Raw genomic sequence first — 60948 nt, 5'->3', positions numbered from 1 at the left:
CATCTGTTGGACAGTTTCTTCCTTGGCCTGCATATTATCCAACAGTAGTTAATATGGTTTTTAGATAATCAGCAGAACGGCTCTTACCCAGCCCTTGGCTAAGTATTTCTGTACCACAAACACTTCCACAGAAGCACGACAGCACAAAGTACTATCACATTTCACCAGGATGGTATCCTTCATCAACTAAATTATCCCAATTGCTTTGATACAGAAAAAGTAATTGCAATCCTTTGGTTTATAAGCGTGTGTCTCAGGTTAAACGTTCATAGCATCTGTACAGAGAACAATAACACAAAGTATTCCACCTCGAATAAAAGTTTAATCGTGATCTGATGGCAGGGGCTTACAGAGAGCCCAGAGCAGCATCCGTGTGGTGTGACCTCGATGGTCCGAAGAGGCAGAGCTTTTCAGCTCGCCGTCCGCAGAGCCAGCGTCTTTCGTCCCCTCTGCCAGACCTCTCTCTCCCAAGGAAACAACTCCCTTCTTCAGTTCCCCGCATTACCCAAGGGACTATGCAAGTCTCGGACCAGGAACAAAGCTCCCGGGAGCTGGATTTAGAGGAGATAACTAGGAAAATCTCATTTCTTGACAAATGGCGGGAGATCTTTAGTTACCGCGGGTAAGATGTTCTTGTTTTCTCGTTTCTCTAGAACCAGAGGGATTTCTGGTGTGTAAGCAAGCAATCAGCTTTTATGTTGTGCTACATGAGAAGTCTCCATTATGGGTTTACATTTAAGATGCTTCGGGTATAACCATTTGTAGAGAGACACTGCCCTAGCAAGGTTGGGTTTGAGGAGGTTTGTGGGTTGAGTAAGAGTGAGTAATTTCCTTGATGTTTTCTCTTTCATTTACAGGTTGGGAACCAATAATGCAACTCCTCAGGTAATTACTTTTCTCAAAGCCAGTGTGTTTTCCTCTCGTTGCTTCTTCAAACAATCACATTAACAGCATAATCTGCATTTATTTTACGCACAGAATGTCACTCAGGCACCCAGCATTTAATGTGTGAACACATAAAACTAGAAAGCCCTTTGAAATATTTTCTCATGCTTTCTTTTTTCATGAAAATCCCTTCCTACTTTTAAGAGTACTTTTCATCACTAAGAGCACCATATGGTTATTATTTTAGAAAAAAGTAATACTAGAATCTAGAGTTCTTAAACTTGTGAAATAACACTAGGTTCTGATAGCCAAACGCTTCAGTGTTCGCGAAGAAAAGTGATTTTGAAAGTAGCCATCATCTTTATTCCGCTTCTGAAAAACTGTTTTCCTTCATCATTTTCAAATAAGGGAAAGGTGACCGAATTCAGCTGTTACAAGGTATTTTAAAATCTGTTATACATTATAAGATGAAAGATATCTCATGTAACCTGAAAAGGTTAGAAGGTAATGAACTTGGTATTTCAGATATTAATTCAGTCTCTGAACAAACACGGCACAAAATATTAGGGTGATTTTCGCATCACTAATATATGATAAGATCAAACAACTGAATTGTTAATATTTTAACGGTAACGCTAAAGCATCTTCCTACAAGTGACCTGTAATCAAAAGCCTTATTTGTGCTAAAACTTTCTTAACCATAGTCTAAATTAGAATCAGGGAGATAATGCTTCCATTTTAGTCCTGGAAGCATTAAATGGAAATAGCTACCATTTGGGAGAATAGAATATTCAAAAGATAAAACAATCTTTGAAGGGAAAAAAAATTATAAATGTCAAGTTACGCTTTATACAGGGTGAGGGAAACCCATTGCCACAAATGTAAAGATTTTCTGTTTGATTTACAAAATGCATCATATCCCAATAGTCGTCTGCCATTGGGATGCTGTGTTTCTGAGATAAGAGAGCATCTTTGCCTCTAGGAATCCAGAAAACTAAGAAGGCAGTTTCCTTCATGTTTTAGCTACCAACAGGGCAGATTTGTTTCATGACATTAGTATAGAAGTTAAGTAAACTGGAAGAAGGGTTGATTCTAACATATTTAAATGCCATAAGAATCAGTCAAGAAAAGAAAAAGTAGATTTTTTTTTCCTTAAAGGGAGGGGATGGATTTTTTTAAAGAAAAAAAAAAAAGATTATACTCACTTCTTAGGGAGCAGGAATCTGAGAGAATTAACAGGAGGTAGCCTGACTTCCTTTATCGGCCAGTTAAAAACACAATGAGAAACATCGCATGTAGACTGGAAAGATTCAATGTTTATAAAATGTTGTCTTCTCGAAATAAGAGACAGTGACATTTACATTTTTCTCTAAACATAATTTCAAGTCAAGGTCTTGATAGCATTAATTATGTTTCCATAGTTACATTTAACCTCTCCCAGCCACATAAAACTTGTGAGAAACCCCTTTGACACAGACACTGGGATTTTCCTTCCTCTTTTATTGCTATTTATCACCATTTTCAGATGTCTTTCAAAGGGACACAATATTTTCTGAACACTGATTTTTCAGAGAAAAAGAGAGAAGAGAGGGAAAACAGGTCGTCACCAGCTCTGTTTGCTTTGTTTTTTGGTGGTGGCATTTTATACAGAATCATGACGGCAACCACGTATCAGCTGATGAAACTGAAAATGCAACAGGGATACCTCAGCCCAGGGGACAAGGACATTTGCCATCCAGTAGCCTTTGTTCTATCCCCAAACCCTCTATCATCTCTTCAAAATCAGCCGGCTCTCCTATCTCCCTGGCAATGGCCACGGTAAGTATAGCTTGTCAATTAAACATGAAAGGAAACGTAATCTTCCCCCAACAACAAGGCTGGGGAATCTTATCTCCTGTCATGTGACGGTATTATTGAAGATAAGACTACACACGGTTGTTATTGGTAAAGGGAGAATATAATTAAAATGACTTATTTATGGTGTTTTTCAAGGACACTGGTGATGTTACAGTCTTTTCCTCCCCAACTCTGAGAGTCTCTCTATTCACTTCCTTTGTGTGACAATTAAATTTGAGGTAGTGAGGGAGTTAATTTCAAATAAGTCACTCTATAGTGTGGGGTAGGGCAGGTGACGAGTGGTATAAACAACCATGCATAAAGCCATGCAGCTGTGTAAGGCAGGACCCTGTCTGTGCATGGGCAGGAGGGAGGGAGGTGAAGCCCTGTGCCGGGCCTGGGCCTGGGCAAGGAGCTGATCTCAGGAAAGAAATGTTTTCTGGGGCTGCCGAATAACATCCAGGTTTGGAAAGAACCTAAGGATCTGGAAGCTACCGATCCCAGGGACCATTTGCTTAGTTCCAAACCTGATGAGTCAGAGCAAAGACCCCCACCAGCCGAGGCACAGACCCAGCTAGGAGGCAAACTAGCAGCATCTCATTGGATCAAACAGGACAAGGCTGGAGGCAATGCCTTGGCAAATGTCCGAAGGCCCAGCTGTCAAGGTCAAAGAGGCGTGATTGGGCACTGGGGAAGCTAAGGCACGTAACAAGCCAGGGGAAAAGTACCAGCTAGGGTGAGAGATTCCTTCAGTTAGATTGCACCCAAGATAACTCTTTCAATCATAGTGAAACTCACGGCTTCTCAGGACCGTTTTCCCACATTTACCCTGTCCCTTCAAACTCCACACTACATTCTGGAGCCTCAGGCAGAGACTTTTCCTGGGGACCCTAAGAACAAGAATTGGAAGAAGCACTTCCTTCCTGAGGACATGCCACCCTACACCGGGGCAACCTTGCAGAAACCACCGAAGACTAGCTTGGTCACATGGGTGAGGACCAACAACACTTGTCCTACAGTTAGGCCCGTCCTGTACATCCAGTTCCACAGTCTGTGCACTGCACACAGGGTCCCTGAGAGGGATGAGTGGGGACTAGAACCCCTTCTGGGGAAACCACACGGTCTCCGTCTGCTTTTTTTTTTTTTTTTAATGTTTATTTATTTTTGACAGAGAGACAAAACATGAGCGGGGGAGGGGCAGAAAGAGAGAGGGAGACACAGAATCCAAAGCAGCCTCCAGACTCCGAGCTGTCAGCACAGAACCTGATGCGGGGCTCAAACTCACAGACCGCGAGATCATGACCTGAGTCGAAGTCGGATGCTCTACCGACTGAGCCACCCAGGCGCCCCTCCGTCTGCTTTTTAAGTTGGCTCTGGCTGTAGTGTTTCCAACGCTGAATATAGCCTTCCCTTAAGGTCCTCAGATGGGACATCATCCAATACAGGGTCCCACGTTCTTTTTTATCGTGCATTTCCTCACAGGCTTCATAGGGCGACTCTCTTTCCTGTCATATTTGCAGTATAAATGTACTTAGGGGCCCACTGTTCTTTCTCATCACAAATCTCTCTGCCTCAATCCACCTTCCCTCTTTTGCTCAAATGCCAGATGTCACAGGAAGATAGGTCAGCAGGCCTCTCATGAGATGCTGCATCGGGTCATTGACCTCACAGCCCCTGGACAGGGCCTTAACTTGTGTCTCATGTATCTAGTGAATGGCTCACATTTCAGGGAATGAAGACAGGTAATGAATACGTCATCCTGTTAGAGTCTCCAGCCTCAGTGGTGATTCTGCCTAGAGTGGACTATAGCACCAGACGTTAGAGTGACTACCTGTATTTTAATGGATGAGATAATGTTTTTAACAAGCAATCTGTAATAAAAATGTATTACTGGCTCTGTAATGAATTTCTACGGTCATTTTAGAATTTACACACAGTGGGACAGTAGGCCACCTTGTCTATGAATACAAGACAAAACTATGATGGCATATTGGCATTTGCCCATATAGCTTACAGAAATTCTAGAAGGCTTCAGATAATGTAACAGTGCCAGGAAAGAGTAGGGCAGGAGACACGGTGGGAGGGAGTTTTCCCTCAGCATACCTTTTTGTACTCTCTGGATTTTGAACCATGTGAATGTGCAATCTATTTTTAAAAACTCACATAGAAATTTTAAAAACAGGAAAAAAAAAAAAAAAAGCATTCGCAGATGTTTCCAAAATCTTCTGGTTTCTCTTTATACTGTGGAAGCAAGAGAGTCTCGGTCTGAGACTTCTCTACCAACACAAACGTGGTGTGATTGCAGACCTCCCCCATAACTTTTCCAAGGTAATTCTCTCCCTCTGGAAGAGCCTGGGGGACAAAAGAATCAGACCACTGTAGCCTGAACCCAAGTCGATGGAGTGTTAAGGAAGTCCCAGAAGTGGAGATAATCGATCTTCTTCTTAAAAAAAAAAAAAAATTTGAATTTATTCCCATTATGTGGGCCAGATGATAGTGTGTCCTTTAAATAGCAGTAGCATTAATTAAACACACCCTGGGATTTCGAGATGCTGAGCCTTGGGATTCTGAACACGTGGATTCCAGGGGGGCGATTTGGAAGCCTGACCAATTCTAATCGAGGACGTTTCAGCCGTGCAGCTGCCTGGCAAATTATCAGAGCTACTGAATCCTAATACTCACTTGAGAATGCCTTTTGTTGTCATTCTGCCATTCTCCTTTCCCTCCCTGTTGAGGGTAGGGATGCATGGGATTTCCTGACTTGAGCACACTCACTCCTTGCTGGGATTCTGCTGAGAAAGGAGGGGGTGGGTGAAGCACCCTACGAACCTTCTCCCTCCCCAGCTCTTTTATTTCTCACCCTTTGTTGCCCCATTTCTGACACTGCAGCCTTCTGCCTTCCCCCAGCCTAACATCTTACCATGTGCGAATGCCGGCCAAGGCTCCCGGCCCAGGTAAGGTTGTGGAGAAGGTAAGCATCCTCCTCCCCTCTGCTCTTCCCCCAGCACCTCCCCGTCCTTACCCCAAACTGCCTGCCTTCCCTCCAGGGCAGTTTCCCACCCTCCTGCCCAACCAGGCCCTTCTCCAGAACCCAGCCTGGAACAAAATCCCTTAGCCTCTTTTATCCGCAGTCAATAAACAAACCCCTGGTGTCTTTGCAATACCATACCAGCAGGATGGTATTAAACAATGCAATGCCGGGAGATCAAAATATTCTGGCGGAGCCCCAGAGGAATGAAGCTCCAATGGAGGATGATAGGTAGTGGGGTGGCTTTTTGGAAGCCTGAAGCACAGCCTGGTGCCCCAGCCGAAGGCCTGGCCAACAGTCAGACCTCAGGAGATGTTTGCTTAATTAATTCACTGCTCTGGACAATCCCCTAGAGCCACATCTCAGTGCAGGGCAATGGGTATCACCCAGATGCTCCTTCAGAGGCACTCCACCCTTCCCCAACCTGCTTTCTGCCAAGACTGACCTGTAGGGACTCCATCACTAGGGCTCCCTCCTCCTCCGGCTTCCTATTGAGTTTGAACAATGGGAGCCTTAGAGGGGGCCTGGAGGGAGGAAAGGGAAAGAAGACAGGCTGTGCACAGCTGGCAGAATCCCTCTCCTCTTCTGGAAGCTCTTTCCCCAGGACTCTGTCCTTTCTGCTTCAGGTCCCCCCTCCTCCCTCCTAGCCCCTCCAGGTCTACGGGAGATACTGTTGCTAGCTGTGGGACCCTGCGCCGGCCACTGTGGTTTCCCCACATGCAGTCCATATCTTTGTAAATAGTCCCTGTTTTAAACTTTCCTCAAGTTAATTATCCTGACTTGAGCGTGCCATCTGTTTCCTGCTGGGACTCTTACCATACAAGTCGAAAGGCTTGCATTTGGGTGCTGGAGCTGCCATTTACATACACGTAACCGCTCTGTGTCCCAAAGCGTTTCATTGTAAAATGAAAGGGCTGAGTTAGATTGTTTTAAAAATCAGCAACTACTTCTGACCAGCATGTTGTGCACCCGGCACTGTACCAGATGCTGAGGAATCCATGGTGAACATGATCAAGCCAAGAATCTAACCACTCTATTTGACAGGCTAGGAGAGAAACGTTTCTTAGGTTTTGCTAACTCGAAAGTCTGATTCCATGATGAGCCAGTAATTTCTAAGGAAAGAAATGATGTAGAGAAGAAGCTTCAGAAAATTATTCTATCTCAGGTTGGGGGTGCGGACAGGTGCAGAGGTGGGAGAGGACAGGATGGGCAAGGTTGTCACAGGGAAAATCTAAGCCCAGGGACCAGAAAAAAGGCAGTCAAGGCAAGGAAATTAAACACATCAGGAAGAATGATCCAGGACCTCTGTCTTCGGGGGTGTATGTGTGTGTGAGTGTGTGTGTGTATGTGTGCGTGCGTGTGTGTGAGCATGTGCATGTGTGTGTGTGAGTGCATGAGTGTGTGTGTGTGTGTATGTGTGGGCATGCGAGATAATGATCATCATTATCATCATCATAGCAATCAGGAAAGAGTTATTCATTACAAATCCTGGAAAACTAACAAAGTGAAAAGAGAAAAACTATAAACCGTGCTTGTGTTAAATAATAATGATCATTTCAGTCATTTATTAGGACCATTTACCATTTGTGTCCAGTTACCAGGCAGCACGATGACATATGCATATTACTGAATATAAGCCAGGCTAATCTCGTTAGAAATTATATTTGATATGAAAGTAAACGTTACATAGGTAAGATGAGTCACCTTTATTGTCACACTGGCCAGTGGGTCTGGCCTGAGAGGCCTGCCGCCTCTCTGTTCTAAGTCGGACACAGGTGCATCTGGATGGTGACACTCCCTAAGTCGGAAGTGACATCCAGCAACCAAAACAGGAGCTTGGTTTGGCTGGCAGAGTTGTTTTCATTGAATCTGAATTCTAAGCCTTCTTAGTCTCAACAGTTTTAATCTCTCACATTTATGCACGGCTTCCCCTCCCCTCCTCCTGCCAGGCTCTGGTCTTTTTTCATCTGTGGTGGGGCTCTGTTCCCTACAGCATTCCAGGGCAGACAGGTTGTGTGTTCATAAAGGGAGAACACCTTGCATTTAATCAGCACTTAACGGTTCCCAAAGCCCTTTTCCATATGTCTTCCCATTCAATAATAGCCGTGATGTGGGCCGAGCAAGGGTTGACCCCATTTCAGGATAAGCAAATAAAGTCTTACAGAGGATGGGCAATCAGTCCAAGTTCATGCGGTCAGTGAGGAGCAGAACTGGGCTTCTCCACACAGGAGTGGGGAGTGCTCGGTCTTTCTTCTGTGCTGTGCAGCCTTGATGTCACTTTCAGTCTTCTGCTGGGGATGGCCTGGGTTGGTGGCTCGTTGGCCATGATACACATCGAGTCTGTGTCTTCCGGGAGCCGACTCTACGCCCTTCTACTCCCTCTCCTTCTCTTGCTGTTGCCCTGAGCCACAGAACAAACCATTTGTCTTCAAGTGCACTTCTGGGCTCACACTGAAATGCACCTGCCTCTCTTTCTTTGTAGAGACAATCTTTTCTTTCAAGGGGGGAGCAGAGGTGGCCAGGAAATAAACTCCAGCCACAGAACCAGATCCTGGTCTGACAAGGGGAGAACTTTCCAGATGCTCACTCTCCTGCATCTGTCCTTATTAGAAACCATTAGGCTCTGGATAAATTGGGCTGATCCTTCCTTTTTGCCAGAGTCTCCTCGTTCCTTTGAACCACCCCCTGTCCTTGGACACTCTGGGTGCTCTCTGTGTGTGTGCGTGCATGCGTGTGTGTGTGTGTGTGTGTGTGTGTGTGTGTGTGTGTCTGTGTTTGCAGGTCTTCTCTGTCCAGCCTCCCCTCCATTATAGGAAATAGGTCATTATGTGTTCTGTCCCAGAGTGTGGGATGTGTGCCTCTGCTAGAGCATGGCTGCTTTTAGGGATACGTTATTAAGTGACATTAAATAGACTGAGTCACCTTCTTCACTGAGCCCTTCTTCATGCTGGTAGGCCCTGAAGAAAGACTCTAAGTGGTGCACACGTTCACACCTCTTTAACACTTCCTACTTCCTTTCTTAATTAAATAGAATGTGAGCTCAGGCAAAGCTTTCATAGGCGATAGTTTCTAGCATAAGTCAATAACATTGTTTTATTTCCATTATTTTTTTTAAATATGGTGATTTATTTTTTTTAAATAAGTGATTTTGATTCCCACTTAAAGATGTGACAAGAAGTGTCCCTATTAAATAAGCATTTTTTAATTTATAAAAGAGTAGCTCAAGCTAATGAAAAATATTAATTAAATAATGATTGGCCCACAAAAAGGACAGCAATTACAGGATGACACATACTTGTTTTTAAATGCTTATGTATTTTTGGGAGAGAGAGAAAGAGAGAGAGAGTGTGTGGGAGCAGGGGAGGGGGAGGGGGAAGAAAGAGGATCTGAAGTGGGCTCTGTGCTGACAGCAGAGAGCCTGACGCGGGGCTTGAACTCACAAACTGTGAAATCATGATTTGAGCCTGTAAGATCATGACCTGAGCAGAATTCAGACACTTAACCAACTGAGCCACCCAGACACCCCAAGGATGCCGCATACTTAAAGCTGGGGAAGCAGAGAAGTAGTGTTGGAATTTGGATGCAAATTCCAGCAGTTTCTACCACTGGGTACTTCCCTGTGGAAGGAGGATAATAAGAGTACCTACCTCAAATACTTAAATTAACATAATGAATGTAAAGCACTTAGACCAGTGTGTGGTACATAGAAAACACTCAATAAATGCTAGATGCCATTGGCCAGGCTAGTTCAAGTGTAGCTCTTCCATGAAGCATTCCTGAGCTCTTTAGTCAGAAATTCTCCTCCCTCTGTTCTCTCAAGGTACTTTTTACTTTGGAACTTCACACATTCTATCTTGTACACAGTTGCGGGGTATTAGACTTTTTACATATCTATACCCCACATAGGTAGGACCAAGCACATGCTAAGCAATTACTATGCCCCTGATTGTGGATGGATTCCCCTTTCTTCACGTATTTGATTTATAAAGGCTTGTTTTTTCTGGGAAGCCTTAGAAGACCCTCTCCAATCTCAACGTGCTATAGGATATCCAGCAAAACCTTAAAAATTGGGGGGCAAGAGGACAGAGAATGATTGTTTAGTATCATTTAAAAACAATCTTTTTAACGTTTATTTTTTAAGGAGAGAGAGAGACAGAGCGTGAGCAGGGGAGGGGCAGAGAGAGAGGGAGACACACAATCCGAAGCAGGCTGCAGGCTCTGAGCCATCAGCACAGAGCCCGATGCAGGGCTTGAACCCATGAACTATGAGATCATGACATGGGCCGAAGTCGGACAGCTAACTGACTGAGCCACCCAGGTGCCCCTGTTTAGTATCATTTAAATCAATATTGTACTCAAGCTAGAAACAGAGTCCTGTGTGTTTCTCTTTCCTCGAGCAAGAGAGAAGGACTCAAAGCTGGGGGAGGCGAGCACTGCAGGGTCATGGCTGCAGATGGGTATCCCGGATGCCCATGACATGGATCGTCAGTGACAGGAGGCAGAGGGGCAGAGCAGTGGCCCAGGCCGGACTGCAAAGCATAAAGGAGAGATGGCTGGCGATGGAAGGGGAGACAGACACAAGGGAAAAAATCAGATGGGGACAACAGGGCACAAGGTTAACACACTGAGCCTTCGGGATACAATAGTCTAAGGGAACCTGGTGTGAACCTTTCACACAAGACTTTACAATTACAAATAGAGGAGTAGGGTAAAATGTAAACCAGGATGTAGGGAGGGGACAGGCCCACCTCCACAATCCCACCACCTTACTTAAGGCTGTTAGATGAAGAATGTGTCTAAGAAGAATCATCTTTGTTTGAATCATTTCTTTCCCCTCTTCTCAGAAGTTACGGCAGAGCCTCTTTGGAAATACTATCCATGTCTTCAGCTATGACTGGAAAAAGGCCTATTTCAGGTTCCATGATCCTTTTTCTGACCTGGCTTTCACTTTGGAAGTGGGAAAGGTAATAGTAAGTAAAAATTTTTTTTAAAAAAATCCTAATCCCGTATTCCCTAGCCATGTTTCCTTCCATCTTTATCCATATGAATGTATGTTTTCATTACAGTCATTTGTCAAAGCATATTTAATATAATTTAACATTTAGCCTTAAATGATACGAGACTATTTAAAATTACAATTTACTGTCAGGGTTATAGCAAAGTCTCACAGTCCTTCCCTGCTGTCGCACACCCTGCCCTCCCAAATTCGAGGTTTCCTGGCTCTTCTCTCCAAGTTCTAAGTATCCCTGAGGATTTAGAAGGCAGGAGGAGATCCAGGAGCTTCTTTCTGGCTTGTTTAAAATCTCAGTAATTCAGGTCATTAATTACTAGTCACACAGAGATTTCAAAGACCAGCCAAGAAGTTCTGTACATCCTACAAATCCAAAAGTTTGCTATGAAGCAGGAGCATAGCGAAGGTAGGGTGGAAGAGGACAGACGTCCCCAGGTGCTGGTCTATTGAAGCTGGTCAGTGAAGATTCCGGCCCAGCCATGGCATCTGACCACAACCCACGTATGGAGTACAGTGTCCCTTCACTAAGCTAAGGGGATGCTGTATATACCAGGAGGGACAGGTCAGCAGAGAATAGGTCACATCCATTTCCCAGAGTTCTTCTTTGTCATATTGGCCCCAAGAGGTTCCATTACGGTTGTACAGCCTGCCCCCAGCCTCACACACCTCACTATTTATCTTCCCCGTTTCAGGGAGGTGCCCGAAGCATTCAGATGGCAGTTCAAGGATTCATCATCAAAGACTTGTTGTTTACCAGGAAGGGAAAGGACTGTAACTTTCACAGGTAAGAGGCCTAGAAGCACTTCTCAGACACATTCCTCATGTCACAAGAACTGTTATGTGCCAAACGGTCATTACGGAAAATCCCCTGGGTGACCTCAGGAAGTAGACTTGCCTCACGAGACGAAAACGGCTCTGGTTCTCCCAGACGGACGGGATTTTGTGATTGCGGAGGACTTTCCTGGAGTCACTCTCAATGTTTGGTTGCAAGAATAACGTTGACAGTTTTACTGCTCCACTGCAGACCTTCCGGTCAGCTAAAATGATGCCCCTGGTCTCAGGTGGGCTTACTTGAAAATATTTGATGGGAAGCCCCAAACTGACAACTTCAAGGAGGAACAAAAGGGGTGATTTTAAAAGCCCCGATAAAGCCCCGATAATTCTCCTATTTAACTAGGCTAACAAAGTACTGTGTTTGGTAGTTGCCTATTCAAGAAAATCGGTTCAGATTACTTTACTTAGAAGTCAAGTCCCTATCATGGGCAAAGCTCTATGCTTGATATTAGAAAAAATATAAATAAGTAAAGGTATATATCTGCCCTCAGCAGGGTAAGTTATCACTCAAAACAGGAACTAAATGTATAATTTATTCTAAGGTCATGAATTGCCAGTTTCCTGAAAAGCAGAGCCAGAGATGAGAATTCTTTATGCAAGTGATTTATGAAGGGAAGGCCCTGTTGGAGAGAAAAAAAAAACAACATTTTTTTTTTACCCCTCTAGCTTCTTTGGCTAGTCTAATAATTAACTTTACAGAAGACAGATTAATAGGAGGAAAACAAACACGAGCTTAATAACATGTATACCTCGGGGCGCCCAGGTGGCTCAGTTGGTTAAGTGTCCGACTTCGGCTCAGGTCATGATCTCACAGTTCGTGGCTTAGAGCCCCGCGTTGGGCTCTGTGCTGACAGCTCAGAGCCTGGACCCTCCTTTGGGTTCTGTGTCTCCCTCTCACTCTGCTCCTGCCCCACTCACGCTCTGTCTCTCTCTCTCTCTCTTTCTCTCTCTCAAAAATAAACATTAAAAAAATTAAAAAAAAAATAACATGTATACCTCTTGTATACATGGGAGAGACCTAGGAAGTCTCTGTAATTCCCCCAATAGCCAAAGGCATCACGTTAAATACCATCTTTAGCTAAAGACAAAAGAAGATGTTGGGGGTGGGGAGTCAGTTATGGGAGATTACAGGGGAAAGCGAAGTGAACAAGCATAGGGTTGTTTTGCACATTAAGTCTGTGCCTTCTCCACTGATAAGAGTTTCTAGAGATTTAGAGCCATCCCCCTCTTCCCATGAGGACATCCCCTTACAAACGGAGATTTCTCCTATAACGTCTTTTACAAAAGGGCAACTTCTATTGAGTTTTCGGACCTTCTCTTGAGTCTGTAATTTTTTAAAAATAACCAGTTTAAAACAGTCCACATGCCAAAGTGGCATCTTGGGCTGGCAAGATTTGCTCCCCTTTGGGCCTCAGGAGAAACCTGGAAGAGTGAAGGAAAAGGAGAGGGAAGGAGAAGCTGAGGAAGAATGTGGTCTCCAGTGACGCCCAGCCTCAGTCTGATCCCATGAGAGCTCTAAAGCCTCAGTGGCCCCATTTTCAAAGAACAAAGTGGGGGCCTTTGTACTTCCCACCTCAGCCGGGCACTGGCTTTGACCCGCTCCATGAAACCTTCCAGAACTTTCTCGGTCCCAAGTTCTGTCTCCTTCTTCACTCTCAGAGCATTTCGTTTTATTCCCATCCACCTCCTCAAATTAGGCTTTTAGACTATGGAGCACTCCTTGTTTCTCATTTCTGTCTTGCCACGGAGGTAGCGGGATTATAGAAATCATCGCTGCGTCCGTTAATAAACCCCATCACGTGCTTCTCCATAGGGACAACAGTTGTCAGTGTTAAATATTTAGAAAACAAGCAGAGCAAAGGTCTACCGCATAAAGATTGGCTCCCGTTCCCTGGGAAATCCTGACAGCCCAGGATTGCTCCAGAGAGTATAATGCTTGAGGGCAGGGAGTCAGGAACCAGCCTGCCTGGTGTAAAATCACCACTCTACCACTTTCAAGGTGAACGACTTGAAACGATTGGGGACCAATTCCTCAACCTCTCTTCCTTTCTTCACCTCTGAATCGGCAGTAATAGTAGTATCTACTTCACAGGGTTGTTGTGAGGATTAGATGAGGGGACAGGTATGAAGTGCTTAGAGCAATGCTGGGGACAGTGAGTGTGCCTGCTATACAAGTCAGGATGGGCACCATGAAGCGGGCCTCCAGTGCCGCGTGGGACAGACATGATGGGGGAGCACAGACATGGCGAGCACATTAAAGGCAGACAAGGGCATGAGAAAAGGCATGGAGGGGTGATACAGAAAATACGTTCAGGGGACTGGTCCATGCGGGGCAGCAGGTTTGCAGAATGGAAACCTGGGAGATAACACTGGACGGGGCTGCACTTACAAAGGGTCTGTGTTCCTGGGTTAAAACGTTTGGATCAGTCTCTGCTGGAGTTCGGCGAGAGGACAGCGGTGGGGACTCCGGGGGGGAGGGGGTAACTCACAGGGTGGGACTGGCTAAGATCACCAAGAGAAATAGTACGCTGCTGTGAGGATGCCACTGCCAGTGACAGAGTGTAGACAAGGCCCTCTGCGACCGTCTCACGGGGTGGGTTGATGAAGGAAGCGAAGAGACCCATCTGGTATGCAGCAGGGGACTTAAAAGTGGAGGCACCTCACATTCAGCTAGGTGACTGTCCATGCCAGTGTTCTCATACCCAACCTCCCATATTGCAGTTTGTGTGCAGTCAGCAAACAGGAGCAAGAGCAGGCCCTGGCTGCGGCACTGGCTGGCATCCTGTGGGCGGCAGGAGCAGCTGAGAAGGCCACCGTCTGTCTTGTCACTGAGCACACTTATGTCACCTCCAGTCCTGACTACTCAGGCGATGATTTCACAGAGCGGGTGAGTGCACCCCTGCCCATCCTGCCAGATAAAGGGCCAATGAAACCTGAGAGTATTCTAGATTCAACATGGAAATGAAGGCAGAGCCCCATCGATGCTCCTAGAAGGGTCAGATGTGGCCAAAGGCATCTTCCAAAGAGGTAAGAACCAAGAGTTGGAAGTGCCTGCTGTGAATTTTTCCTTCCAGAATGCACCAGGATCAAGAATATCCCAGACCCGAAATCATCACAAAATGCATTTCCATATCCACTGTCTTCAACATTGCTGAATTTTACCTATTAAGAAAAAATATGTTTATGGCTTTACTGCTCAAGATATCACATTGGTTTAAAACTAAGGACTGTAAAAGGGAGGCCGGTAGCCATCCACTTTCACCATGTATGTTTCACATGGCCTTGTGTAAGATAATCTGTCAGGTTTCAGCAAAGTGATTTTGCAATGAAACAAAAAGCTCCCTTGAGGAAATAACAGTAAGTTGACATCTTATAGATGTAGCTTTCATCTTCCTTTTCATTTTTATCTTCTATTCTTGATTTATAGCTCCAGCTGTTTGAACTTTTAGAGAAAGAAGCCACTGAGAAATTCATCTATGATCATTTACAATGTGTAAGTGTTTAAGTGTTGAGATAATCCCTTTATGTTGAACTGATCTTACAGGAAATCTTCTTTCTTTTACAAAGTGTACTTCTAATGATGCTTATTAAGAAAACCAGGTCATTTTGAGAGCTAAGAAAGGGCCGAATGAGAGAAAGAAAAGCCCGCCTCTCCCTCCCCACAGCCTAAAAAGAGGCCAGATCACACACAGGCCATTCACAATTGCCTCTTTGTCCTTGGCTAATCAAACCCAGAGAATAATACTATAGAGGGCATATGCCAAGATTTCTTTTGTGGGAAGAGAATACGTCAAAGCAGTCTTGCCTCATCTAATGGATGAAACACAAAAATGCTAGACAACTGAGGCCCTAGTCTAAATTGCCAAAATGACCACTCACATTGGCTCCAAGGAAACGACTTCTAGTCTGAAAAAGGTGGCCCTGTTTTACCTCTTCTATCAGCACCTTCCACACAATGTCCTCCTGGCAATAATTCTTCCCAACCTCCCATGTGGGGACAGTGTCGGTGGAATATCTAAGGTGCTTTTTTAAGATGCCTTTGCAGAGAAAGGAATGAAAGCTGATTTCTAAAGAATTAGAACCCTACAGGGTAAAAGAAGAAGACAGTTAGCAGGGTAACCATGAAGCCATACAACGGTGGATTATATAGAAGGGGGAAATGGGGTCCATGAACCTCACTGCTCCATTCCTCCCAAAGGCTATAGAGGTAGAAAACTTGGGCATGAGTTCTCAGCCACACATTGGCCATACATTCTTGGTTAAACTAGTCACCCCAGGACTACCTCCCCCACCATCTCATATGTCTGTGTGGTAGGCAGAGGAAAGCCCCCCACCCCCAACTTCCCCACAAGGATGTCCATACCCTACCTTGTGGAACCTGTGAATTTTATGCTTTATAGCAAAGGGGAATTAAGGTTGCTAACTCGTTGACTTTTTTTTTTTTTAATTTTCAAAATTTGTGAGATTTAAGTATAGGTGACCTACAATGTTATATTAATTTCAGGTGCACAACAGAGTGATTCAACAACTCTGGGTGCGTTACAAAATGCTTTAAAATAGGGCGAGTATTCCAGGTTACTCAGATGGGCCCAATGTAGTCACAAGGGTCCTTAAGAGGAAGACAGAAGAGGAAGTCAGAGTGTACGATGTGAGGACAGTGTTGCCTGCCGCTGCTGGCTTTGAAGATGGAAACAGGGGGGACACGGCCGCTAGAAGCTATAACAGGCAAGGAAACAGAGCCTCTAGCAGGCCTGCTGACTGCTCCATTTGGGCTCAGTAGGAGCCATTTTGGACTTGTGATCTCCAGAACTGTAAGATAATAAATTTGCATTCTTTTTTGTGCTTTTTTTTTAACTTTTATGAAGTTTTAATTCCAGTATAGTTAACATGCAGTGTTACATTCGTTTCAAAATTTCTATTATTTACGGCACTAAATTTATGGTTATTTTATAATATATATTTATATTTTTAATATAAATGTATAATTAATATAAATTATATATAATATACATTTACAATAAACCTGTATAATGGATTTTAAAGACCTAGCATGAAATATTAAGTTAGAAGCCTGCTTAGGGACTCTGTTGTGGGCAGATATTGAATGGAGTCACACAGATGGAGAGGACCATGTAAGTAATGAGCCTTCCAGCACAAAGAGGCAAACCCTTTCCTTTCTGTCTTCCATCTCCTCAACTCAGACCTGGGGCAGTCTGATTCAAAAGGAAGGTCCCCACATCTGCAAGGGATTCCTTAGTGTCGCCGGAGTTGAGAATCAGAGGATCAGAGCTGAAACTCTACACAGGCTTGTTCTATCAAAGGCTAAGAGTCAAGCTGGAATAAGTAACAAAGGCCTTATGCAGAGATCGACTGTACGGTGTGGGTGAGCCTGACGTGAGAGCTGCCCGGGTCAAACAGGCCCATGGTGACTATTGCCATAGCCACTCTGAGGAAGCGCTGGCACCGTTTCCTCAGTGACGGGGGCACTTGATGGCAGGTTCCATCAAGGGCACTTGATACTCCTCTCAAGGGCACCCCTGACCAGGGCCCGCACATTATGATGTGCTTCACCGAACCTTTACCAAACCCCACTCACTCTCAAAATGCACCCATTTTGAGGTCCCATTCCTGTGTCCCATCTTAAGACAGAAATCCCAAGACAGAGGTCTGAGGGCTACATGTGGACAGTAGACCTAAGTTTATGGGTTGAATTTCATCCCCCCAAAAGATATGTCCCCATGCCTGTGCATATGATGTTATTTGGAAAAGAGGTCTTTGCAAAGGTAATCAAGTCAAGGAAAAGTCACGCTGGATTAGGGCCGGCCCAATCCAGTGACTGGTACCTTTACAAGAAGAAGGACACTTGGACGCAGACAGTCATGTGGGGAAAACACCATGTGATCATGGAGGCAGAGCTTCCATGATGGGATGTGTCCTACAAGTCAAAGCACTCCAAGGATTGCCAGCAGCCACTAGAAGCTAGAAGATGCAAGAAAGACTCCTTCCCTTCCGCCTTCAGGGAAAGCACGGCCATGCTCCCACACCTTGATTTCAGACATCTGGCCTCCAGAACCGTGACAAAATACATTTCTATTGTTTCAAGCAATTCAAGTTTCTGGTAACTTGTTACAGCAGCCCTGATACACCTATCATATGTGATCTGCAGCATTAGTCCACCCAGTGTTGTATTTTTAAACATTTGACCCAGCCACTCTTCAAAAACAACCAGAAGATTCCACATAAAAACCTGGATTTTTAGCTTTTTCCCAAAAGAATCAGAAAACCTGGCCGCACTGGGCCTATATGCTGGCACATTCTCAGTTAGCTGACGTGGGGGCAGTGATTTCTATTGGACAAGTTGTGATAGGCTGAATGATGCTTCCTACCTGGTGAAAGGACTTTGAAGATGTGATTAAGTCAAAGACCTTGAAATAGGGAGATTATCTTGAGTTTCCTGCGGGGGGGGGTGGGCAATTAATAATAAGAGTCTTGTCAGGAAAAGTGGATGACGGGAGAGAGAAAGTGGTGTGACGAGGGAAGCAGAGAGAGAAGAGGGATCACCTGTAGGGTCACAATTTGGGGTCATGAGCCAAGGATAAGGATGGCTTCTAAAAGCTGGAAGAGGAAGTGAAAAGTCTTCCCCACAAAGCCTGCAGAAGAAACATAAGCCTGCCAGCAGTTTGAATCAGACTCATGAAGTGGCATCCGTGTTGGGACCTCAAACCTCCAAAAGTGGAAGACAAAGAATTCATGTTGTCTTATGCCACCAAGTTTGTGGTAATTTGTTACGGCAGCAACAGGAAACGAATACACCAGGGTCCCCAATGTGCCTCTGGACCCACTCTCCTCATTTCTCTGACACTCTGTAGCACACCCATTTGTGTTCCTGTCTGATGCCTGTGGCACCGGAATTTGTTCCTGCCTGAGGGTCCTGCCCCTGCCAGGTCACAGAGAGTGATGGGGACAGGTTAATCCATAAAAGGGAAAGCACCTGCATTTTAGCAGAAGCCTTCCCAATACAAGGCCTTTAAAGGAGATGCTTTAACCCTGGGAACCTTGAAAGCCAGCCAAGGAGCTTCTTTTCAGCAGGCAGAATATTCACACAAAGCTAAGACCTGCTACCTGAATGTTAGTTGGGCAATTTGGATTTGATCCTGGAAATCACAGGGCACCTTTGGAAACTCTTGAGCAGAAAAATAGCCTTCCCAAGAAAAGAGAGAGGGGAGAAGTGCCTTAAAGAGGGCCAGATAATAATTTTGTTGTGGTTCTAGCATGTTCCAAGAACTGAGGTAGGTACTGTGCATTATTGTCATTTAACTTTTGCAACAAAGCTGCAATTTATCCGCAATTGCAGATGCGGTGATTGAAACTCAAACAAGTTAGTAAACTAGGAGTAATGGTAGAACTGGTTTTGAACCTAGATCTGTGTAAGTCCAAAGGTATTTCTAGAAATCAATGAGGAGGGAGAGATGTCCCAACCAAGGAGAGGCTGGGAAGGGGGCCAGCCAAGAGCACACCAAGGGTCTGGGCTGGGATGGATGCTGGAAAAATGGAGAGGAAAGATACACTACATCTTAGCCATGATTTGAAGACAATCATGTGATAGAAGTGGAGGAAAGAAAAATAGGTCGAAAAGCAAGAGAATGACAGCACCAAGGGCAGACCTTGAACAAGCAAGACAAATGCATTCGAGAGTGAAGATGGCCTAGGGAAGCTGTCCTATCAGCCGGAAAAAAAAAAAAAAAAAAAAAAATCTTGGGCTATAAATCCTCGAATTCATGCCTGGAGATATACATAGCTGCATTGCTTTTAGGCAAACATGCTTTTGTTTTGTCCCCCCCAAACAGTTCAAAGAGGAAGGAGGCCATGGTGTCATCTTGTTTCTTTACAGCCTGATCTTCTCCAGAACATTTGAAAGGTAAATTCAACAAACATTTGCACAGGTATTTCCTATAGCTCTGTGATCACATACGCAGCGTACTCTTACATCGCAAAATATTCTCATGCCCTGTTGGAAACCTGAGTAGTTTTTCCCAGTGGCTGCTCTTCTGTTGATTCATCCTTTTCTGTAGTCGGTTTGGCCATATTAATGGGCGGGTGGATGTCGTCAGAAAGGTTTGAATCTGCTTTTCTTGTACAGTGGTGGCTTCCTTCTACTTGTGGTTATAAATATTGACGGATAATACCAAAATTTATTTGTATAACTTTCATAATAAAAGTATTTTATTATTTATATGCACAATAAAATATACCCACAGGTATTTATTTTGTCTCTATGATATGCAAAGCCCCTTTCTTGGCACAATGGGAAATACAAATAAAAGAAGAGATGGCCTGACCTCCTTCAGGGTCCAATCTGGGAAAGATAGGAGTTATACGTAGAGATACTGGGTATGTCACAGGGGGTACTTAATGTACCAAATGATGTGTAAAGACGAGGAGTCTGGAAGATTCCAGAGGAGGAAGGGTCACCAGTTGATAGACTAATCAAGGAAGGCTTCTTAGAAGAAGTAGACTTTCTTTTGGGCTCTGAAAGGAAAATAACCTTTCAGAGAATCACAGAGAGATAGAGAGTCTCTAGAAAGGAAGAGTTACAAGCCCTGAAGCAAAAATCTCCTAACACTTGTCTTTTGCATAGCATCATCACATTTTTGTGGTCTGTATTATTAGCTGCTTAACAGTTTTCTGTAAATCAACACAAATTTAAATATTAACTTCTTCCTAAACATTAATATCTTTTAAATCGTGTATTTGTTGTGCTAAAGAAGAATGTATTAAGCACATCCACCACACGGTTTTTTTTTTAATTTTTTATAACATTTATTTATTTTTGAGAGACAGAGAGAGACAAAGCATGAGCAGGGGAGGCGCAGAGAGAGAGGGAGACACAGAATCTGGAAGCAGGCTCCAGGCTCTGAGCTGTCAGCACCAATCCCCACGCGGGGCTCGAACTCACGAGTTGCGAGATCATACCTAGGCCCAAGTCAACGCTTAACCGACCGAGCCACCCAGATGCCCCCACCATATGGTTTTTTAAATGCTCATATCTACACCACCTAAAATCACGCCACACTTAAGGCAACACTGCCCTGAATTACATCTGATGCCACCAAGGCACTCACCATGGTGGACCCAAGCTTTTAGTTCTTACTCAGGAAGGGCATGACTCCAGAGGCGCCTGGGTGGCTCGCGTCTGACTCCTGATTTCAGCTCAGGTCATAATCTGACGACGGTTCATGAGCCTGAGCCCTGCATCAGGCCCTGCGCTGACAGCGTGAATTCTGCTTGGGATTCTCTCTTTCTCCCTCTCTCTCTGCCCCTCCTGCAGGCTCTCTTTCTCTTTTTCTCTCAAAATAAACAAACAAACTTAAAATTAAAAAAAAATTTTTTTTTTAAATAAAAGAAAGGCATGACTTCAGTCCTGTGAACAGGTTCCTTGAAGAACACTTTACAACTCATATACCAGAACTCAGCACCTCTCCCTAAGCGAGAGCAGGAGCCACATCCTGCCTGGACTTTCTATCGCCTGGGGTGGGACCCCAAGCCCCGGTCCCTGGTGAAATAGTAGAGGCAGCCCTTCTGCAGTCAACAAATGGGCTTACCCCCCAAACTAGTATTTTCCACTTGAACAGTCTGTTCAACTCTGTCTTGAGCCAGGAGTCTCTGTGCCACTACCCTAAGCCAAGGGTCCCTTGTCACTCAGAGCAAACAGTTTCTCCACTGAGCCCAGCACCCACACAGGGATCCTAATGTGTGAGATCTGTCACTTCACCCTTCTGCCTCACCACCTGTCAGCATCCCCCAACTTCACCCATAGCTTTTCCCATCACCTCTGCAGCCTGGGTATTAGAAGCTTTTCCGGTGAGAGACGCAAAGGTGCAAGGCACATGGGAGGGACAGTGACTAGGTAAACCTAATGTTGGGAGGTGGAAGAAGGAGAGGCCGTGGGTTCCTGGTGCGGTCACTGTCTCTGACTGAAGGCTGATGGCATCTTGCATCCTACAGGCTTCAGAAGGATCTAGATGCTTCCAGCACTCATCTGTTACAACCACATGCTGGGGGCTTCCTGTGCAGGCAGGTAGGTTGAGAGGCTTTGTCTTTCTATTATAGAATCTGAATTAGGCTTTTTTTTTTTCTTCAATTAAGCATATTCGCTCCCCAAGTGAAGAGTGATTGGATTATCTTTGAAAGACTAAGAAGATGCTAATGTGAGTTTGCTCTCAGAGTCTATGTTCCAATTTCTATTTTACCTCTGAGAGCCCCACATTCCTGACGTTTCACAGACCTGTTAGGAAATATCTTGACAGGACCTACCAGGAATCCCTAATCATGGAAAGAAAAGTACTATAAAAACATCTTTGCTTATTGCTTCTTAAATCACAAGTATGGAAACCAGAGTTTATAAGAAATGTAAAGGGAGGAAGGGCAGTCAGATCTAAGTGGGGCCCGTGGGGAGTTATTGTGTATGGCTCCAGAAACAAAGTCAACAAACTTCTGTTTTAACCCTACCAAATGTTTACGACATGTTTTTCCTGAGTTATGTATTAGGTGATTTCCATTCTTTTAAGTAAAACTGGTGACTTTGCAGTGGTTATTAAAAAAAAAAAAAGAAATTAAGGCCTTTTGTCATTGCTACCTAAAATATAAATATTTGTAAAATGTGCCAACTAGGCAGTTTTGAACATGATTTTAACTGGAAGAGCAAGTCCGAATGTCTTCAATGGCTGTCAGAAAGGAAAGTCTCAAGAAATATTGCACGGGGTCCTGACCCGCAGTGACGTTGGTTATTTGTGGTGGGGTAAGGACACCTCAGAGGATGACAGGCTTTCACAGGTGAGTGTGTTTTGATTCTCAACCACACAGCCAGAGTGTCAATATTTTGACTGTTTTTTAGGGTCATTATTAAGGCAATGAAAACCTGAGCTAACTTTTTCCTTCACTTATTCCTGCACATCTCCCACCCCCCACATAAATGTACACCGAGAGACTTTCAGAGTCTAAATGTAAATATCTAAGTCTACTGTACTTGTGTCATATTTTATTTTATACATTTTTATGCACATAGAGGACAGGTCATACAAGTAATATGCAAATAATTTTTTGAAAAACAATACTTGAAATATAACAAGATAAAGGGAGAGTCCCCTTTATCCCCACCCAGCTTCCGGCTTCCTTCTCAGAAATCAATACTGTCAGCCACTGATGGGTATCTTCCCAATCCTTCATTTATGCAAATGAATGCATATTTTCTACCTATTGCTTAAAGATTAAAAAAAAAATCACTGGGGAAAAAAGGGGGCCCCCTCCTCAGGAAACTCTTCTCAAGAAGATTTCCAACTCAAAGGATTGACAACCTCTGACAACCAGAAAGTAGAATGTGCTGTTGGAAAACATAACCAGAGAATTAAGTAAGATGTGATTCTGCAAAAATAAACAGGAGAGCGGGTGAGAAAGCAAACATACCCACCCCAAACCACAAATCAAAGATGCTCCTGTGATATTTTCACAGAGATCTTCATCCTAAAACCCAGGGAAGGCGAGGCAGGTTCTGTGAAAAGCGACACTTCTCTGGAGTGGCCATGAAATTAGCTAGGATGTAATCCAATATGATGGTGAAAACGTCCCCAACCTCTCCCAATCACCAGCACTGAATGAGGGCCCTGCTGCTCAGTACCTGCCTGTCCTTCACTCTCCCAGTTCAGCTCAAAATCCCTTTCGTGTGCACAGGACTCCACGCTTTATAAGATCCTTTTATATCCAGAGCTTTGCTAGTCTTTCCCACTACTGTTGGCTCCAGCCACAATGCCTTATTCATGAAATCCATATGTCGTTACGCCTACAAAGTCATGAGTCTGATGTCATCAGAAAAGCAGAGTTTGACCACAGCAGAATTAAGTACATTTTGCATACAGGCGTGTTTAAAAGTTTGCTTATTATTCCTTGAGTTTGAAATCTAGGCCTATCATAGAAAAACGAGAAGTGACAGATAAGCTAAAAGTAAAAGAAATGGACCCAGTCCCATCACCCAGGGGTCAATCCTTTCAGAAATGCTCCCTTCTCTTTTTCTTTCTTATATAAATATGTTCTATTCTACTCTTCTGAAATCTGCTTTTCTCATTTAACACAAATATCTGTACATACAGTCAGTGAATGTATGTCCTTCATTATATTTAATGGATGCAAAGAGTTCCACCATATGATTTTGAAAGGCCATACTTTGAATATACCCTGGACAGAGATGGGATTTGTTATTGTTACAAAATTCCTAATCACTTGGTCCCAGATAATCTAGAAAGTCCCCTTAGAATTTGATACGTATACTAAATAGGAAAACTAAGCTACAAATAAGGGACTTACAGATTTCGTTTTACATATTTTTCTTCTTTTTCAACCACGCATGGTCACTTAATGTCCGTGGTCGAGCACTTTGTACCCATCCTAGCCCGATAATATGCCAAGACTTAGTTTGGAGAAAAATGGAGGGGTACACGGAGGACAAGTTTCAAGGAATGGGGGCACAAACACCACAATAGTAATTTTACTGCTTTGTTTATTATTACAAAGCTTTTTTCTGCTATGTCACTATATTCTTATGATCAACTACAAGAGTTAAAACAGTGTTTCTCACATTTCAGTCATTTGAGTAGGTAATTCACAGCTTTGTCATATATCCACACCTGCTCCACACTCTATTACTTGATTAATATTTTTCTTTAAATCAACTCACTTTAAAATTTTAAATGTAACCTTTTCTGCAGCGGTAATATAAGCCACAGACTTGACGTATGATTTTGTTTCTAATACATATTTAAATAAATATTTTAAAAAATATTTTTAATGTTTATTTATTTTTGAGAGAGAGAGCGAGCGAGCATGAGGGGGGAGAGGCAGAGAGAGAGGAGGATAGAGGATCCCAAGCAGGCTCTGCGCTGACAGCAGGGAGCTGATGCGGGGCTTGAACCCATGAACAGTGAGATCATGACCTGAGCCAGTTGGACGCTTAACCGACTGAGCCACCCAGGCCCCTATATGTTTTGTTTTAACGCTCATCCCTGTGCCACTAACTTTCCTGCCACAGGCCACCAATTGGCACTTTGCCACACTTTGCAAACCTAGCATAAGAGTGAAGGAGTTTCTGTAACACGTGGGAAACAGCTCTGACCAGAAACCCAGGAGACAGGGTTGGAGGCTTTGCCCCGCCATCACACGGGTGTCACTTGGACCAGTCACTTAACCCCTCTCTAAGCCTGTTTCCTTATCTTACAGTAGTGTCCCAACACCTGCTCTGCCACCACAGGACTGAGGTGAAGAGCGAACAAAATCATGAATGCCAAAGCCTGTTGGAAAGGCAAAATGACCTATACACGTATAAATCTACAATAGGTGATAACGAATGACACTATAGTGCTTTATTTGGCCACATTCACTCACCATCTCCTAACTGTGAAGCTCTGTGTCCAGATATGGTGATGAGTCCTACGTGAGCCAGTACCTGTAAATACACTGATTACTTTGGGAAGGATATAGGCAATAAATGCTAGAGAACAGCGAGCTCAACACTGGTTGCACATTGAAATCACCTGGGGAGTTTGGGTTTTTTAACTGACTTCATTTTTTTGAGCAATTTTTTTCCTCAACAAAATTAAGCAGAAGGTACAGAAACTTCCCATATACTCCCTGCCCTCACACATGCATAGCCTTCCCCATTATCAACATCCCCCACCAGAATGGCATACTTGTTACAACTGATGAGTCTACACGGACACATCATAATTATCCAAAGTCCATAACTTACATTACATTACAATACTGATGTTGTATAATATATGGATTAGGACAAACTTATAATGACATGTGTCCACCATTATAGCATGATACAGAGTAGTTTCATTGCCCTAAAAATCCTCTGTGCTCCAGCTAGTCATCCCTCCCTCCCCCAGCCCCTAACAGTAACTGATCTTTTTACTGTGTCTATAATTCTACCTTTTTTCCAGAATGTCATATGGTTGGAATCACACAGTATGTAGTCTTTTCAGATTGGCTTCTTTCACTTAATATATAAATTTGAGGTTCTTCCATGTCTTTTCATAGGTCAATTGCTCATTTCTTTATGGTGCTGGATAGTATTCCATTGGAATATTATAAATAATATTTAATTGACTAAATAATATTCCATTGATGTGTCACAGTTTATTTATCCATTCACCTACAAAAGACATGTTGATTGCTTCCAAGTTTTGGCAATTATGGGTAAAGCTGCTATAAACATCATGTGCAGGTTTTTATGTGGACTTAAGTTTTCAATGTCTTTAGATAGATATTACGGAGCATAATTGCTGGACACATGATAAGAGTGTTTAGTTAGGGTAGCTCAGTCAGTTAAGCGTCCCAACTCTTGATTTTGGCTCAGGTCCCATGGTTCATGGGTTCGGGCCCCGTATCAAGCTCTGAGCTGACAGCGTGGAGCCTGCTTGGAATTCGCTCTCTCTCTCTCTCTCTCTCTCTCTCTGCCCCTCCCCTGCTCACACTTGTGTGTGCATGCACACGCATGCTCTCTCTCGCAAAATAAATAAACTTAAAAAACAAAAACAGTGTTTAGCTTTTTTAGGAAACTGCCAAACTGTCTTCCAAAGCAACTAGGCATTCTCATGTTCCCACTAGCAATGAGTGGGTTCCTGCTACCCCACATCTTCGCCAGCCTTTGGTGTTGTAAGTGTTCTGGATTTTGGCCATTCTCATGGGTGTGTAGTCATATTTCTTTGCTGTTTTCATTTTCATTTCCCTGTCATGGCCATCTGTATATTTTGTTTGATGGAGTGTCTGTTAAACTCTTTGGCCCACTTGGAGAGCTTTTAACACTACCAATGCCCAGGTCATCCCCCAGAACAGTGTCAGCTTCCTGTGTATTGGAGCTGTGGAGACACACAGGGCTCCGCACTCAGAAGGCCTTGCCCTTGGTTTAATGCTTTGCTGTCACCACCCTAAAATTCTTAATAATTTTTTAAATAAGGGTCCCTGTGTTTCCATTTTGCACTGGGCCACAATTGCCTAGCCAGTCCTAGCCAATGACCTTGTTCTGTTTGGTCTAGACAGCATCTGAGCATTGGAATTTTTAAAGCCCACAAGTGATTCTGACGTGCAGCCGGGTTTAGAGGCCTCTGTTCTAGAGCAGGGCTGTGAAGCCTCAGCGTGGACATTTTAGACGGATCATTTCTTTGTGGTGGCGGCTGGCCTGTGCATTATGGGCCGTTTAGATGTGTCCCTGGCCTCTACCCACTAGATGCGAGTAGCTCTGCCCTTCAATGTGACAACCAAAAAGGTCTCCAGACATTGCCCAATATTCTCTGGGGGAAAAAATTGCCCTGGTTGAGCTGATATTTAAAGGAAGGGGGAGAAAAAATAATCTCGTTAGACTTAACTGATTAAACCCATACGTGTAGAGTTGGAAAACTAGTTATTGCAACTAAAATTACAAGAAAGAGTCTTTTCTTTCAATCGGTATCAGAAAGGTTGACAGGTTTCGCCTTCTCTGCAAGGCTTTGGGGACAAGTCTCAGACCTCATCTTAAATTAAAATTAAATTGGGGTGCCTGGGTGGCGCAGTCGGTTAAGCGTCCGACTTCAGCCAGGTCACGATCTCGCGGTCCGTGAGTTCGAGCCCCGCGTCAGGCTCTGGGCTGATGGCTCGGAGCCTGGAGCCTGTTTCCGATTCTGTGTCTCCCTCTCTCTCTGCCCCTCCCCCGTTCATGCTCTGTCTCTCTCTGTCCCAAAAATAAATAAACGTTGAAAAAAAAATTTTAATTTAAATTAAATAGATGTTTGCTAAATAGCTGCTCAGTTGCTCTGAGAAAAGGGACTATGTCAAAGAGTATGCCACAAAAAGACAGAGGGAGACCAAGAGAAAGAGAGTGTGTGCCTCAAAGGGTCAAGAATTTACAGAGATCCCGTGCTACCATTTTCTCTGGATCCTATTTCTCTCTATACAAGTCGGCTCAGCTGCTAAATCATGCTCTAAAGAAAATTACCTGCAGAGCCTAAAATATCCTCCAATAATAAAGTGGATGTTCTCAGGGACCTTAAAGTAAGTCAAAAGGCCAAGGCATAAGGTAAAAAAAAAAAAAAAAGGGTTTTCCTGCTGAGAAGAGGGCAAAATGTGCCAGACATGGGACCACCATCCAAATGCTTGCTCACAAATCGGAAGTAGGACAAAGCATGGGAACTGCGCAGGTTAGCTTTAAAATCTACATAGAAATCAAATCTGCAATGCTTCTATCTTTTCGAAAAGTGACTCATGTGACTTTTCATCCTTCCTTCTTGGACTCAGTGTTCTCTCCCCGGGGAGACTCCTATGATCCTGCCCTCAGTGAAAATTGCCTGCAATTGTACCCTAATGGCTTGAAACCCTGAGGATGTTTATTATGTTGTCTCTGTCATGCACTTGGAAGTTTGGTTTCAGAACAAATGTATTAAAGAGCGAATCCTGGCTGGTGGTTAGTTTTCTTACTTGAACCACTGAGATATAGGACTATGTTAGACATATACATATATACATGTAAACTTTTTTTTATCAGAAGGTGCCTGTTTTATTGTGTATATCAGCTCATTATTTGGAGATAAAAGCAATCCATAACTCATCATATTATTAAAATAATTATATATACATACATATGTATATATATAATTCTACATATATTTTCACATCCCTGAAGATGGTAACTAAAGTATATATATGAAGCTCATTTACTCATTGGAATGCTAACAGCCTCTTGTATAGAGCACACACTATGTGCTAGGCTCTTTCTGAGCCACTGCAATGATGCCTTATTTCATTTAATCCTCACTCCTACTCAAAGGTGTAAGTGTTAGGTTTAGTCCAGTGTCTGTTGTTCGACCATTCACTTTAAATACGAGAAAATCTGGGCTGAGAAAGGTGTGGGAACTTGCCCATGGCCACCCACTAGGCATCAGAGCTGGTGTCCGCACTCTGCCCACTGTGCCATGCTGCCTGTCGTTATCTTTTCTCGTCTTCTGATAGAGTGATAAATACAAAGTGCCAGTTGTTAGAATTATATCCCATCCTAAGTGCTTTTATAATCTATCGTATCTATGTACTTACATATAGATGTAGACTTATTTGTAGGACATCACCTGTAATATCTATTATAGGTACACAGATGTTAGACTCTAACATTTAGATGGTGGCAAAAGCACAGCTAGGGTTTAGAAGGCAGGACTCAACAAGCTAGAGCTTCTTACGTGGACTTCTGTGTTAAAGCACTTGCTTAGGTTGATCGTGGACTACCTGTACTTGGGGCACAGTCTGAAAAGTAGCTGCTCCCCTTCACCTGCCGGTTTGGCAGGCCAGGTCCGTCAAATGTGTGTCCGGAAGGACAACCTCGGTGGGACTCAGAGTCGTGCTAACCAGAGGACCCACGTGACTGTGGTGTATCCAGAAGTCTGATGGTTCAGAGTCCTCTGCCCTAGAACTGAACAAAAGTCTGCTCAAGAAAGAACCAGGTATGTGCTCGCTTCGGCAGCGCGTATACTAAAAAAATAAAGAACTAGATGTGGTTCTAGAACAGTGCTCTCCGGCTCACTGGATTGAAGACCCCCACAGCCACTTGCCTTCCTTTCTTCTCTGAGTAGGGTAACCCCTCTACAGAGGATTCATGAATGTGCCCACTGGGTACATAAGCACTTTATGGGTATTTAGGGGCTCCTGCCTAGGCTGCGTGCTTCATATCAGCGGATTATATGTATCCACTGATAATAAAAATCTGTAAGAAAGGTTTCCGAGTTCAAAAGAAAACCAGCATGCCAACAGATTCTGCTGTCCTGGTGAAACCCATCCTGTAAATGCTGTGTCTGTCTTCCTAAAGTAAATCTCTCCTTACTCTGGGATAAAATTGCAGAGGCTGCAAAAACACATGTCTTTCAGTCCCAATGTCACAACCCAGTGGGTGAGATTTAAAAAAAAAAAAAATGGAGTTCTCATTAGATGACACGGCAAGCCCCCCCCAGAGCCCACCAGACTGACAGTTCTTACGGAACGCAGCCAGCTACCTACAAGATGAGGCACTATTTCGAAGCCTCCCGTCACTTTTCTATTTGAAGGTACAGGTTGGAGTGTGAGGTTCCAATACCTAAGTGAGAACATAAAGCAGTTTGAGTCTAACACCATCTGGAAAGCCTTAGGAGGTTCGCATTATCTTCGCACCTGCCACGGAGAAGAAAAAACCAACTCTGATTTTTAGAAGGGACTGAAGCCATTTAGGTCTTGCTGGAATTACTCCCCTGGTAGCCGTGGCACAGGGTACCACTATCCCCGCCGTAGCCTCTGTCCTCTCGAAATTCCCTTTAAAGGGACCGGTAGGAAGAAATCCAACCACAGAAGTACCACGTGAAGCTCCACCCGCCACATGAAGCTCCACCCACGGCGCTCTATCGCTAAGGTGCTGACCCTGCGAACACGACGACCTACCTGCACACTCGCTGAAGGAAGTTACATCAACTTTGTGTTCCAGGTGCAGAGACGAGAGCCAGACCACTCGTGCACGCGAATCTCCACCAGGAATCAGGGCAGAAAGCACAAATTTCCAACACCTTCCTCCCGTTCCAATTACCAGACTGGACCCTTGGGACTCTCAATATCAAGCTCATTATGCAAAAGCACACTGTAAGCACTATTGTTCTAGAAGGCGTTAAAAAAAAAAAAAAAAGAATTACACGGACTCAATCCTTGCCCTGTAGTGTTTAGAATTTGTCCATCCCTCATCCTGTCCTTGTAATTTTACACTGGCTTAAATGATACATGTTAGGAAAGGCTTCATTGCTGGATGTAATGCTAAACCTCTTGGGCTTATTATACAATGAGTGAACTTAAGGAGAAAGGTATTTTATTTATAGCACTACTGTATCACAAGTTAATTTCCTTTTTACCATAGCAACATGAGGCAACATGCACAAATTCTGCATTTGGGGAATCTCACCAATAAAACATATTTAGAATGCTGCTTTTGGGGCTGGGGGTAGCTGATAAACTGTCTACCCAGAAGCAATACAAATTCTTAACTGAACGTTCCAGTCAAACACATAATGTGGTAAGCTAAGAAAAGAAGGGGATGGGGCATCTGGGTGGCTCAATGGGTTGAGCCTCTGACTTCGGCTCAGGTAATGATCTCACGGTTGGTGGGTTCAAGCCTCGCGTGGGGCTCTGTGCTGACAGCTCGGAGCCTGGAGCCTGTTTCGGATTCTGTATCTCCCTCTCTCTCTCTTCCCCTCTTCAGCTCATGTTCTGTCTCTCTTTCTCTCAAAAATAAATAAACTTTAAAAAAAGAAAAGAAGGGGATATATACTTGGCTGGATTCAAACAGAAGGTGCTTGGCTTTGTTTTTGCAGGAATCGCTTTTTTTTTTTTTTTTTTTAGTTTATTTATTCATTTTGAGAGGGGTGGCAGAGAGAGAGAGGGAGGGAGAGAATCCCAAGAAGGCTCTGCACTGTCAGCCCAGAGCCCAGTGCAGGGCTCAAACCCACAAACTGTGAGATCATGACCTGAGCTGAGATCAAGAGTTGGACCCTTCTGACTGAGCCACCTAACGCGCCCCTACAGAATTCACTTTAAACCAGGTGTGTTCTCAGCCGTAATCTTAAGGCTTGCCTCTTAGAGTTAATACCTACACTGCCTTGACAGTCGTGCATGACATTTTCCTTTTCACCGGCATCTCTCAAGGCAAGTAAGGAAGGCTCTGCTTGCTCAGTGTGGAGTCTCTGTATGGTTACTTTGGGAGCTGGAGACTGTTGTATTTATAACTACTTCATTTTCCTCCTCCTCTAATAAAATCTTGAGGAGCTGTGAGTTCAGAAAACTGTTGCATTGTTGCATAAAGTAACAATAGTGTGCTGTCAGCACATTGCTGAGTGTCACCTGAGTGCCAGTTGATTTTTGCCTACATTACAAAAACTCCAATGTCATACATGTCTATATTCTATTGCCTCCACCTAGACACAATTTGCAGGAACTTTCATTGGGGTAAGTTCACCCAAAATACCATTCTTTTGACTTTCAAAATAAGTGACATTTTATTCCAAATAGCCTTCAATTTCCCAATTAGTTTATCCAAGTTTTCCAACCTTCATACTTCCATGTCCTGTAGATCATATTTTGATTCCATATAAACTGAGTACCTAAGGTACCATGGCAAAAAGGTCTAAGAAAGAAAGTGCTTATTTTATAACTAATGAATGGTTGCAATGTTATTTGCAACTTGTGGGTGGAATCTTGGAACGTAAACGCATTCGGCTGCTTCAAGGGCATATCCTCTGTGTTTTATTTCCAATGTAGCCAGTGGGCGACTTGCCCGTTAGATATGTGAGATTCTCATATTACACTCAGCCCAGAGGGGCTAATTCTAATGAGACTAGATAAGCAAATCCTGCACCTACAATGATCATGTCCAAATTGGGATGCTAGGCTTGCAACCCTTTTTTAAATTATTAACTAAAACTGAACTCTTGTCTTTCAAACACAGTAATATAATTTTTCTATGGTAGCTAAAAGTGAAAACCTTAAAGACAAAAGCATCTCTGATTCACCCACTCACCCACAACTGAAGAATTTAAACTAAAGCAAAACGAAGAGATTTGAATAGAACTATTGAGAAATCAAAATGTCAAGTTATTAGCCTTTAATACTTGGGTTTATGAAACGTGATAATTTTTCAAAGCTGGATTTTCCATAAAACAGAATCTGTTCCTGAACACACAGTACAACTCTAAGGACTGAGAAGAAAAGAAACAGAATCAGATCCTTCCGTTATGGGAAGCCACACCAAGGCTGAAGGTCCATAGCTTTCCCTGGCATCACATGAAAATGATGGTTTTTTCTATGTAGCTCAGGCCTATTTCTCTAAGTAGAAAAAAAAGGTAGTTTTTAACGTTAATGAATTTTAATGGCAATCTTTAAAAAATGTGTGCTTTCCTGCCTCTTTAAACAAACTGGCAGATACCATAAATAGAAATGCACTATAATATCACTCAGGGGCTATGCCTGTCAGAGTAGTACTTTTGTCCATCTAATTCACGAGTTGCTAAATTGACAGTTGCCTGGAAAAACTAGATAAACTAGTTAAAAGAGTAAATTTAATATTTTTTTTTCTTTTTTTTTTTTTTTAAATTTTTTTTCAATGTTTATTTATTTTTGGGACAGAGAGAGACAGAGCATGAATGGGCGAGGGGCAGAGAGAGGGAGACACAGAATCAGAAACAGGCTCCAGGCTCCGAGCCATCAGCCCAGAGCCCGACGCGGGGCTCGAACCCACAGACCGCAAGATCGTGACCTGGCTGAAGTCGGACACTTAACCAACTGCGCCACCCAGGCGCCCCAAGAGTAAATTTAATATTATTGTGATGCTAAACTAGTATATTCAGCTCTAAGTATATCTTCACATTTGATCTCCATGTTACCATGTAAATATGTGTATATATGCACGAGTGTGTGTGTGTGTGTGTGTGTGTGTGTGTGTGTGTGTGTGTATTCCCTTCATTTCCCTGGAGCTATTTCCTATATTCAAAATAGTCTATATTCTTGTATTCTAAATATTTTCTTTTTCCTATATTCTAAATGGTTTCCTAAAGTCTGAACACCTGCTGAATGAAATACTGTCCTATCTGGGGGATAGGAGTAAATACACCAGTCAATGACAAAGACAGATTGAAGTCCTCTTATTCCACCCATACACTTATAATTCAGTTTATTTATTCTCTACTTAACTTCAAAACCAAACTGAGGCGGTTCTATGTTCTCCATGAGGCCACCCAATAACAGCGTGACCACCCCACCACACCATTCATACAGGCAAATTCGTTCGTAAGGAAGCCTTCACTTCAAACCTTATTGCACGCAGAGTGCCCTGCGCGGACCAGCTCAACAAGACGCCTCGGAGCTGTGTTTTGATCATGATGATGCATCAGTATCTGCCGCGATGTGACTAGATCTCTGTCCTCATCTGCATTCCCCTCTTCCCTTCCAGGTGGGCAGCAGGCTGAAGACTCCCAAATTACCTATTTGGCTATGCAACATTAATGGAAATTCCAGTGTCCTTTTTAGCACAAACAGGCAGCTCTTATCAGACTGGAAAGTGGAGCGTCGCTTTGATCTGTACTTTTACGGAGGCCAGCCCCCACAGAAGAAGCCTGTGCAGCTTACAGTAGGTGAGCATTTCAGACTCCAAGTGCCGAGTGCTTTAATGCGCTCAAAAAGATGCAGCAGCCGGTGTTTCCCAGCTGTGCAGATATTCACACTGGCTTTGCAGGAAAAGGTTTAGGCTTGATTTCTGAAATGAAACCAATGCATGAGTCCCACAGTCCTAAACCCAAGCTTTGCAACCTGGGAATTCTGAAGCTGCTTTAAATAGGAGCAAGGGGGTTTACACATAGCACAGAGGAACAAATGAGTTTTAGGCAAGAGAAAAAACAAAAGGGGAAGAACCGAATTTCCAAAAGGCCCTCTCTAGGAACTTCTATCTGTGAGCATAAGGCATTTAATGCCTGAGGAAAGAAATGGAAAACCAGAGGGATTGGGGCAGAAGGTGTGTTCCATTTGGTCGATTCTATCCTACAACTGATCGGATGATCATCCAGTGACAGAAGTAAGCAAACTGAGAGCGCATTTCTGTTGCGGTTAGTTCAGAAAGCATTTCTGAGGCTCTATTAAGTGCCAGGCAGTGTGGACAGACACTAGGAGAGCAACAGTCACTAAGGCGCAGTCCCGGCAAAACTCGAGGTTCCACGCCCAATGGAAGAAGCAGACAGCCACACAGGTTATTTCACTTCAATTACAACCATATTCTTTTAAACTCAAAAAGAGGGGGCGCCTGGGTGGCTCAGTTGGTTAAGCATCCGACTTCGGCTCAGGTCATGATCTCACGGTTCGTGAGTTTGAGCCCCGAGTTGGGCTCTGTGCTGACAGCTCAGAGCCTGAAGCCTGTTTCGGATTCTGTTTCTCTCTCTCTCTCTCTCTCTCTCTCTCTCTCTCTCTCTCTCTGCACCTCCCTCACTCGCACTCTTTCTCTCTTTCAAAAATAAGCATTAAAAATTTTTTTTAACTCCTAAGGAAAAAGACTAAACCTAAGATGTCTTTAAGCATTGGCCCTTTGGACAAGGGAATAAACATGATGAGACTTGGAGTCTGTACTGGGCACCTTGGTTTTACTGGTGGAGGCTTGTTGGTTTGATGTTGGACTCGGCATTTAGCATCCCAGATCTGGCGTTAAGCAACTTTTCAGTATAATGAAATCTGGAAAAGTATCTTAGTGACTGTTTTATCTGTGCAGCTCCTAATTATTTAATTTTGAGAAATATATACTAGCCCACTTAATTTGGGGAGACAATGACAATTGAGGTGATCTCAGCTCAGGTCTTGATCTCAGGGACATAAATTCAAGCCCCACATTGGGCTCCACACTGGTATGGAGTCTACTAAAAAAAAAATTTAGGGGCGCCTGGGTGGCGCAGTCGGTTAAGCGTCCGACTTCAGCCAGGTCACGACCTCGCGGTGCGTGAGTTCGAGCCCCGCGTCAGGCTCTGGGCTGATGGCTCAGAGCCTGGAGCCTGTTTCCGATTCTGTGTCTCCCTCTCTCTCTGCCCCTCCCCCGTTCATGCTCTGTCTCTCTCTGTTCCAAAAATAAATAAATGTTGAAAAAAAAAATTTATTAAAAAAATATATATGTTTATTTATTTTTGAGAGACAGAGAGAGGGGAGGGGCAGGCAGAGAGGGAGAGAGAGAATCCCAAGCAGGCTCCACACTGTTAGTGCAAAGCCTGACATGGACTTAAACTCATGAACTATGAGATCATGACCTGAGCCAGAATCAAGAGTCAGACGTTTAAATGACTGAGCCACCCAGGTACACCCCCGCAAAAAATATTTTTTTAAATATATATTTACATTTAAAAACATATTTTTAAATATATATATTTACATTCAAAAACATGTTTTAAAATATATATTTACATTCAAAAACATGTTTTTAAATATATATTTACATTCAAAAGCATGTTTTTAAATATATATTTACATTTAAAAACATATTTTTAAATATATACTTACATTTAAAAATATGTTTTAAATATATATTTACATTTAAAAATATATGTTTTTAAATATATTTTTACATTTAAAAATATGTTTTTAAATAATATTTACATTTAAAAACATTTTTAATATATATTTACATTTAAAAATATATATATTTAAAAATATATACAGTAAAACCTTGGTTTGTGAGCATAATTCATTCTGGAAACATGCTTATAATCCAAAGCACTTGTATATTAAACAGAATTTCAGAAACCATTGGCTCAGTGGTGACCATATGACGTTTGCCATCACATACTACTCATCTTGCAAGACATCACTCATTTATCAAGTTAAAATTTATTAGAAATGTTTGCTCATCTTGTGCAACACAAGCAGAACAAGTTACTCCCAATCCAAGGTTTTGCTGTATATGATTGGGTCTACTTTACTCTCTTCCTTGAGGAAAGCATCATTTTTGTATCAACTCACATGCATTGCAAGCATTCTCTTCTGGGCACTGTATTAGAAGCTTTACAGGTAATCCCATTATGTTCTCCCAAATGTCATATGAGGTAGATACTAGAATATCTATTTTCACATAGAAGAAACTGAGGTAGCCAAGAAATACTCAGTGAATAAATGAAGCTGAGAGATGTTAAGTACCTTCTCAAATGTCATATGCGACAAAGCTTGCCCTTGAGCCCAGTTCTTGACTACCCCACTGGACTACCTCACCCTTCACCCAAAAATGTAAACGTATTCTTAGAAGCACTGGGAAGTGAGGAGCTCTCCTCTTCCTGGTTTTCCGGACAACATGCTGTGATCTACACCTGGCTCTATGTGTCGCATCATGGTGCTGGAATGTACATTTCATGAGTTACCAATATTCATGTTCCAAAATACACAACCACCCATGTTACCACACATGTTTTGTATGGGGCATTTTTACTGACCATCTACTGGAATCCCCTGGGTTTAACCAGTTCTAGGAACACAGCTTGCTGAGCCCAACTCCTGTCCACCCATCCTGTTTCCCTTCCTTCCTGGCTTCCTCTGGAATGCTGTATAGAGGGCCTAAATGCTGGCTGTTCCTCACCCAGATACTCACTCCCATCACTGGGAAAGAAACCAACCTGGAGATGGACATGTAGCAGGAAGACGGTTTTCTCCAGTGGAGATGCTAATCAGAACCAAGTGGAGAGAAGCCACCATCAACTGGAATGGAACCATTCCCTTTTTCTAAAAAGAAAGCCAGTATGCACAATGATGTCTGAGGTGTCAGAACTGCTGTCATAAAAGCCTAATATGGGGGAAGACCGTTTCCCTTCTACGGTCCTCATTCATGGGAACCCCACTGAAAAACCCCATCAGCAACTTTTTCTCTCTTTTTTTCTTTTTTTGTGCCTCTGTTAAGCCCTCTGCAGTTGCTTTCAGTGCTATAGAACAACAAGATCTGCAAGGTGTCTTCTCTATACTTGTATAGACGGGCTCCTTCATTTTATTCAGTAGAGCAAATGAAGTGTCTCTCCTCTATGTTATTTTCAAATTAGCCTCTTGTTGGTGCGATTCTCCCCTAGGATTATGGAAGCAGGCAGCTAGCTTTCATTTGGGGATGAAGTCATCAGTAATGCATCATCAGGTTTTTAGTTATGGCAAGAACTCAAGCCTTCTCAAAGACTTCCTGGTATGGAGAGCATTCCTTCCCAAGGTTACATTTCACATGCCCACATTAGCAAGTTCTGGTCATTAAAATAGTAAATGGGATTTTTTTGGGCTTGAAGCAGGGACTATTCCTGGTAGTCTGGCAGCTATAACAGTTGACTTACGGGTTCAAGCAGTCAAGCCGAACACACAGAAGAAGACATTATTTCTACTAGTGCTATGCTTCTTTTCCTTAAAAGCTAAACATAAATATATAGACAGACAAATAGATAAACTTAGAAAGAAGACTTATTCCTAGATAAAATGTAATTATATATAAAAATAGAATCTTTTCTTATGTCATTGTTAAAAGGGGAAAACAATCCTTTTTAGGATGTGATCTTTCCCTGTCCTGTTGAATGCCTGCACTTTTTCTGAAGAATTACACAGAGTAAGATACAACGTATTCTTTCTAAAGAAAAAAAAATACATGGGAACCATCTAGACCTTTTTCCTACCCACCCCACTTGCCTGCCAACTCATAGACTTAGGGCTCTGTATTCACAAGGCAAAGGTTAGATTGCTAAGAACAACTTTTCTGCACCCATTGTCCAAATTAATTTGTGAAATGCACTTTCATTTGGCTCAAAGAATAATATTTTAACTCAAGGAGCATGGAGAAAATGAAACTTCAAGGTGAATAATAAATTATGTCAAAAGAGAAAGCCAATTTGGCTTGGACTGCTGATTACAGTATCTTTATTACATTGTTGTTTTCATGTGGGATTTTAAACACACTGGGTGAATATGTGGATCCTATTAGACCCTTATTTTATTTTGTCTTAGTCTTAGCAATATTGCGCCTTTCCTTAGGTACAGGCCTGGGTTTCTTTTTGTTTGTTTTATGGATACTGAGTTATTTCTAACCAAATGTCCCTCTTAGAGTGGACTGCTAGAAAGCTTGGAGACAAATGAAACACAATAGCACGTGCCTCAGTGAGAAAGCTCCCAGCCACAAGTAAGAGATTTCACTAAAGGCGTCTCAGACAATAAGGACATTCTTTTCTAACGGTCCAGCAAGGGATCCATGACTCTCTTAGGTCAATCATAATTCATCTTCTAGGACTGAGAACAGGACCCTTGTTACCACAACAGAGTCAGGGCTCTGTAGAAGGAAGAGGGCAGGAGGACTGTTGTATAGACAACAGCAGCACTGCCTGGAAGTGTATCAGTCCTTACACAAGGCATTTTTTAATTGGCCTCATTTCTGAGTCTATTTTTGGTCCCTATCCTCTTTTGCCTTTGCATTTTTAATTTATTTATAAATTTGTGTTATTTTGCTGTATTTTATGTGTTGTAATCTGTCTTAAATTATTCCTGGAACAAATCTATAAATAAGTAAAATAAGAGAGGAAAGATTAAGAACCTGTGTTTTGTATATAAAGGTATAATAATTTTGATATGTAAAGGTATTAATCACTTTGCATGTCAATGTTGGAAAATGAGTTTTTATTTTGTCCTATAAACAGGGCACCCACTATTTTTTTTTTTTTAAGGTGGAAAAAATGTTATTTAGAAGTAGCTACAAATGTCCTGGGATAATCGGTTCACCTTTGAACTTTCTGTGTCTTGAGATAAATGACTTTAATTGTCCTGTCAGCTTCTTAGACATACAGGAAAAGGCTATTTGCTTGAAGACAGAGAGAATAATAGTTACCTAAACTGACTGTATCTATAGTGGGCCTGAGAAGACGACAAATACTTTTTTTCACCTCAATATTGTGTTGGCCTGGTATGACCCTCAAAATTAGCGTTTGTTCTTAGAGAAGATGTATGTACGATTTTTTTCAAGTACATGTTCACCAGTAGCACGGGACCAGGTGGGAAATGGCTGGAGGGCAGGCAGGCTGAGATTCCCTTCACTCACGCTGGCTGGGTTTGGCATTACGCTCGCCAGATGCAGCCTTCAGTCACACCCGGACCTGATTTTATTTACAAGTAAGTAACACAAACTACAGATATATACCGTTGACTGTTGTAATTGCCTTTTCGGGGCCTCAGAGACACAACCGTTTGTTCATTCATCCAGGGAACTTCATCTCCTATGTGCCAGGCACTCTGCTGGGTGCTAGAGAAATATGGTGGGCACGATCAGCCTTGGGCCCTCTTCTCTCATGGTGCTTAGGCTCTTCTGAGGAGATGGCATTAATCAGAACCCCCCTTTAATGAATGTCATCTTGAAAAGTGAGGTAACTGTTCAGTGGGAAGAGATTTCTGATGTGTAATATCTTAGAATAAAGAAGTTCCTGGAAGTTCAGGAAAAGGCTTCTCTGAGAATAGATGGTTAAGCTGAGGTAGGAAGCTAAGGAGAAATAACGAGGAGAGGTGTAGAGGGATGAGCAGGGGCAGATCCCTGTGGTGAAGGCACTTGAGGAACAGAGAAGCTAATGGGGCTGCGGTGTAGGGAGCAAGGTGTTGAGTGAGTGTGAAGAAGCTTGTGTGGGGGTGGGAAGGACCCACCACAGGGCATCGCAGACTATGAGGCAGGGGCAACCTTGGCAGGTTTTAAATGGCCTGGTAATATTTGCATTTTGAAAAAAATGCCACAGTGTGGAGAATGGGCTGGAGAGAGCCCGGAGTGGATGCAGAGACCAGTTAGGAAGCTATAGCTGTGGTATCAGCAAGAGATGGCCAGGAAGAGCAGTGGCGATAAAAGTAGACCAAAGAGGGGGTGCCTGGGTGGCTCAGTCAGTTAAGCATCCGACTTCGGCTCAGGTCATGATCTCGCGCTTTGTGAGTTCGAGCCCCGTGTCGGGCTCTGAGCCTGGAGCCTGCTTCGGATTCTCTGTCTCGCTCTCTCTCTGTCCCTCCCCTGCTCATACTCTGTCTCTCTCTGTCTCAAAAATAAATAAAACATTAAAAATAATTTTTTTTTAAAAAGTAGACCAAAGTGGGCCACTCAGGAGATAACTACCAGTAAAATGGACAAGAGATTAATTGTAAGGATAAGCAGAGGAGGGACAGGGAGGACTCAAGAATGACTTCCAAGTTCCTGATTTGAAAACTGGTCGAAGACTGTGCCGTCACGGAACAGGGAAACATTAAAAGAATGGCAGATTTGGAGACGAAGAAATCCCAAGTTCAGTCTTGGACGGAACATTCACCTGGAGAGGTAGGACAGTGGATTAGAAATAAGGACCTGGAACTTAGGAGCAGCAGGTTGAACAAGAGAAACACATCTGGGAGTCACTGATGGGAAGTAGCATGAGGGTTTGGAATAAACGTGCTTAAAGGAGAATATGAACCAAGAAGATGGCTGGGCCTAACACTGAGCAAATTCCAGGGTCAGTGGTCAAGTAAGGTAAGATGAGCCTAGGAAAGAGGCAGGGAAGGAGCAGATAAGGTAAAAGAGGTGGCCATCAGCTGATAACTAAATGAAAGGTATTTCAGTCAATGACTCTTGACGTTGAAGTCAAGCAGAGGGGATCACGTTTGAATAAATCCAGACAGTTAGTTTCCGGATAGCCAGTTTAACTTCAATTCTGCGGCGTGTACTTATATCCCATCTCCTTCCAAGGAGGAAGGTGCGGCTGATAACTGGTAAGCCTCTCAGAACGTTGTGTCTTTTCTCGGCTACTGAACCCAGTGAGAAAACTTCTCACTACTGTCCACAAGGTGGTGCTATAAGAGTGACTTTTTTCAATCTCATTATCAACTCTAATTATCAAGTAAATGTGGGCGATTCAGTCACACACATAAAAACACAGTAAATATAAAATTGATATAAAAGGATATTTAATCTTTAACGGATACTTGGAACTGGTGTCTCTAAGCATGGTGGGTAGAAGTGCTCTAACCTAGGAGTCTTTCTCTCTCTTCCCCCTCTTTCCAAGAGGGGCAGCAAGAACTATAAATGCTAACTTCAGGGGCACCTGGGTGGCTCAGCTGGTTGAGCGTCCAACTCTTGATTTTGGCCCAGGTCATGATCTCATGGTTCTCATGATCTCACGGTTTGGGAGTTCGAGCCCTGCACGGTGCTCCATGCTGAGAATGTAGAGCCTGTTTGGGATTCTCTCTCTCCCCTCTCTCTGCCTGCCCACCCCCACTTGTGTTTTCTCTCTCTCTCAAAATAAATAAATGAACTTAAAAAAAGGAAATGTTAACTTCAAAATAGCTCCATCCGTACCACCCCCTTCCTCGTGCAGACACCACTTGCTGTCCCTTGGACTAGTAAAATAGCCATCTGTGGGGTGCCTGGGTGGGCCTCTTGATCTTGGTTCAGGTTATGATCTGGCACTTGTGGGACTGAGGCTCACATCTAGCTCTGCACCGAGCATTGAGCCTGCTTGGCATTCTCTCTCTCCTGCTGCCCCTACTCTGCTCATTTGGATTCTCTCTCTCTTTCAAAAATAAATAAAAATAAACATTAAAAAAATAGCTATCCAAGCTCTCTCCTGTCCCCTTCTAGTCCTTTTTCTTTCTTTCTTTTTATTTATTAGAGAGTGAGTGAAAGAGAGAGAGAGTACGCACAGATGTGCGTGAGTAGGGGAGGGGCAGAGGGAGAGAGAGAATCCCATGCAGGCCCTGTGCTGTCAATGCAGAGCCTGATGCAGGGCTTGATTCCACAAACTGTGAAATCATGATCTGAGCCAAAATCAAGAATCAGAGGCTCAACCGACTGAGCCACCCAGGCTCCCCTAGTTCTTTTCCAACACAGCAATCAGTTTTCTTTTTTAAATTTGAATCTGATCATATTATAGTAATTCATATTATAGTCGTTTTTATGTACTTAGGACAAAATGCCAAAATCTTAACATGACTGACAAGAGCCTATAGGATTTGGCTTCTGATTCATGTCATGTCACTCTCCTTCTCATCACCACACTCCACCCAAGCCTAACTCATCCCTACTTCAGGGGCTTTGTGTATACTGTTCCCTCTGCCCACAATGTTCTTCACTCTTGTTCTTCAGCTCTCTGCTGAAAACCACTCCTTTAGAGATGGTTAGATGCCTTCCCCCTTCTAAGAGGTCTTCCTGGTCCATTTCTCTTAGCACCTTGTTCTTCTTTATATCACTAGCCATGATTTCCAATGATGTACTTATTTCAAAGCTTATGTGTTAAATGCCTAGCTACCACTAGACCAGGGGATCTCAAAGCTTTTTGGTCTCAGCACCCTTCTATGCTTTTAGAATTTATCAGTGACCCCAAAGAGCTTTTGTTTATCTGAGTTGTATCTATCAATATTTGTCCTATTAGAAATTAAAACTAAAAAATTATTTAGCTATTTATTAATTCATTTAAAATAGCAAAGCTAAAACTTATTACATATTAACCTATGACGGTATGTTATGACAACTACATTTTCCAAAGAAAAAAATAGTGAAAAGAGTGTCATTATTTTACATTTCTGTAAATCTGTTTAATGCCCAGCTTAATGTAAGATAGCTACATTCTCATATCTGCCTCTGCATTTAATCTCTCGTGATATGTTTTCATGTTAAAATGCATGAAGAAAACCTGTCCTCATATAGATATTTAGCGGGAAAAGGAAGGAGAAATTTAACAGCTTTGTGGCTATTCTTCTTTGATACTACACCAAAACTCTACAAGTGGTCATTTTTGAAAGGTTAGTTGCAGTGTAGAAACTGAAATCATAGCACTGAATTCTTCAAACTCTGTTACATAAAAATCCATTCATGTATATTGCACTTTAAGTGGATCTTTCCCATGCATTTGTCATTTGGAAAATATTGCTTTGTTGAATTACGAAGATCCTTAAATGGCATATTTTTTAATACAGTATTAAAAAATCACAGTAGTTACTAATAAACTATTGCTACATGAAGCAACATGGATAGAGTTCACAAACATAATGTTGAAGAAAAAAAACAAACAGGAAATAGTACATGCTACATGGTTCCATTTATATATAGTACAAAAACAGACAACACTAATCTATAGTGATAAAGTCAGGAGGGTAGGTACCTTTGGGAGCAGTGACTAGGAGGAATTCAAGGGGGTTAGTGGGTTATCAGTAATGTTTTATTTCCTTTTTTAATTTACTTTTTAGTGTTTATCTATTTGGGGGGGAGGCAGAGAGAGAAGGAGACACAGGATCAGAGGCAGGCTCCAGGCTCTGAGCTGCCAGCAAAGAGCCTGATGTGGGGCTCGAACCCACGAACTGTGAGATCATGACCTGAGCCAAAGTTGGACATTTAACCAACTGAGCCACCCAGGCGCCACAGTAATGTTATATTTCTAAGTCTGAGTGCTGGCTACACAGCTGCGTTCCCTTACAAAATTTTTCAAAAATTATATGCCTAAATTTGGGCTCTTTTGTATACGTATATTGTAGTTAATAAAAAGATTTGTCTGAAGAGAATGTTTAGGATAGACATATGGATCAATGGAATGGAATTATGGGCCCAGAAATGAACCCTAAAATTTATGGTCAATTGAGTTTTGACAAAGAAGCCAAGACAATGGAGCGAAGAATGGTGTTTTCAACAGATGCTGGGACAACTGGCTATCCACATGCAATAAATGATTTGGGATCCCTACTTCACACTATATACAGAAATTTAACTCAAAGTAGGTCATAGATTCAAATGTAAAAGCTAAAACTATAACACTTTTGGAAGAAAGCATAGGAATAAACCTTTGTGATTTTGTATTAGGTAGTGATATTTTCGATGCAATACCAAAAACACAGGCAATGAAAGACAAGATTAATAAGTTGGACTTTCTCAAAATTTAAAATTTTTGTGCTTCAAAGGACATCATCGAGGAGAGACAACCCATGAGCTGGGAGAAAATATTTGAAATCACCTATCTGATATTTTGTATCCAAAATATACAAAGAACTTGCACAATTCAATAGGAAGAAGAAAATCCAATTTTCAATATGCAAGTAATTTGAATAGGCATTTCTCCAAAGAAGACCTACAAATGGCTAAATAAACACATAAAGTGCTTTCAACATTATTAGTTATTAATGAGATACTACTTTACACTCACTAGGATGGCTCTACTCAAAAAGACAAGTTGCTGAGGATGCTAAGAAATTGGAACACTCACACATTCCTGGTGGAAATATAAAATGGCACAGTCACTTTGCAGAACAGTTTGGCCATTCCTCAAAATGTTAAACATAGAGTCACCATATTACCTAGTAATCCTACTCCTAGGTATATGCCTCAGAGAAACAAAACCGTATGTCCACACAAAAAACTTGCACGCAAGTGTTTATATCAACGTGATTTATAACAGTCAAAAAAGTAGAAACAACTTAAAGGTCTATCACTTGATAAATGAATAAACAAAAAATCATAGATCTCTATAATGGAATATTCATCAGCCATAAAAAGGAATAGCATACATAGATAACTATATCATAATTGGCTATAACATAGGGGAATTACAAAAAATTATGCTAAATGAAAGAACTTAGTTGTAAAAGACCACATATTGTATGTTTCCATTTACAAAGAATGATTAAAATAGTCAAATCTCTAGAGGCATAAAGTAGATTAGTGGTTTCAGTGGTTGCCTAGGGCAGGGAAGGGGGAGGTGGGGAAGGGGAAGGGAGAGAGGATGGGTGGGGAGGGGGATGGAGAGTGGCTGCTAATAGGTACAAGTCTCCTTTCGGGGGATGATGAAATTTTCTAAAATTAGATTATGATGATGGTTACACACTCTGTCCATATACTGGAGAACACTTAAACAGGTAAACTTTACGGAATGTAAATTATAGGTCAATAAAGCTGTTGATAAAAAAAAAAAAAAAAAACCAACGGCTATTTATAAAGGGTACTAAAACCATTCCTGTGAAAGGGACCACAGTAAAATAATAAGGATCTGATAGATTTGCAGAGACAAAACATCTCTGCCTCTAAACAACACCTTTGGAAAGGCAAACCTACTTCTGGGGGAGGGAGGGGGTCAGATTTCATCTCCATCCCACCATCCCCAACGTAACCAACACAGCTCCCTACAAAGAGACTGGCATTTTGCCCTGTCTCATACCCTGAACTCAGACTCTCCTCAGTCTGATCAAGTCCTTTCACCTCTAATTAGCTTTTGTTTTACGTGAGATTATAACCCCACAGGAGGGATGCAACTGGCCCCTTCCTGTCCCTTGGGTGCTCCCGGTGACACCCAAGTTCACTGCACTCTTGCCTCCTCCCCTTAGTGCTTAAATGGCCAGTGCCGGCATGAGATGTGCTGCAGGGAACACACAGGTTGCCCCTGGGCAGCAGCTCCTGGAGGCACGTTGTGCAAGAACTAATCAGACTTGACCAGGCAGAAAGACGAGCCCCCGATGGGCAAAACAAAAGTGGCAGGTGAGCAACCCGCTTGGCCGCTGCTTAAAAGTAAGACAGATTCACTAACTAAGCAATTTAAAACCACCTGGGAGGGACAAGGTGTGCAAATGAGCTGGCTAAGTGAGCTCAACTGTCACTGTCATTGAACCCAATTGCTATTGGGTGATTCACAGGACACTGTCAGAACACAAGCAGTGCCAGATCACGGACGAGGTGTGTGTGCCATTGCACGCTGAGTCATTTCCTAACTGAATCCAGTTCAGAATAACATCATCGATAATATACTCCAAGGCCTGAATTTAACAAACTTAATAAAAATGCAGAAAGCTGTGTACGTGGCTGTAATCACTACTTAAAGTTAGTTATAGCCGCCTGAAGCTATCGGCGTGTAAAATGAGGAGCCAGTTTGGAATTTCTTCTGTGGAATGAGATTTCCCATTTCGAAACAAATGGTACATCACAGAAAATACTTTGCTCCTTGTCAGGGTCTGGGTCACTATGCCCTGCACACTCAGGTTGAGGCTGCTATGCTAGCATTAAGAGAAACGATGAAATTGTTGTCCAAGAATTTAATAGCTCCGGGGATGTGAGGTACGATGGGTCTCCTTGTTCTGCCCTCAGCGTGGCACCCCTTTCCAGGAACCAGCAAGGAAATTTACGTTCCAACCAACAGGCCACATCTGAGCTGTTTTTTGTGTGTGTGTGTTTCCCCCCCCCCCCCCAGCTGCTTCTCCCCAGAAATCGTCAGGGAGCTTTTTGATAGTTTTGATTACATGGAGTCTGCTACTAAGTAAACAATTCTTAGAACCGTAAAATGCAGTGCCTTCCATTTTTCTCTGCTCCTTTTCACAAACTTCCTCGTGAGTCATCTTTTGGCCCGAGAAATAGATTAAATCAGTCCTTTGGTGTTGATAGAAAGGTTATCTTTTGGTGATCTAATCAAACAGTTCCCTCTTTTGATGAAAAGAATAGAGATTGAAGCAGGGGTGACGTTGATGGGTGTGTGGAGGGGGGAGAGAAAAGAGGAGGTGGAGGATGATAAGAGGGAGAACGGACAGACCCTCCAGAGTGTCTCAAGACAGACTGATAAGGAGCAGACTTCCCAGAGAAGACAGAAAACAGTATAGCCTAGTAACTGTGTATGTTTTCTAGAAAACCATAACGTACCTGTTTAGTCAGAAAAGCAGACTCCTGGGGCGCCTGGGTGGCTCAGTCGGTTAAGCATCCGACTTCGGCTCAGGTCATGACCTTGCAGTCCATGAGTTCAAGCCCCGTGTCGGGTTCTGTGCTGACAGCTCAGAGCCTGGAGCCTGCTTGGGATTCTGTGTCTCCCTCTCTCTCTGCCCCTCCCCGGCCCATGTTCTTTCTCTCACTCTCTCAAAAATAAATAAACATTAAAAAAAGAAAAGAAAAGCAAAGCAGACTCCTTGTAATAAGTCTGGCTTGTCATTTTGTTTCAAAAGAAAACAGTATTCCCTTCCTGAGCTTCAGTTTTCTCATTTTTAAATAACTACAACCCATAATCTATTTCCAAAACTATTTAAGAAGATAGGAATTTCATTCATTTTGTTTCAAAAGAAAACAGTATTCCCTTCCTGAGCTTCAGTTTTCTCATTTTTAAATAACTACAACCCATAATCTATTTCCAAAACTATTTAAGAAGATAGGAATTTCATTAACTACTTAAAGCTCCCTCAGACAGTAGTGAAACAATCATCAAGGAGAAAAAAAAGTGACTCAAACTTTAGTGAAGTTTAATAGCTAAGAATTTAGCTTGCTTGCTTATTTGTTTGTTTGTTTATTTATTTATTTTTAAGTAGCTTCATGTCCAAAGTGGAGTTTGAACTCATGACCCTGGGATCATGAGTCAGATGCTCCACTGACTGAGCCAGCCAGCTACCCCGACATATATTTTTAAGCACAATGTGTCAATAACACTTTCAAGATATAGTAGGAAAGAATATAGATGTTTCCCAACAGTGTTTTAGGTCCAAGCTTTGTTAATTGCTGTCTCTCTCCTCTGCACTCCGCCTCCCCAGCTGTAAAGATTTCTTAATTACTGAATTTTAAAACTGCCCATTTCATTCATGCAAATGCCTTGACATAAATTGGATGTTTTTAGAGCATCAATAAACATCCCGAGCGTGACCCAAGAAGGTTGCCTATAAAATGATGGTAACGTTGTGGCATCAGACAAACAAATTAAGTTTGTTATTTGGTTACAACCAGGGGCATCTTGAATGTACAATTCACAACTATAAGAAATGGTGTTCCCCCTGAATTCCATACAACAGAATTTGATGCGAGACGGCAGGGAGGTTCCGACTTGTACAAGGCCACGATCCACATTGACTAAGGCAGTCTTTCCTCCAACACTCTCGCACCTGAACATTCTGTCAACCACCCACTCCACCTCCACTTGAGCCCCACAGCATCCTGGGAGCCCCTTATTCCTTCCAGCCACCAGGCACAAGGAAGTACCCACTGTGACCTTTCTATTAGGTCAAATCCCAAAAGCCCTCTGCTACAACAGACAAGGTTCACACTCACACAGAAGTCTCACACTACCACTGCCAGCTACTTTAGATGCTTCCTTAATATTGGATTTAAATCCCCACTTGAGGGGCACTTTGGGTGGCTCAGTCAATTGAGTGTCTGACTTCAACTCAGGTCATAATCTTGCAGCTTGCAAGTTTGAGCCCCACATGGGGCTCGCTGCTGTCAGTATGGAGCCCACTTGGGAACCTCTCTCCCCCCTCCTCTCTGCACCTCCCCCACGTGTGCTCTCTCAAAAATAAACATTTTTTTTTTTAATTCCCACTTGAAAATAGCTTCAGTGTCTACTATTGTACTGGAAATGCCATTTACATAGCAAGAGAGAAAAAGAAATGACAAATTTCCAGACTGACTCACATCGGTCACTGTATGTTTTAGCTCATGATCAAAATAATATTTAAAAGATTGCATTTAAATGACGTGTTAGGTGGGGCGCCTGGGTGGCGCAGTCGGTTAAGCGTCCGACTTCAGCCAGGTCATGATCTCGCGGTCCGTGAGTTCGAGCCCCGCGTCAGGCTCTGGGCTTGATGGCTCAGAGCCTGGAGCCTGTTTCCGATTCTGTGTCTCCCTCTCTCTCTGCCCCTCCCCCGTTCATGCTCTGTCTCTCTCTGTCCCAAAAATAAATAAACATTGAAAAAAAAAAATTAAAAAAAAAAATAAATAAAAATAAATGACGTGTTAGGTTTATAACATGCTTTCCCTTGTATCAGCTATTGGAAGCTTCTCAACGATCTTGAAGTTGGATTTAGTAGCTGTTTTCCAGGTGAGGCGATAGATTCAGGGAAGGTAAGGAAGCTACTTGAAACGTTACATGTGGTACCTTGCAAGGCCAGGACTTGAACCTGGGGCTTCTGGTTTTATCTGGGGCTCCCTCCCCTCTTTGTTCCATGGTCACCTGTGTATGCTACCTTAGTGCAAGACATGAGGCTTGGTGGGTGAGAGGAAAGGACACCAGCCGCTGTTTCAAAGGGCCCTTAGACCAGGGTGCCTGGCAATGTTCCCAAACCTCCGAGTTTGAGTCTTGAGGGGCCATGGAAGGTGTGGCATCAAAGCTGCTCCGGATCACTGTTCCCCCACGTCCCGGAACCCAAACACTGTGCTTCAGGAGTGTACGGTGGGATAACCAAGTCTTGGAGTCTTTCTGTAAGACTCCAAGATTCTTCTGCTTCTTCTAGCAAAAAGTGAACACTGCCTTAGCAGGGTATCGGTTCTTGTTTGGACGGCACTCATTCATTCATTCATTCATTCATTGTCCGCCCCTCCTCTCTACGTCGTAAGCTCCATGAGGATAGGAATTTTGTCTATTTTGTTCATTGATAGATGTCAGCACTTAGTACACTGCCTGGCACATTGTAAGCTCGGGATAAAAATACATTGAATAAAAACAGGGATCTTATAAGCTTCCCCTATTTTGACTAAATTTTATCTCACCACCACATGTGTTGAAGGCCACGGGCAAAATCCCCAGAAGACAAGGGAAATGTGGTGGGAAGAAGCTGCCCCAGAAGGGGGCCCTCTCTGTGCCAGGAGGTGGGGCCTGGGGGCAGACTAGCTTAGCACTGTCATCTTTCAAAACAGCCACTGAAAAGAGGGCAGGGGATAATTATAGTATACCTTGGTATTTCTTTGGTTTTTTTGTTGTTTTTTTTTTTAATCCTGAGATATTTTTTTTTTGAGTGTTGGTTGTTTTTTTTTTTTTTGGTTTTTTTTTTTTTTTTTTTTTTTTTTTTTTTAGAGAGAGACACAGAGAGGGAGCAGGGGAGGGGCAGAGAGAGGGACACACAGAATCTGAAGCAGGCTCCAGGCTCTGAGCTGTCAGCACAGAGCCCGACGTGGAGCTCAAACACATGAACCACGAGATCATGACCTGGACAAAGACGGATGCTTAACCGACTGAGCCTCCCAGGAGTCCCCCCCCCCCGATACTCTTTTGAGACAATTTTGATATTAAAGCAAATGTATATCATAATTTATAAATTGAGATCCCTAAAGGAAACTGATGTCACCAGATACTGATTACAACCTCTGGCCTAAATGCTTAACAAGAGGTTCCTCTCTGAAATATCACACAGCTTCAAGGGACATCTGGGTAGCTCAGTCGATTAAATATCTGACTCTTGATTTCGGCTCAGGTCATGATCTCACAGCCATGGGATGGAGCCCCACATCAGGCCCTACACTGACACACGGAGCCTACCTGGGATTCTCTCCCTCTCCCTCTCTCTCTGCCCCTCCTTCACTTGCACTCTCTCTCTCTCAAAAGAAATACAGTTAAAAAAGAAAAAAAAAGAAATATCACACAACTTTAAACAACATATAAAACCCGAGTCTTGGGGATCTAGGAATGGAGTCCAGCCTGCCTGCACAGTGGACGTGGCTTCTCAATGTCTCCTTTTCCCCAGCAGTTACAAAGGAAGGCAGAAGGAGGGAGAGAAGGACAAAGGGAGGAAGAAAGGATAGAGGTAACAGAGTTGGTTATAAGGAGGTGCTTTAAGTGATGGGCATAGTTTGTTTTAGCCTAATAATTAAACACACAAAAAATAAACCTGGTTCTCCAAGGTGTTTGATAAGTACAGAAAAACTGGGTAGCAGAAGCTTTATTTTGATAATGTTTAGAGAATATACTGTTTGGTATATTCCCAGTTTGTAAGTATATAACGGAGTGTACTTTACTTATTTACTTACTTAAAAGATGCTTCCAGCGGTTCTCTGATAGCAAAAACGAGAGGTGCCCTCAGAGCAGATGTCTGTTATGCCAGTCACTTGAGGCAATGGTGTCCTGGAGCTGGCCAGATTCCCCCGAGCAGTGTAGGCCAACTGTGTGCATTGATTCCCGTCTCCAAGTCCACTGGCATCACCTTGGTAGGATGAAATTGGCCATAGTAAGACTATTTACATCACACCAATTGGCAGACAAAGAATCAGTGGTTTATATTTTTTCAACTATCTGGTACTTATTTACCAGTGTGTCACTGCCTGAGAGGTCCTTTTTTTAAAAAATTTTTTAATGTTTATTTATTTTTGAGAGACAGAATGTGAGCGGGGGAGGGGCAGAGAGAGGGGGAGATACAGAATCCGAAGCAGGCTCCAGGCTCCGAGCTATCAGCTCAGAGCCCAATGTGGGGCACGAACCCACGAACCGCAAGATCATGACCTGAGCTGAAGTCGGACGCTTAACCAACTGAGCCACCCAGGCGCCCCTTGAGAGGTCCTTTTAATAATAGAAATGTAGGGTGGTGGCCATCCATGGTCCTGAAGAAAGGGTATAACTGCTCTCTATCTTTTGTGGAGCTTAGTGAAACTCCCTCCTCCTGGTAAGACTGGAGGATTTGGGGGATACTTAGATCTATAAGCATAAAGCACCCAAACTCCTCTGGGTGAAAAGGTATGGTGATGCCCCACTCTTGCTCACTGAAATTCAAGTCGGGGACATTTGTTAGGAGAATCACGGTGTGATTCCAAGCAACACCCAGTATTAGCAAAAGCCAACAAGGTCATGATCTAAAATGACCCTGAGGAAAGGGGCTAGCTTAGATCTGGTCCAGACTCAACACAAAGGCCTTGAGGGTTTGGGTGGGGACTATAGATTCCCCAGCTGTTTCATGCTTTGAGAATCCATGACTATGAACTTGAAGCTAACACGTGAATCACCTCTGTAATGCTTTCAAGAGCACCCGAGTCATCTGTCCAGTAACAAAGAATCGGCTGGTCTTTGTCTTTGAGAGCAAGACTGTGATACATTGAGTGGCAGAGGAATGATCACTGCTTTTGGTGCTACTGACACCTGGCATCTCCAGGCAGGACTAAACCACTACGCCCAAGGAAACTCTTGAAGCTTTCAGCAAAAAGAGGTGGTGGGGAGGCGGGCATCCTCTAGAACATAATTCAAGAGAAAGATACCGGGCTCCATGCTAACGAGGCAGTGGGGGTGCTCAAGCAATCACTCAGTAAGCAGAGAACATTTTTTACATATATACAGAGCAAACAGAATTCAAGTAGTAAGAATGATTATCACAACATGGTATATTGCAGATGATTTTCTTCTTTACACTTGACTTTCTACAGTTATTTAAGAAAAGGAAAGCCTAAGCTCTTGCATTTTGCTATTGTCTCAAAAACATTCATGTTCCCCCTAATGGCAGGAGGTTGGTCCCACACCCAGAGGGTTGCCTTTTCCGGGCTAATGAGGGAACCACCCGGATGGCACCCTCCAGTTCAGACCATTCCAGGATCCACTCCACTTAAACACAGGGGAGAATGGCTGCACTGGGACTTAGCTTGGGGCTGGCCATGGGGCTTGGGAAGGTAATGGGCTGTCACCAGCCGCAGCAGGAGAGGGGAGAGAAGTACAATCACAGCCAAGATCCAGACTCTGAGACACAGGCAGCACCGTGAAGGTCACCTACCCCAGCTGCTCCCAGCAAGTCCCTGGCACTATATTATGTGAGGGGAGACTGTGGCTAATGTTTTATCTTTTTCTTAAATTTTTTTCATGTCATGTTCTTATAATTAAAAAAAAAAAAACGAAACGCAAAAGCAAGATTGGTTAATAGGTAACAGATAAGATTCCTCGGAGTATCATTTAAAGTAGCAACTCTACAGTCAAGAGTGTGCCTTGTGCTGTTTTTTCTGCTGAATCTCTGAGGGAGGCTTTGTTGTGGGTATGAGGTGGGGAAGGGGGACTGGACTGTTCACCTAACATGAACTCGACTTGAGACATGTCTCTACCTCCTGAAAGGCTTCAGGAATGCCTGATGCCTGCAGCTCTGCCTCTGTCTGGCTCCCCCGTGCCCATGACAAGCTCCTCTGTGACAGAGGCGAGGACAGGAGGCACTCAACCACAGACTTCAATAACTTTCTCTCTACATGCTAACATGGGATCAATGAGATCTAAATTGAAATGTGTGGTTGAATGGCTTTCTGAAAATGTCCCGTGCCTCCGCGTCTTTGCAGAAGTCTAAATCTCTTCCGGGGAAAGGAGGAAAGAAAGTACTGGTGTGGACGGCTATCACGTACCTCACCCTTTTCAGATATAACAGAGAGGAGAATGGATTTCTGTTGCTGATGGAATGGGAAACGGGACTTAGGGAAACAAGGTATTCTCCAGAAAGCAGAGTCTGAGAAGCAAAGGCATGCGTATTCCTCCTTTATTAAGGATGGCAACTCCATGGAACAGAGGTGGTGGGGGTGAAGCAAGGAAGGCGGGAGTGCCATGTTGAGGGTGCGCCACGTGGAGTGCACCTGACTGCTTGACCTCAGGCCACCCTTCTCAGAAGCCATTTAAAATGTGCGTCAGAGGGCACCTGGGGGGCTCAGTCGGTTGAGTATCTGACTTCGGTTCAGCTCATGATCTCATGTGAGTTTGAGCCCCACATTGGGCGCTGCTCGCAGAGCCTGCTTTGAATCCTCTGTCTCCCTCTCTTTGCCCCTCCCCAACTTGCACTCTCTGTCTCTCAAAAATAAATAAATATTTTAAAAATAAATAAAATAAAATGTGCCTCAGGACCATTCGTATGGGAGAGAAAGGGGTAAAAAACTATCCATCGCTTCTCATCTCAGGTTGAAGGCCCATTTCACGGGGTATTATCTGCCCTGCACTTTCAGTTGTGTATATGTGGGCACCAAGTGGGGGTCCACAACTTTCCACGTCTCGACATTAACAGGGAAGCTCCAAAACAGAAGGCAAGAGGTCTCAGGTGCAAGCATGAGGTTGGGTGCTGCCATATGGCAATGGCATGAAGTTGACAGTGGCCCATGCAACGTTGGTCACCACCACAGATGCTGGACTTGGAGTCACGGGCTCATCTCCACCTGGCTAACTCCTCCACATGTTTTAAGAATCAGACAAGATACTCATCCTCCAGGAAACTTTCTCTGACAAACCTCTCCTCCACCAAATTGATTCACTTAATAATACATACACTGACAAATTATTCCACCAGAAAACGCATCATTTAAAGGCTTTAGAGTCTATAAAATAAATTACTGTGCAGTAAACTAAAAATTCAACAATCCACATGTTGATTTGACTCAACACAGCATTAATATATACCTAAGATACAGTGATTTTAAAATTCTTGTTCACTGTAGCAGAAATCGATAGTTATTTCCAAATATGCATTCCCTTTCTCCTACAGCAATATAGTAATACTAATAGTTTTTATGTGGGCTCATGCCTTCCTGAATACATTTCCCAGGCTCCCTTGTAGTAAGGTATAGCCATGTAACTCAGTTCTGCCCAATGGAATGTAAGCCGAAGTGAAAAGCACAAATGCCAAGTTGGGTCCTTAAAGGGAAAGAGTAAGTGATCTCCTTACTCTTTTCTTTCTTTGCACTGGTTTGAACATGGGTGGACATTGTGGTGACAGTTGACCTAGGCCCACATGGACGAGAGCAGCACCATTGGGACGCTAGAACAAAACGATAGAAGGAGCCTGGGGCACTTCACCCTGGTGCTGCTAGCCGAGCCCGGAATGCTTACATCCAGACTGTTAGGTAAGAAAAAGTTCAAGTAAATATCACGCATTCATTGCCTAAAAGGAAAAGCTGTATTGACTGTTATACGCTACACTTAGGATTTCCTAAGTTCTAGAAACTCAAGTAGGGATACGGAGATAAAAGATGTAGATCCAATCTAAAGGAAGCTGTTAGCCTAGTGAGGAGGGAGGCTATAGAAAAAAATTACACACACAAGTGTGACAAGTTCTAAGAAAGAATTAACCGTAGGTGCTATGGGAATATATGCGTAGGGCTTCCTGAAGGAGGCGATGTCTACATGGGCCTCTAAACGTAAGGTGGCGGGGGAGGTTAATAAGGTATGAAGAATGAAAGGAACAGCATAAACAAAGACAGCGAGGCCAGAGAGGGCATTGTACTGTCAGGTGAGAAGGCACTAGAACCAAACAGTTAGGGGTATGGGGTCTGTGGTCAGACTACAGGGGTTCAAATCCTAGTTTAGCCCTTAGGTGAAGATTTCATTCTGAAGCCCTTGGATTTCATCCTGAAGCCTAAGGGATTTTAAGCAGGAAACTGACACAGTCAGATAGATTTTGAGGGCTCACTTTGACAGTAGAGTGACACATGGGTCAGAAGGGGTCAGTCCTTTGTTCTAAGTGAATCTCAACCCTGCACAAAGGAAAGCTTTATTGTGCACATTGCACTCCCTAGACAAGTATCTTTTTGTGAATTGTAGATGGTGAAAATGGGTGGCCTGAGTTATGTATAAACAGATTACTTACCCTGTAATGACAATTCACAGCTCTGTCTGATGGGGGCTCACTGCCTTGTCTCTGCTTAAAAGGAAAACTTACGATTGCTTTTGCCATGATTATTCAACAACAGCCTAGATTCCCACTTCCTGTCTTGCTAAGGAAAATATCCATGGCCAGGTGACCAAGAATATCATTTTCCAAGGCTCCCTCGGGGTAAATTCACTGAAGCTCTTCTCAAGATGAAACCTGACTTTCTTATTAGTCTGATTTTTCCACACAAGCACATGAGAAAAATACTCAGGACTTTGCCCATTTGTTTACATCCTTCAGAAGACCCAAGTGTGTTGAACAGAGCCTTGGGAGCTGAGTGCTCCTGTTGGGGGATTCTCCAAAGTATCTCTACCTGGTGTTGGATCACCCAAGCCTCATCATGCAATGATTTTCCTTCCTTGCGAAATGGTGAATACCAATAAAATTGTGACTCTCTCTTAAATAAGGGATGCCAAATAAGGATCTGCACACTTTTCTGTAAAATATCTGCATATCTGCACTAAGGGAGAATAAATAACACATGCAAATCCTTGCTGGAAGGTGGGGGAAGTGGTTTCTTCCCCAGGTAAAATCACCATGAGCCAAGATTTAATGGGATTTCCCCAAGGGCAGTGAGTACAAGCAAATTCACCAAAATCCTGAAAGCTTCCCACGTAAGATAGCAAAAAGCACTAGAATACCACTTTCATTTTCTGGAAGGGGAACCAGTCAGGTCTGCAGAGCCTCAGCTCTCAAACCAACCCTTTGGTCTTTGGATTATACATTTTATAAATAATGGTGATTACGCACTAAAGAAGAGGAAAATGACATGAAAGTCACACACACACAAACACACATGTTTCCTGGGATATTCTCTGCCTCTGGATGCAGAGATGCATGCAAAACATGCACCCTTTGTTGGTTCTCTTCTGATTTCCCAGCCCTCTCTTATCCGAAATTCTAACTTCTTAGACAAGAATTCACAGTTGGTCTCTGAATTACCGGTGACTGGGTCTTGTCTCCTCATTAGCAGGGGCAATCTCCTGTTGTGTCACATGCATGGCTAACGTCCCATTATGGCTGCTCCATTACTTAGCTTTAATTATTCTAAGTTAGTGTTTTCCCGTGGCACACCAAGAAGGGAGGAGCAAAAACTATTCTCACTCTCTGAATGTCCCCTCTATTCCTCACCTTCAAAACATTCCAGACACAGGTGCCATAGCTGCCCAGGACTCTGACTGCCTTTGACAAAACAAAGCATAGGCAGCGTGACCTTTCCGAGATGGCAAACAATGAAAATGACACAAATTCGGTTGATTCCAACATCCCTCTGTCATGAGCTTACCAAACCTTTCAATGATTTCTGCATTTGAGAACAGAAATTGTTCATTCACAGACTGGGGTAAGCTTCAAGATTATTGTTACAGTTCTTCAATGTCAGCTACTAGAACAGGAAAATGCCCAGAGTATGCATATGTAGATTCATCCCATCTCCAAGTTATCTCTGAGGAATTCGTGATTTATTATACGCTGCCACCGTATTGAAGTTAATTATGTACATGTATTATTTCTTCTACTAGACTGGAAAGCCTGGGAAGGCAGGATAACATCTATTGCTCTTTTTCTTTTGGAAACAAGCTGAAATCTATAATTATGCATTCGCAAATTCACACACACACAAAGGCACAAATACATGTACACTATGTTGTCTTTCCTCTTACACTCTTCAACTATTAAAAACAAAAAAAAAAAAAAAAAAAGAGGGGCACCTGGGTGGCTCAGTCAGTAGGTTGTCCAACTTTGGCTCAGGTCATGATCTCGTTGTTCTCAAGTTCGAGCCCCACATTGGGCTCTGTGCTGGCAGCTCAGAGCCTGGAGTTTGTTTCAGATTGTGTGCTTCCTTCTCTCTCTGTCTCTCCCCCACTCACACTCTGTCTCTGTCTCTGTCTCTCTCTCAAAAACAAATAAACATAAAAAATTAAAACAAAAAAAATAAAAACAAAAAAAAATGAGCTCAAAGACCTAATGACAAAAACAAGATATAAAATTGTCAATATAGGTTATTCTTATTATCAAATATAGCTATGTAGAGGTCTATGCAGAAAAAGGAGGTAGTTAGAAAACACCAAAGCATTAACAATACTTATTCTTAGTGGTAGATGTTTTTTTGTCTTTATTCACAAAATGTCCAAGGTGTTGTGGGGGTTTTGTGTTTGAAGAATACATATTATTTTGATAATCAGAAAAATCTCATTCTAAAAATATTTCTGTAACAAGCATTGTAAATCTAAAGTGTTAAATGGATCCAGGTATACTTTTCAAGATGCTAAAAACATCTAACTTTACAACAAGGGCATAAGAGTTTAAAAGAGAGGGGAGCCTGGGTGGCTCAGTGGGTTAAGCGTCTGACTTTAGCTCAGGTCATGATCCTGCAGTTCATGGGCTCGAGCCCTGCATGGGGTCTGTGCTGCCAGCTCAGAGCCTGGAGCCTGCTTCCAATTCTGTGTCTCCCTTTCTCTCTGCCCCTCCCCTGCTCGTTCTCTCTCTCTCTCTCTCTCTCTCTCTCTCTCTCTCTCTCTCAAAAATAAATAAATAAACGTAAAAGAAAGAGTTTAAAGGAGAAAAGAGATTCAGATGAAGATACATTACATTCTGTGTTTCCCTGAGACTCCAAATGTTGCTGCCTTCTTTCCATGGCTGGATAGACTATATGAAGAAGACCTCCACCCCCACAATCAACACAAAGCTATAGAAGCCTCAAACTGCAGATGATTCTCGGTTCTTACCAGCAGATGCTGATACTAGTCAGGTGATGAGACCGGAAAAAGAATGTAAAGTAAGGACACCCAGGGCTAAAGCCTCCACCAGCACTTATGGAGCCCCTGTAAATTACAGAAAACTCCCCAGCTGATGAGTTGCATGAAGATACCTTCCTTGCCAGGCTACAGGCTTGGAGAGACTGGGGCTGGACTTAATGCCCACTGTTGCACACTGGCACCTTTGTTTAGGTCACAAACTGCCATCCTATGCTGAGACCTGGCCAGAGATCGCCCTGGCCGTGGCCAAAGAAACAAGACATTCGGCAGTGCTGAGAACCTACACCAACCTGTAGATTAGCAGTCTTCATGTGAGAGCGTAAGCCTTTGCAGGTGGACAAAGACCTTCCTGGAAGCACTGGAACAGGCATGGATCGTTTTGAGACACCTGATTTCCAGACCCTGTGCTGGCTTTCATGCTCTGCTAAAACCTATCCATCTGGGAAAGGGGGCTGTACTCACAGCAGCGTTCTCCCACACTAACCCACACCCATCCCAAATATAATGGTTGTGGTGCCCCGAGGTACAAAAACCCCTGAAGATATAAAAGGGATGTCTTTTTAATGAATCCATTAGGAACCTATAACCCGTCCCATCTTTCTCTGTCTCGTTCGCCATTCTGCTAAAGGTGATGCTCAGCCGTATAATGGGCCAGCTGGCATTGGCACTCTAAATTCAGAACAGAGAGCCAATGGTTCGAGGGGTCTGTTCAATAGAACTGTAATTTTTAAATTTAACTGGGTATTTTGGCTCCCGTCGAGATGTTAGGTATTCAAATACAGGTATCCTCCACTTTTCAAAAGCTTGAGTTACACCACTTTGCTTTTATGAAAGGCCCACATTAATACCTGTGTTGGCTAACCAAAAGAAGTTCGAAGAAGGCTTTCAGTTTTATGAAAAAAGGCAAAAGGCAAAAATAGCATTCCGGGTTTGTTCTATAGAAGCTGTCCTAGAGGCTGTGCACACCCGAAGCAGCGAGAGTGGCCCCATCGAGCTCCTTCCATGGGACCTACACTCAGCATCTCAGCATCAAGCCGCCATAGCTTTGAACTGCCTGTGAGCATCTGTGCTGTATCACCATTGATTTTGTGCATCCATTAGCAGAATGTGTCCTAAGGTATCAGAAATGCCTGAGAGAGGTTATTTTGGGGGGTTTGGGAACACTCAAAAAAATTTCCATATAAATTAATGGTAATTGCTTCTTCAATTCATGCCATTTCAGCTTAGGAAAGGTTTCACAGGAATGATCTGCTTTCAGACGGGGGTGGGGAGAGATCTATAAACGGTAGAATGGAGGGGGAAATAATACTTTTTACTTAATAAGCCTCCATCTCTTTTGTTTCCATTTAAAAACATTTAATGTCTTATATAAACATATACAAAAATAGCACAGTGGAATAAACCCTCAGGCACCCATCACCAAGCTTCACAATAATCAGCATGTTTGGGAGCCTAGAGGGCTCAGTCAGTTAAGCATCTGACTCTTGATTTTACCTCAAGTCATTGATCTACACTTTGTGGGATTGAGCCCCAAGTCAGATTCCACCCTGACAGCACAGAGTCTGCTTGGGATTCTCTTTCTCAGTCACTCTCTGCCCCTCCCCCACTCATGCTTGCCCTCTCTCTCTCTCAAAATAAATCAATAAACTTAAAAATAAATCAGCATGTTGCCAACCTTGTTTCACCTGTTTCCTTGCACACAGACACATGGACGTGCACACACACTGTGGTAATGTGGGAGAAATATCTTGAAGCAACTACCACACCCTATATATCATCTTACCTATAAGTATTTCTGTACACAGCTCAAGAGATAACATCTTTCTACAACTTTCTATAGTCACAACGTGATTACCACACCTAACAAAAATAATGATTCTTCAGTATCATCACATACCCAGGCTACATTTAAATTTTTCTAATTGTCTCAAAAATATCTTTTTTTCCAGTTGGTTTGTCGGAATTAGGATCCAAACAAAGTCCATGCACTTTATCTGACTGCATTAATAACAATTTCCCTTTCCTGTTTTTTATTCCTGCCATTTATTGAAAGAAATGCATCATTTGTCCTATGGGCAAATAAAAATTTCGTTTTTATAACTACATGGTATTCCATTGTGAGTGTGTACCAGAGTTATTCCACTAGTCCTTCATTCATTGACATGTGTTTTCTTTCCATTTACACGTATAGTTTAGTGCCACAACGAAGAATCTTTGTGTGTGTGTGTGTGTATAATTTCTTAATTTGCCAGTGAATCTTTAAAAATGGACTTCTAGAAGTAGGATAGTAAAGAGAGTAAGTAAATGAATATGTAATATTGCTAGATTTTGTCAAATCCCCTCCGTTGGGGTTGTGCCATTGCACGTTCCCTCCAGCAATGAAAAAGAGTTTGTTTCCCTAGACACCTGCAACAGAGTTGTCCAGCATCTGATTTTTGGCCAGTTTTACATCTCGGAGAGTGGTTATCATTATTCTTTTCTGGCCTTGAGTTTTGTTTTTAGCTGCTCTCGCATATCACTAACACTTGGAGTATGTGTCCTTTTCATTCATCATTGCCACCGCGAAGCCGGGGTCCCTCTCTCTTCCTTGAATCCCAGCTCTGAATCTCATTACCCATTTTCACCACCTACTGACCCATCACCTGCCACCCCCCCCCCCCAGCCTCTCACTTCTCTGGGACTTTCATGTCCCTCGGGGC

General features: G+C 43.0%; 1 protein-coding gene across 1 annotated transcript; it reads left to right on the top strand.

Annotated features, from left to right (window-relative positions):
- The first annotated feature begins 515 nt into the window (after positions 1-515).
- On the top strand, positions 516-36912 carry MINDY4B (MINDY family member 4B). Its single transcript, XM_047099366.1, has 12 exons — positions 516-622; positions 858-885; positions 2536-2703; positions 10594-10713; positions 11453-11544; positions 14316-14481; positions 15022-15087; positions 19442-19512; positions 21600-21672; positions 22266-22427; positions 33622-33802; positions 36770-36912. Exons 1-12 carry the CDS (start codon positions 516-518, stop codon positions 36910-36912), a joined length of 1377 nt encoding a protein of 458 aa, XP_046955322.1.
- The last annotated feature ends 24036 nt before the right edge of the window (positions 36913-60948 follow it).

The sequence above is a fragment of the Lynx rufus genome, unplaced genomic scaffold, assembly GCF_022079265.1.
Source record: "Lynx rufus isolate CCGP_SWC_20201006 ecotype Redwood Valley unplaced genomic scaffold, mLynRuf1.p SCAF_5, whole genome shotgun sequence".
Classification (NCBI taxonomy): domain Eukaryota; kingdom Metazoa; phylum Chordata; class Mammalia; order Carnivora; family Felidae; genus Lynx; species Lynx rufus.
The sequence above is the reverse complement of the archived record's forward strand: the minus strand, read 5'-3'. Positions and strand labels throughout refer to the sequence as shown.

Excerpts from the sequence above, each read along its gene's own strand:
- MINDY4B (XM_047099366.1), top strand. The coding sequence starts at position 516 with ATGCAAGTCTCGGACCAGGAACAAAGCTCCCGGGAGCTGGATTTAGAG. Across the intron at positions 19,513-21,599 it reads TTCTCCAGAACATTTGAAAG|GCTTCAGAAGGATCTAGATG; the intron begins GTAAATTCAACA and ends TGCATCCTACAG. Across the intron at positions 22,428-33,621 it reads AGGATGACAGGCTTTCACAG|GTGGGCAGCAGGCTGAAGAC; the intron begins GTGAGTGTGTTT and ends CTTCCCTTCCAG.